Source organism: Rhopalosiphum maidis, chromosome 3 (assembly GCF_003676215.2).
Source record: "Rhopalosiphum maidis isolate BTI-1 chromosome 3, ASM367621v3, whole genome shotgun sequence".
Lineage (NCBI taxonomy): Eukaryota > Metazoa > Arthropoda > Insecta > Hemiptera > Aphididae > Rhopalosiphum > Rhopalosiphum maidis.
In genome coordinates this window covers 21,517,019-21,589,107 of record NC_040879.1, presented here as the reverse complement: position 1 = coordinate 21,589,107, position 72,089 = coordinate 21,517,019, and the positions used below count along the sequence as shown (strand labels likewise).

At 26.9% G+C, this 72,089-nt stretch overlaps 5 protein-coding genes across 5 annotated transcripts; 3 read left to right on the top strand and 2 right to left on the bottom strand.

Moving 5' to 3' along the window:
* Window positions 1-18,954: 18,954 nt before the first annotated feature.
* Window positions 18,955-41,252, top strand: LOC113557037. The gene is made up of 5 exons (XM_026962315.1): window positions 18,955-19,286; window positions 36,685-36,958; window positions 37,094-37,283; window positions 38,036-38,465; window positions 40,719-41,252. The coding sequence occupies exons 1-5, from the start codon at window positions 19,276-19,278 to the stop codon at window positions 40,924-40,926; spliced, it is 1,113 nt and encodes a 370-aa protein (XP_026818116.1). The 5' UTR covers window positions 18,955-19,275; the 3' UTR covers window positions 40,927-41,252.
* Window positions 41,253-43,997: 2,745 nt separating this feature from the next.
* Window positions 43,998-48,356, bottom strand: LOC113557134 (GDP-fucose transporter 1). Its single transcript, XM_026962460.1, has 6 exons — window positions 47,841-48,356; window positions 47,529-47,733; window positions 46,832-46,970; window positions 46,150-46,236; window positions 45,183-45,469; window positions 43,998-44,397 (listed from the first exon to the last, which is right to left on the bottom strand). Exons 1-6 carry the CDS (start codon window positions 47,915-47,917, stop codon window positions 44,191-44,193), a joined length of 1,002 nt encoding a protein of 333 aa, XP_026818261.1. The 5' UTR covers window positions 47,918-48,356; the 3' UTR covers window positions 43,998-44,190.
* A 159-nt stretch (window positions 48,357-48,515) lies between these two features.
* LOC113558849 (mitochondrial assembly of ribosomal large subunit protein 1) lies at window positions 48,516-65,130 on the top strand. Its single transcript, XM_026964417.1, has 3 exons — window positions 48,516-49,021; window positions 60,960-61,220; window positions 64,791-65,130. The coding sequence occupies exons 1-3, from the start codon at window positions 48,676-48,678 to the stop codon at window positions 64,982-64,984; spliced, it is 801 nt and encodes a 266-aa protein (XP_026820218.1). The 5' UTR covers window positions 48,516-48,675; the 3' UTR covers window positions 64,985-65,130.
* On the bottom strand, window positions 51,784-53,042 carry LOC113558850 (tigger transposable element-derived protein 6-like). Its single transcript, XM_026964418.1, has 2 exons — window positions 52,365-53,042; window positions 51,784-52,286 (listed from the first exon to the last, which is right to left on the bottom strand). Exons 1-2 carry the CDS (start codon window positions 52,621-52,623, stop codon window positions 52,030-52,032), a joined length of 516 nt encoding a protein of 171 aa, XP_026820219.1. The 5' UTR covers window positions 52,624-53,042; the 3' UTR covers window positions 51,784-52,029.
* On the top strand, window positions 57,870-58,380 carry LOC113558851 (mitochondrial import receptor subunit TOM20 homolog). Its single transcript, XM_026964420.1, has one exon. It carries the CDS (start codon window positions 57,886-57,888, stop codon window positions 58,315-58,317), a length of 432 nt encoding a protein of 143 aa, XP_026820221.1. The 5' UTR covers window positions 57,870-57,885; the 3' UTR covers window positions 58,318-58,380.
* Window positions 65,131-72,089: the final 6,959 nt, after the last annotated feature.

The window sequence follows — 72,089 nt, the reverse complement described above, 5'->3', positions numbered from 1 at the left end:
AATATTTTTTATAATTATAAATACTAAAATATAATAAAATATATAATGTGACTTATTTTTTCCCGTGCAGCAGCTCTTCCAAAAGCGCATAAAATAAACATTTATTGTTAGAACATAATATGTATAACTAAAAACAAAAAATACCAACTCAATCGATAATTTAAAAATGTTTATTTTTCAATTTAATACTAGGAAATTATAATTAATATTATATAATGGATTTTGTGAGTGTATCGTACCCCCGGTGTTACTTTATTATTTTAAATATTATACTGCAGAATTGATCTATTGTCATTTAAAAAATTTATATAAATTAACATATTAACATAATAAACATATATATATATATATATATTATCCAGATTACTATACAATCGAAGGCTTTTTGTGATATTTTGATCTTTAAGTATGAGTATTTTATAATTTACAAAAACTAAGGGCGGAAATAGTAACTCATCTTATTCAGTAAGAGTGAACTGTCGAGTGTAAATCGTTTATTGAGTAAGTTACTGTAATGTATGTGATAAGTGAAAATGGTCTGTTAGTTTTTTATATTTAGATGGTTGACCAGTTTACGTATGTCTAACAAGAGAATTAGATTTTGTATGGAAACGCTTACCTCGATAGATAGATTGTAGCGATCTTGTTCTGCCGAATGAATCGTACACAAGACGTGTGTGAGTGTTGCAATGAGTCTGGCTATGATGATAAAGCGAAAACGGATTGCCTATACAACTCCAAAATGTTGCACTAACAAAATTATACCAAATCAACCACATAGAGAGCGTTGTATATTACGATGTATCCATTATATTGGTATTTAAATATTTAATATTAGAAGATCATTTATAATGTATTATAATAATATAATACAATATGGGTACACACGAATTGCGTACCAAAATAGGTAGACGAAACTTTTTGAACGAATTGCGTCCCAGACGCAATTCGTGTTACTTTTTCCTCTACAATTAATTATTGTAACTAGCCCCTAAAATGATGTTGCCATAATAATTAATATGGATATGCCAAGTTATATAAAAAATTGAAATTTAATTTAAAAATATAATAATATAAATTATAAGTCATAATCAATCACATTAGTTAGTTAGAAATTTTTTCTGCCCATAATTTCGGAGGAAATATTGAATTTTCATTTATGTATGTATCTACAATTACTAAATGGTTAGCAAACTCTGGTTCTAGGAAATATAATTCAAACGTCATTTCTAAGTACTTGCTTATTTCATTATTTAGGAATTAAGGATATAGTCTGAAGCCAAGCCTAGTTCTTGTATTTTGTTCCACCAATATTTTTATCGAAAATATGTACAAGTCCGGAGCTATACGGCCTATACCGCCGTGTCCGTCGAACTAAAAATGCATTATTGGTCAGGGGCGGATCCAGAAATTCATCAAGGGAGGGGGGTAATCCTTCAAACTGGCATCAATGACAACATTTTTATACTTTTATAAATTTATAAAATTTAAATATAATAAGCTCAAGGGGGGTATTTACACTTTTACCCCTACCTTGGATCCGCCACTGTTATTGGTTTATTTCGCCACGGAATACACAGCGTTCAAAACGCGGCGAATACGTCGTATATATGGCTCCGGCCTAATAGTACAAATTACTAAAAACAAGTTTTCATATAATAATATTATGTTTATGATAAATATTTAATTATTATTATTTTTTAAAAAATTTAAAAATATCAAAATAAAAATTAATTTGAAAACCACTGTAAACCTAGAAAAAAATGTTAAGTGAAAAAGTAACACGAATGTGTCCGAGACACAATGCGTTCAAAAAGGTTCATCTACCTGTTTTGGTACGTAATTCGTGTGTACCGTATATTATACATTTTTATAGAAAAATATATCAATAGTCAATACCACTATTATTTTGCAAAACTAAGTTATGATAACACATTAACATGATTTGATATTATTTTTGATGCACAATGCTAATGTTTATTTTAATTTCCAAGTGTATTGGGAGTTTTAACAATTTTCATTATTTATACGGAACATTCATTTTCGAATCCCGATAAAACTCAATATTTTTTTTTTAATCTCTACTCCATACACTTAACAAAATCCATAGACCATAACTTACTATTACAATTGAAATGCTTTGTTTTCACCTTTTTGTAATTTTTGAGCTATCGCGGTTTTAATACTAGTAGCTATAAATAATAATAAAAAATAAATTTGATAATTCATACTGGAATTCATACGTATAATTTAGTACTGGAAGTTCTATTAGTTCATAAAGCTTGGTTTTGTTACGAAATATCTTTAACAGGACAAAATAACACGTATACCTAACAAAGTAACAAATAAATGTTGTTTAAAAACATTTAAAATTTGAATTGATTATTATTAGTTATACTAATATAAATAAATTACCTGAATAATATAATGAGTGAAATTTAAAAATAACTAAATAAAATCAGGCACACGCGAAATTAACTAGTCAGTACGGCAGATTAATAGGTATATTATACCGGTCACATTTCAAGTCTTTATTCTTCAACACGATATCATCGTACCGAACACCGAAGAATAGACCCGACCGATAACCAAAGTCCAAAGGACTTAGATAAGACAAGCGATCCAGCGAAAATACGAATAATTTCAGCGACACCGTTCCAGCCGTTCCAGTCCCATGGCGTGAAGTAACGGCGAGTACCAGGAGCCCAGCGTGACCGCCGCAACGCACACCGCCGTCACCGAACGACGTCTACCGCGACGACTTGTATTAGCCAGTAACGCTGTCGCCCGAGTTAAATTCACCGGTCCATGCTGAAGGTGTGCTATGTCGGAGGTAAACTCTATCGCGACCGATTGTTACCCCAATCACTATAAATAGGATTTAGGAAAACGATCATTTTGTACGGTCTATTGTTTAAACCGCCTAATGCGGACACTTTGTACTATTAAATACAAAAAGTATATATTGTAAATATAAATTGTATACCTACCTAAGAAGTAAGTATATGTAATGCCAGTTATTAAATAAAAAGTCAATATTACAAACTCTAAAAAATATAGTATGTTAACAAGTCGAAATAATCAGTTTTTTTAAATTCTTTAATACCGTGTATTAATATTATTAAAAGTTATGTTAAAAAGAAAATTAAAAGTGACGTATACAATTTAAATATAAATAAATAATAATATTGAATAAATCGTTAGAAACTACATGTCATGTATAACACAGCTAATATATGTAGGTAAGGAATTTAAAAATTCGAAATTTATAGTTTTTTTTTTTTTTTTTATGCTAGTTACATAAATTAAATAGTTTATTATTGTCACCAGCATTGGATTTTTGTCTCTTATGATTTATGAATTCTTTAGGAGAGTTTTGTTTTGAACAGATATGCTATAGAACGACTTGTTTATATTTTATTTATACTTTATGTATATATTAATACAGTGTCCGAGTTCGGCTATCTTAATTTTTACCAGACCTTACAAAATGTCCGGGTTTTACACTTTTAATGCTCGATCATACAAAATGAACTAGAACCTTATAAATAGGACCATACCATTCGTCTGGTCACACCTCGCATAAGCTCGGCCGACACGATAGCGAAGCATCAAGCATCCCACCAATATTATTTATAACTAATTAATTTCATAATATTATGTTATTAAATAAATAAGACGCGACACCATTAATATTTGTTGTATTTTACGATGCAAAAGGCCATCTCAGACCTCACTGTTTAATTTTAAAGCATGTGTAAACATTTTGTTTGAACAAATTATTTTTTTAAGACTAAATTTTTTTGAAATTTTATAAAACATTTTAAATAAATAATTATAGGTAAATCAACTAATACAAATTTGAAATTATTTAAAAAAATTGAAAATCGGTAGGTAATACCTATAAACTCTATATAATTAGGGATGTATGTAAGCTGCGACAAAACCGATAAGATACATTATACAAACTGTTTACAATTTATTTTATATGTATACATAGGCGATAGGCGTAACTAGGGAGAATTTTTGAGTAAATGCATTTGCTTATAAACATGTTAGTATTAACTTTATTTTTGCTTACAATATAAAAAAATATAATGTTTCATATAGTAAAAAAAATCATTCAAGTTAGACAAGTCAGTTGTAAATACCAATAGAAACTATATAAATACTAATCTAATTAAAAAAAATGTTCTATAAAACATTTTTAGGAATCTAGCCCCCTTTAACTTAAAAGACTACTAGGACTAGTTACGCTTATAACTATATAGATAGATACTATATGTACATACCGATACGATAAAATATATGGGTATATACATGCATCATAAATACCTATGTGTCATTAAATATTATGTACATATATCGTTTGATTATCTTGTAATTAATATGTTATGTCGAAGACAAATTTATAAGGAAAATCCAAATTTATTTTTAAGTTTTAACATAATATACTAAATATCGCCTAAATGTATAATAAATTAGAGTTAGCAATTATAGTATGATTAATTTATTATTTAAATTTTTAATTTTTTTGATTATACGATCACTACGATCTGTTAAAACAATATATTATGCATGTTAAAAAATGTTAAATAAATTATAATTAAAAATTATATAGTGTTATCAACTTATTATTTCAACTAGTAGCTGGTGGAATTTGATTCCGGTGTGTAGAAGCTGCCTTTGGTAATTTCGAGATGGTGAAAATCTTTCACCGGAAATTTGGTAGGGAATGGTGATCTAGAAATTAGTCACTAAAAAAATTATTGATATAAAAAATGGTAATTGGGGGTCTAACTATCAGCCCTCGGCTGATGCAAATCGATACCTGTGTTAAGCAGTGAGCACAACGGCACCTACGACGGATAGTTATACCTCCTGACGTTGAAAGTCTGATAATTTCAATACATATTTTAAATATTAATACATACATTGTGTTTCATTAGATAGGTACTTAATTTTTCAACAATATAAAAATATAATTATTTAAATTTAAAACCTGTAGAATTATACTAAAATATTTAATATAATATATAAACAATTGAGGACATAAATTAAAACTTATTATAATATATAATATACTCGTATATATAATGAACTATATAACAAATTAAATATTTTCGAAAATTATCATTCGGTTTTATGATAATTTTATTATTAATAATACTAGATTGTCGTTTTTACTTTTGAAAAATCAATCATATTTAAAATTGTTGGGGACTCTACAAATTTAGAGCGAGACAGGACGAATATACAACTAAGACCAGCGATAATATTCGGCGCGAATATGTAATATTTCGATTAATCAAATGATAAATGTTTTGACGAATTTAAAAATTCAGTACATAGGTAGTCTAATCAATTATTGTAATCTAATTATCACCTATATTACATACACATAATTAACAATTAAGTATTAACAGTATAAAATATATAAAATACAATTTTCATTACATTAATTTATTTTAGTCTTTGATCGTAGTTAATTTATGTTCACGCTAATGAAACACACATCGCAGTTGGATGGGACCCTGGTAGTTTTTGCCGACAAAATATGGTCATAGTGGTCACAATAATATTGTAATCAGCGGATGGGTTTGCCCTGTATACGACAGCGATTAGAGGTTACACCTTACAACTCACACACTAGTTCACAACCGAACGGAATTTGAATTTTATTCGCTCAGAACACAAATCTTACATTTTCTATCCCACTACATGGTTTCGTTCCAAGTAACAATAAATTATGACGTTAAGATCTCACTCCGATGAGTTCATAAAATACTATCGTAAGTCAATTTCATCATTCAATGAATTGACAAGTAAAATTATTATTATTGTCATAATTTTTAGTTTTAAAAATTGTACATAAAAAGTATTATTTTTAATTTCCAGTTATTATGTAAAGCATAGATAATAAAATAAGTAATTCAATGCTACCCGAGAAAAAATCGTCAATGCCATTAAGATACAATGTTTATGTTTGCATAAATATGTTAAGCAATGCGTATACATAATTTTTGTTAGTGTGATCAGTAAAAAATCCTAAGTTATGTCCCAAAAAAAGTCTTAAGATAGACTTTTATAATGTCCTAAAAGGAAATAATGAGATCGACGCCCCCACATTCCACCTTGTATTGAACGCCCTTGAATTTTTAAGTTTATAAAAGAAATATAAAATGCATTAATATTCAACAAAAGTCGCTAAGTGAATTTAATTATAAGTATAAAGGTATATTATTTGCTAATTATGAATTATGACATAAAAATAATTGTATGTAACAGTCTTAGCACTCGTGTTCTTTAAATATTTAAAGTATACTTATATCTATTCACATTTTACAGTGTCGGATCTAGGATGGTAGCATTGCCCCGGGTTTCGTCGGTATGAGGGCACTTAAATTTATGAAAAATCAAAAATTATGTTTCCGTCAAATTAGAAATAATGTTATTTCTTTTTCCACCAGTTATAAATTATAGAATTTTAATGTTTGGGAACCCTTACGTAATGATTTAATAATACTTTATTTTTTTAGTAACTATAATGTGTGTATAGGTACAGAGTACACACTATACAGTTAAATAATAATTATATACCTACAACAATTTAAATCATGACACACGATTTTTTAAAGTTATTATATCCAGCGCCACAGTCGTGGCGCCAGCTAAGTAAAACAAATATAGAGGCGGCACGACAGTGTATATTAATATCTCGAAGCAGGATCGGCCCATTTAAAGTTAAACAGTGTACATTTTGGTGTTGTTTTTAACCGGACCTAACTAATTATCTACTGAATCAATTAATACCTAATAAATTGTAAAAACTAAACGGAAAAATTTTGTTGATGATTGTTGCAAAAAAATTATACGGTTAGAAATTAAGTTATTGATAAAAACGTTCATATATTTTTATAGTGCTTATAGAACTGATTTTTTTTTTTACTTAACCGTTTTTTACACGTAGTTTGACGAAGTGTTTTTGCTGTGATAAGTAAAATGAATAATAATAATATAAAGATATCATTTAAATTATTAAAAAATACTTCACTATCGAAATTTGTTTTGTGGATACTTTTGCCTCACATAATTTGTTCTTGGGCCTTCGGACCTTTCCCCCTTGAATCCGTCACTGATTCCAACATAATATATAGAACAAATATATGTAATTTTCCCTCTCTAATACTTTAATGACCATAGGGAATTCTATAAATAATATAGATTTATTTCACTGTTCACTTAATGATTTCTCTTTGTATTGTATTCATTAATTTTTAATTTTTATGTTTTTTTTTCATTATGTACGATATAATATGTATAGCGTACATGCAACTTGATTTATTTATATTTTTTTCTTTTTCTTTAAATACTCATGTAACTTTCTTGTATATTTAAAATGTAATTGGAATTTATTTATTCCGTAATAAATAATATTATTATAATATTTAAATTTATTGATTCATTTTTTTCCAATTCCCCAAAATGTAATTGCAAATAGAAAGATTGTACATATATCTTATTAATATATTATCAAATAATAATAAAAAATAAATAATTTTATGTAATATTTTGTTTTCAAGTCTTTATGTTACAAATGTTAAATTTCAATTAATTAATTAAATTTCAGTAAAGAAACTAAGATATAAGATATGGAAAAGTATTTAAAAAAAATTACAAAAAACGTACGACTGAAATATAAAATATGAGAACCGTATTATTGACCCAAAATAAAAACTCCTATACATTTATTGCGGCATTATTTTTTTTACAAATTTCAACGACTAAAATAAAGAATGTATTAGTATAATCATATAGGTATGTATTATCTTTATAACATTATATAATATTATCCTACACTCTGGAGCCACAAAATATTAGTTGTAAATTAAAATATTTTAATTATGTATTTATTTAAAGGATACTTACATCAATGATATAATTATATTTTATCCATAAGAAAATCAGAAGTGTTGTTAAAAAAGAAATGTATGTATTTAACGACTCTTCTCCAATAATAGTGTTTCTATATTGATACTGCTAAGAGTGTGTCGTGTGGGCCACCAACAATTATTTCTAAACACTCATTTTCACCTAGCCACAGGAAGAAAAATAAGTTAAATGAAAATAATAATTAATTTCAAAAAGAAAATCAAATTTTTACACATAACGTAGAATTTGGACATAGTTATACTGAATTCTTTTTTAGCATATTATATATAAAAACATAAATAGTGTTCAAAAATTGGATTTCCAATAATGATAATATGTAACAGTATTTTAAAAATATCGAGGCAAATAATAGTTATGCCTTGACCTAGGCTTTTGGTCTAGATCCTAGTCTTATATTACCGATTTTAAAAAAAATGTCCACTTGGTTTCCTATCATTATTCGTTGGGTGAACCAATATTCAATATTTTATAGATTTTAATGAGCCACTAAAAATTTTCGTAATTTTTTAAATATAATTTTTTTTTTTGTATTTGAATAGCCATAATAATAATACAATTAATCTATAATAATAATAATAATAATAATAATACATTTATAATAAAAAAACCGTTTTTAATAATAGAGAGTTACATCAATGGGAGCATTGGCTTTGCATGTCTTTTCAAAGTTCTTTTAGATTTGGCTCATAGCTTGTTGTTTTAAGTTTCAAGCACGACTCTAGATTTTTATTTGTTAGTTGGCTTCTTACTTTATTTTTTATTTTATTCATGCAAGAGAACTTTTGTTCACACGAATATGTTGACTCGAAAATTGCAGTACTCCAAACGATATCGTATTCTTTTGGACTTAGTTCGCATTGTTAACTTGGCGTGACGACGTACGACTAATTAGTTGTAGATAGCGTCGCGATTATCGGTTTTAACAGCATATACAACGACTAGTCTATAATAAACATTTTACAACGATAGACTGTGCTCCATGTGGGCACTATCAAATTATTTTTGTTATGTATTATTTCATATTTCCAAAAGCAACAAAAACAATATACATTATTTTATATTATAATATATTGTTTTTGAACCAAAAAATATTTTTTTTGCGTGTGTAACTGGAGAGCCGCAACTTTAGATCGAAAGAGCCACATGTGGCTCGCGAGCCGCAAGTTGCCGACCCCTGGGTTAGTCCATCAATATTAAATAGGTAGGCTGTAATGGGACAAGTCTGATACAAATAAGAAGATTAGCAAGGTGCTGAGAGAATGTAACGACTGGCGAAATACCAAGAGCGGGACGGACAGTTATAAGAAACTCCCAACAGAGGGCCCTCACATCGCCAAAATGGCATAAATGCGAACCGAAATAGATGAACAGCAATCAGTTCTAACCATACACTGAAGACGTTAACATCAACACAGTTCGAAGACTTAATAGTAGACCCGACAGTACCAGCAACCAGCACGATAACGACATGGAAATAATACGGTGACCGTCAGCACAGATGTTACGACCGACGGACGGACACATAAAACCACCGTTTTCACGGCGAATATCAGCATACCCTCACCTTCGTGTTTTATTCGATACTAACTTTCGCTTCCGACTCGCAGTTACTTTACTTAAATCAACGGCAGTGCAGATAATCACACAACGACAACAGACGGAGAAGACCAACCGCCTCATTCCTATCCATAGTTTTCATTCTAGACATCTATAGTTCGGTGTACCTTTTCTCGAAGAACCATCTATTTGGGTGTGTGACTCAGCAATCCTACTTCCCGGCCATAGGTTATATATATATATATGTATTTGTGAATACTAAATATTAAAAATGCAATGTGACAAGAACCCAACCTAACGTGATACTATAAAACTTGTGTTATAGTTAAATTGCGGGAACGTCGCTGACAGGGTATCCGAGATTTTTTTAATCAATGTTCCAGTAAAGACACATTAACATTGTATATTTGTTTCTTAAATAACTAAATTATTAAAATCAACATTTTCCTTAAATCATTATTTTCTCGTTATGTATGGGTATAATAATTTTCATCCATTCATTATAGTTTATGGCTTACACAATAAACTTAAAACATAAAAAACTCACTGGACACAATGCAACGTATATTCGAACACAGAAAAACAAATAGGTACTGACACTGACCGTCCGACCAGAACTGTTGTCCACCGTCTACTGGACGTACACAACGTGCCCGTAATAAATTAAAATATTTTCGGTTTAGATAATATAATAGATATTATTATTATGATATTGGTATATAAGAGATAATAAATAATAACATTATAATATTAAAATACTATGGTAATTTATCTAAAAATAACGGTTTACCATGCGATGATAAGTGTGTCTGTTTAGATAACATTTTACTCGCAATATTTAACTACTGCAGTATTGAATAATTAGTGCCATAATTTGTGAATTTGTGTTGGTTGTTTGAATGACTTTATCGCATTCACTTCGTACGCATACACTACACGTCCGTTTTTAAGGGGTTATGTATAGGCAATTTTAACGATGTTCCTAAAATAATAGTAATATAAAGGAGCCTCACTAAGGTAATTATTTATTATTTAAGGAGCAACATTTAGGTAATTTATATCTCAGTCTTAACCGCCCGGTATCTATGCGTTACTTGTAAATGATAATTAGTGTGAGTGATATTCAATGCGGACACCGGCTGAAGCCGCTGAATGATGCCACTCTCGTACGCGCATGCACATATCAAAATGTCGATGATAATAATAAAAATTCACCATACGAATTTTACGACCACCTTCTTATTGATTTGACAAAATTAAAGTTAGTTGCGTTGTCTGATCTTAGTTCTGAAAAATAATTAAATTCAGCAGAAAAATGTCAGTAGATCGTACAAAACACTTTACAGTGTATTACACTTTAATTAAGAGGGCGTCATAACCGTAAGTGTTGTCTGTATCTTACGGACGTAAAGCATAGCAAATTCAGCAGATTCAATTTTATGCTATTAGCTTTAGTATTAGAGTCAATTTACTATTAACAAACTTAAAGGTAATAATATTATCTAGGCCCTAGATTATTGGGCATCTCGTAGGCTTTTATTGATATCTTAATTTTTAAGTGAGTTATAGTTGTGTAAGATATTAAAACTTTAAAATGCTCGTAACTCGCTTAAAAATTAAAATATCAATAAAAGCCTATGAGATGCCCTAGATAATATGTATTACCTTTAAGTTTGATAATAGATAAGTTGACTTTAATATTAAAGCTAACAACACAAAATCGAATCGGCTGAACGCAAATTCGCTATGCCTTACATTCGTAAGACAGAGACAACACATGCGGGTATGACGTCTTATTAAATACTACGTAGGCATATAAGGACCATACGTCATAAAATAGATCCAGTAATCTGTATAGCTATACCTACTAAACACGGAAGAAAAATAATATTGATATTATCATTGATGAATGGTGATGGCATTTTACGGTTTTAAAGGTTTTCGCTTCTAACTACAAGTGCGTACAATTATTAGTATCGTATGTGCTAACTGCAGAGTAAAAAACGTGTAGGTACCAACATGTTTTATTGTTTAAACATTTTTGATTTTTAAGAATTATATCTTAATAACGGGAAACTGTTGGCTCTATACGGGTTATTTTTAACTGTAATTTTCTAGGAGACTCTTGCCCCTGTAACTACTAAATCCTATAGTAACGCACGTGCTTGACGTCTCGCCTCTATAGTGGTCGTCTGAAGTAGTTTTCTTAAGTCTGAACGAATATAAGACAAACCAACGTGTTTAATTCAAAAATGTTTTTTTAAATTATTAATTATACCTATTCGTGATACCTATACATTATCTCGTCTAAACGAAAAACGTGTACGATTATTTTCTTTTACGAGAGCTCAGATTTTTTCAATTCCCATACCAAAGTAGAAAAGTGCATGTTCGGAGGTGGGGTCGGAAGAGAATCTGATTAGAGCAGGATATATAACATATTTAATGTGTTTAACATCAGTGGCCTACGATACCCGACGTCCTTACTTTGTGGAGAAAACTGCTGGTTTGACATCATAGAAATCCGGTTGATTGGGAATTTTAATATTTCGAAATATTTACATAAAAAGAAAAGTAACTGATTTCCATAACAACAGCGGTATGGCCTATCCAATGTCCGCCCAACCAATGTGATATACACGTAGTTCAAGGACGAATTAGTAATAAATTAGTTTGACTAGACTTGATATTATCTACACTACACATTTATAATTATTTGGTTATACGAGTATGCGCCTACTGTCTAACGGTACCTATATGTATGTATACATAGTATACAGATATACCTAAGTATGCTCTGTCGTTTCGGTATTTCAAACGATTTTCTTCCAATTATACGGTTGGTTCGTGTTATAAAAGAAAGTTGAATACATTGAACACATTATGTTTATTATAACGTGTATACTTACGTTTAACACGTGCTGTCTATTCGTAATTTTCTGTTGACGTAGGTTTTAAACTATTTTATTTTTATAGATTATTGCTGCCAGCTCTTTATACAGCTCGTCCCGGTGATAAACATATCACGACGCGTACGCTGTGCGTACGATGAAACGATTAAACGGTAACAATCTAATAATACTAATCATAATAATAATAATAAATAACATAATAGTAAGTATATTATATTATAGCAATAAATAACGATAATTAATAAACAATAATAACTTATAGGTACGATACTGTCAGAAATAGTTTCTATTTTACTATTTATTATTATTATCAAAAATAATTGTTTTAAATTTCGTTAACAATTCTGTTTGACGGAACAGAATGTCTGAGGACATTATTTTTTCTGATCAATATTACGGACTACGATATCATATTATGTTATCGTGATGATCATACTCTAGGTTGACATTAGTTCAAGAATAGTTCAACATCTACTTATACAAGTAGCAGGTAACATAATTTAACCAAGAAAAAGGAAAAGAAATAATTATCTATTCTACACAGTACGTCAGTATTTAAATAGTAAATATTACTTATTATTATTAATTACCATAAAATTGAATTTCTTCGATACACAGTACATTGCATCTTCGTTATAGTAATAATAGTTATTACTAATCTATATTAATAAAAGGCAATATTTGTGTATGTGTAAGACGTAAGATGAGACGTGAGATCCACTGCTAAGTTTATGCACTCATGATTTCATGAATATGAATTTCGGTATACAAGTAATCCTTATTTTAAAAATAAGCTCGCACAATCCCATTTGTGTTGGATTGCAAATAACGAATAATTTTTTTTGTATAAGGACTGCCATTGATCACATAAAATAAAATGTAGTTATTGTAATTAGATATAATTGTAGACCTGTATTTTATAATATGATCAAAACAATCCAAATAACCGTGTCAAAAACTGAATAGCTTACATTTAACAAAGCTTCATGAGGAGTGAATAGTATGTTCACAGACATTTAATTTTACATGGGAAACGTCGTCGTGCAGGATCAGCTATAATATATAAAGATGGGTATATATACTATATAGTTTAACCGTGTTTTAAATTATTGATTTATGTAGAGAAAGTTTTTTTATAAAAATGTTGATATTGGTTAAATAATAATATTTTTTGTATGTATTTTTTTTTGGCGTTGATTCTTCGTAACTATATTTTATTATTTGTTAAACTAAAAAAAAAACAACGGTAGGTTGTAGATGTCTATTATAGTCAAAGCAATAATTTAATATTAAATGTTTTTTTCTATACATTTTTAAGATTTCAATGAAAAAATACTAGTTTAAACATAAATATAATTAATAAAATATTGATTTATGTTTAAACTAAAATACTAAACTTACTTTAGTGGTTTTTAACAAAAATTAGAAAGTTTGCATTTATTACATTTTTTTCAAAGAAATTGTGCGGAACAAGTATATGTTATTATTATATAACTTTGTAATAACTACTTAAAAATAATTTATTAATTTAAGTTACCAACATTTTAGTTTAAGTTTTCACTTTAAATTGTAATCAAATGTTTAATTTCAATTACCAAAGAAACGGTACCTATTCATTATTTTTAACAAGAGCATATTATATTACAAGGTTTTTTATATACATAAAAATGGCATAAATACATTTTTTTTTTTTGAGCATTTAAATTTGGACTTTTTGTAGTAAATACAGTTATATAATTAATAGTTTTTACTTTTTTCAATTTTGTATACATAATTTATAAATATTATATTTATTTTAGTATATTTTATAATACGGGACGAATCTATAAAACTATAGTATAAATTAATGTTATAATTTTGTTATTAAGCGTGTTATAACATATAGGTACTTATTTATATATTGTAAATTGCATATTTATACACAAATTACATAGCTGGATAAAATTATTTTGTTAGTTATAATTATAAATGTAAAATAAGGTATTATTGTACTGATTTTAGATTCGAAGGGAACTATATAGTTTCACTTTTAGGTATATCTTTTTAAAGTGTTAGAAATTTAGGATATAGAATCACCGAAGCCTGCAAGATATGTGAGAAAAACAGAAAATAAAAAATCATTAATTTTCGTGAAACTTTCTATGAGATATATTTTTATGTTATTACATGAGTACACGACTAATCTAAAATGTCACAAAAACAATTATATTAATACATATTACCTTATACTACACACAAGTTGTATAAATATAAAAGCTCTAGTCTCTGGCGACTGACTTTCGATCTATAGCAACAGACAATAATTTGCGTTATATCGTAATAATTCATAATTTGTACTTCATTTTTAGTATCAATTCCAATATTTTAACGTTATGTATGTAAATATAAAACATTATACTAATGCGTATTTTAACATCAACTAAACATTGAAAAATGAGTGATAGTTGCTTACTATATATATATATATATATATATACCACGGATAAATTACGGTGAAATGTATTTATTCCACAACGATATGCATTATATTGTTTTTAAGTAGTCTATCTATGATTAAAACCTACACTACTATACGTGCACCAAATGTAATAATAATTATATATACCTAATATAATGACACTGCGAGATGCGATCGGCAAGGCATTAAAAAGTAAAAGCCACCCATTTCGTGTAGCTAAAACGAACAGTTTTCATTTTTACGCTCTGATGATGAATACAATATTATTAGTATTTATATGGATATAATATGATAATATTACACCAGAATCTATATAATTTCATACTTCTTTGATATTTTTGTATAATTGATATAATTGTAACTAAGTAATTTATGTATGGTATTATAATATATATATAGAAGTCATTTAATCAAACTAGCTTTTATTAGTTTTATTTATTTTTGATGCATTTTCACAAATTTTATACTGCTGTATATGCGTCGTACTACATACCGTGAAATTAAATAAAAGTAATTCAAATTATAATATTTAGTTAATCTAACTGCAACATGGAGTTAACTTGGTCCACTAGCCAAATTAAAAATATTTATTAGTTATTCCGTAAATAAATATTTTCTTATTTGATATAAAAAACTTCGGAGGTTGTCCACATAGATATGGTTTCATAAACTTCTACGACAAGCATAATATCAATTATCGTATTAAAATATACGAACAATGTAAATTTGTAAAACATGTTACATATAGGTTATGTACTTATACATTGTATAAGTATACTACACTATACCATAGTTCATAATCTTATTTATCCAGGTACCATATGCAACTAGATTCTATAATTTTTAGGTGCTAAAAATTGTATAAGGTTTACGATATGAATTACTTAGGAAATTGTAAATTTCTAAACGAGACAAAAAATTAATGGTGAAAAAGGCAAAAAACTACTATTTTTGAATGATTTGAAATTTTTTAAACATCATACATATAAAAAAAAATTAAAATATTTGGCGATGTATTCCAAATAAGTGTAGTGCAAAAGCAAAAGCATATGTAGTAGGTCAAAATGTTTTGATTAGGTAGTAAATATAAATTAATCGTGTTTTGACCATAATCATGTAAGTGAAACTTTAGTATGATAAAAATTGATAATTTTTGCAAAAAAAAAAGTTTAAGACTCCAAAGTTGAAAGAACATTCAAAATGAATAAGAAAAGAAGTATCTATTTAAATATCCTAATGAAGGAGATTTAATTTGACCCGATTTATAAAATGTAAATAAAACATTAGAATTATATTATATATATATAATCAGGGATGAGTAAATAACTCGAAAAAAGTAATTAATTACCAATTACAAATTACTGAAGTAATTGAATTACAGTAATTAAAAAGTGCCCAATCCTGTATATAATAAGTAATAACAAACGATTAGTGTTGGAAGTTATGTACTAGTTACTTATACTGCAATATTACGTATTTTTCAAATGATTGTTTAACAAACATAATATACTTAGGAAATATTTTTTACTCTTTTCCAAGTTTTTTTCATTTACTTTAATGCCATAATAATGGTATCAACCACCGAATGTTTTCTTAAAGTTATAAAATCCTGTTTTAGTGCTTTACTTAAAAATAATGCCTATTGGTATAATATGTCTGAGAACGATTTGCGTTAAACATCACTGACATAATTCTAAGTTTTAACGTATAACTCGTACCAGTAGTACATAATTAACGATATTACGATCACCGCGTTGTATAATCATAATGAAAACGCACGTAATATTATTATACTCATATTATGGTCTTCAAAAACATATTATTCGATCTTCTACAAGTGGAAATTGTATGTAATTATTGGAGTTGGCCGGCTGAGCTTAATAGTTATTATCATCATTACACCTATAGGTACTAGAGTTGCTAGCTCCAATCGCAGTTTTTAATTTTAACAAGACAACAAAGTTTTGCAAATTAAACAATTAGTTACATAAAACAGATAATACTAAAATACTTTTCGGAAAAGTACCTATAAAAAGAAAAAAACAATTAGATGTCTGCTCTTAAACATTTAAAAAGTATTCTAAACAGACATTATTTAAATCTATCAAATTAATAATTGAATTAGGACTTATTTAATATCTGCTAAAACTAAAATAGCAAAGTAAAGAATAATAAATAAATATTAGGTATTGCTTGAGATAAGTTCTTTACTTAAACTATTGTTTTATTTAATATATATGGTTATGTATAACTTTAGTTATGAATATACTCATTACTCAGGTCATGTTCATTTCCGTATAAATTTATAAATATTTAGATAAACATTCGTGAAATCTAAGTTTCAAATTCTTTAAAAAAATATCAAAATTTCAAATTTTTAATGTTAAATAGTTTTCAATAACAGCAGTTTCAAATTTTAAATTATGACTTTAGATACTTATAATAAATTATAAAAAAACAATTATAATCTTTATACATATATCATCGACTATTGATCAATGAAAAACTATTTACTGGCTAAAAATGCTTGGAAACGTCATGCAAGATCCCACATGATAAGTTGTTCTTCTTATATATATATATATCTAAAAAACTTAAAATGCAAATTGTTTTTCAGATGTAATTTTATAAAATATACAATTTTTTATAGCTAAAGCTTAGAAATTTGATACAAAGTTCCTCAAAAATAGTTTATACTGAAATCAAAATATCTAAAGAAATTACAAGTATAACTTTTTTTATAGACATTTGAAGTTCAAATTTGAACGAAATTGCATATTATTTAAACTATGAATAACGATTAACTATATTCATTGTATTGTTTTAAAACAAAAATATTATTTATAGGAACACAACACTTTTACTTGTAATATTATATTTTAAATACATAACGATGATATCGACATTTGCTTTCAAATGCAATGTTTTCGTCAAAATTTATTTCAACCTATTGTACGTGTATACTAATAGTAAAATAAATTACCTTACCTAATATAGCAATATCAAAAAATATAACATGAAATATACTTAGTTTTATATTATGCTGATGTTGATCGTCTCCGTTTAAAATCGTTTTTCTTGTACAATGATATATCATATTGAACTTAAATTTAATACATTCATTAATATGATCCACTCGACACCTATTATAGTAAAACAGATCAATACTCACTTGTCAACTTTTTTTATTGTTATTCAGTCTAAAAAATTAATTAATTAAAAATAGTATATCATTACGTATTTAAGTATTTTCATCGAACCATGACAGTGCAACACGGATGACTGCTGATACAAGAACGGTGTGTTTATGACTGACCAATGTTATATGATGATTAATTTGTAAAATCGTCTTTTTTTTTAATGTATATTTGTTTAAACGTAATTGAAATACAATTATGTCAATAATAATTAGGTATTTAGGCACTTAATATTTTCAGAAGGGCTAAGACTTCTTTTTACGGTGGGGGAAGAGGTCTTAAGCCTCCCCCCCATTTCCACCCATGTATTTCAGCAGGATCCTTATTATTACAATGGCAGCAAAAGCTTGCATCCGCATATCGTTAAACGCGGCTGCTGCGTGACAATAAAAATATTATCGCCTATCAGTTTTAAACCGATTAAAGCTGTAATACATATATTATAAGACCCCCCCATATCATATATCTGTATGCATGTATACGTAAAACCAAACCTAAAAGATCGTTTGGGCGCATCCGAGAAAAATCGGTTTTATAGGCCACAGTGTCACGGAACCGGTTCCGAATCGAACGTCCGGCATCATGCTTGACCCAGATAAGTGCACGCGTATGTATATAATATAATATTATATTATGTACCTAAAATATCCATAAAATAATAATAATCATAATAGTAATAGTTAAGGTACCTACTGTATAATATGTATTTATACACACACACACACACACACGTCATTTTGTCGCGGCGACCGCGTCATCGTAGTTACCCACACGCGCCGGTTTCGTTTGGACGGTCTTAATACACACACGCGCGCGCGCGCACACGCATACATTTAATATATTTATTTATGTGTATGTATCGTGATAATATACAATATGAAGTCGATCTGCCAGACGAGCGTCTTCAGTCGACCGGCGAACGTTCGAAAGGTAATAGCTGTGTCGTCGTGCACCCACACTTAAACCACGAGTCTCTCGTACACCACGTGCTGTTTGACACACACCATATGACATAAGTCTTGACGGATTTCTTCATTTAACATCGCGACTGTTATCAGCGACGGTGTACTCGCGGACCTACCACATAATATATTGATCTTGGGTTTTTTTTTTTTTTTTTTATCTACCGAGAAAACGAATTTTTTCCCGAGGGGATTGTTTAGTATATTGTTTTATCATTCATGCGATTGCGAACAAAATGACACAACTGTGAGTATACCGTTATTAATTACCTATAATATGATACATTAGTATATAACAATTTAGTATAAGTGCAATCGTGTTTATTTGCTCATAATTTGATATATAACATACAGTACATGCAAGGACTAAGATTTTGGTGTTACAGAGCGAGGAGTGAAAAATTTTCCCAATAAAATAGTTTATAAAATGTATACAATTATTAATTATTTATTTATTTATTTAATGTAACTCAAAGTTTCTCATATGTATTGTTCTTATATACATTGAAAACTATCGAAAATATGCACAACTTTATTTTTACACTTTTGTAGGTATAGTTCATAATTAGAGAAATCATAAAAATTTACAAATTATTTGGTAGTTATAATTCCTAAGATTTTCAATTTGCATCCATAATGTTAAGACTTGAATATTTAATAATAAACTTTACCTTGAATTTTTTTGATAATTATTATTTTTAATTATTTAATACAATGATAAACACAGTTTCTATTTATAGGCTTTTGAAGTTTAAATTTCGATGAAATTGGATATTTGAATTAAAAAATAAAAATATTATCAGTATTTCCTTCATATGGTTTTAGATATTTTATTGCAATGTATAAAATATAGATCGTAGTTTTAACACAACAGCCGTGAACAAGACGTTTAAGACGTCTCAAATCCCTCAATCACCTTTTAAATAAAAATTAAAAATATAAATATGCATTATTTCTTAAAAGGAAACCGATATAAATTTATACGTGTTAGGTACTGTGCATACATATTTTTAAATATATAAATGGAGTTTACAAGTGATCAAATGTAAATTGTTTTTATGATATACTTTTGAAATTTATGAGTTCGTATCAATATACTATGGATTTTTTTTAAATTATTGATTTTAAATTATTTTTAGATATTTCAACTATACTTTTTACAATAATAATTATTAGTAAATTTAACATAAAAAAATTGTCTCATTTTTAAATGATTGCTTGCTTATCAATTCATCATATTTAATATTAGTTATTATGCATATTAGACAATCTGTTATTGTTTATTATTTTCACAATTATGTTATTTTAATTTAATATGCATGAACACCTCCACAATACAGACCACATGATAAACGATGTTCATTTTCACAAAAGTACCCAGTGGCGGCGCTAGGGACGGGTAAGTTAGGGCCATGGCCCTACTTGAAAATACCTGGCCCTACCAGTGATCTTACCAGTGACCTAACCTTAGACATTATAATATACTCATTTTTAATTTTTTGTGACCCTACCTTATAACTGTTGGCCTCCTATTGGCCCTACTTAGAAAAAAATCCTGACGTCGCCACTGAGAGTACCTATATTATGATTTATTAGCTATAAATGAGTAAACAGTATAATTTTCAATTGGATATCAAACAGAAATTAGTGAAAAACCAATTATTTTTTATTTGTTTTACGACCCGAATAACTTTTATAAAATAATAAAAGTCATAATTTGTATTCTTTTTATATAGCCAAATTATTGGAAATTGGATGTATATCGATTATAGACCATGCTTGGCTTAATACCATTTATTTTTAAATGTATTAATTTGTTTTGTTACAAAATTATTATTGTCGATTACATTATGTTATATATACTTAAACCTAAACATAAGTGGATGTGTATTATTTATTTTTATTTAATATACATAAATATATATATATGATTCTTTTCTTGAAAAAATAGTGGACGAATATTAAGAGGTACTCTTGTGCTACTCACTCTACTCGTCAACTTTAAATACTTATAACTCATAAAATACTCTACTAAAATATGTTGTTCAAAGGTAAAAATCTTAAAACTTATATATTTTTTTTCAAATATCTTGTTTTGTAATAATTTACAATTATTATGTATAATAAATATTTTCTAAAACTTAATTAGTGTTTAAAAAAAATTAGTATTTTTTGATTCAAGAATCACCCGCGATAACGTGTACCTATAATATATATTAGTAAAGGTTTTAACTGTTTTAAGTGTTTAACAATAATCTTGTTAGATTTATGTAACAAACATTTTAAAATTATAAATATATATATATATATATATATACCTATTGTACCTATATTATAATATTAATATTACATTAACACAAACTTAAAATGTAATATAGTGTGCACCCAAACACGTTCTTCTTTTTATAGATTTATCATTTACGTTGAAATAGTTCATAATTAATTTAAATTTTAAAGTAGTAAAAAACATAATGTCATCCACAAGTAAATATATTATGCATAATTGATAGAACATAATAAATATCGATACATAAATTATAATAGACATATTATTTTATTATTTTATTCAATATAAATTAGAATTTATTGGTATATACATTTACACTAAAAGATTATAACATCTTTATATTTAACAATAGTTTTTGACCTAAAATATTCATACTTACATAACTGACACAGACGAAAGCGATTATTCAATTAATATTGTTTCATGTTTCACATTAATTAGTGTCAAAATTATTATTTTTCTTCTATATCTGTAAATTACATTCAATAAAATTTGTAGATATATCGTGTATACGATATAATACATATGTACCTATAAGTTGTAAATTAAAGCAAATATGTATTAGTAATTAATTACTAATTTCAGTTCTACCGAAGCTGATGCTAATATTTTGATATGCAGACAGAAATGATACCAAAAGTAAATTACTATATTCAGTATGAAGGCCAATTGAAGGGGACGCAAGAGCAAAGGGCATACAATGTTTTTTTTTTTACGATTATTTTTTTATTGTGTCCGAAAAATGTAAACAATTTATTTAAAAATTATCATTTTTCTATTGCCCTGAATTCCGTCTTTAACCGTCACTCACACTTAATGCACACACACATAAATATATAAACAGACTTAATCTTTACTTAATTTTTGTATAGTTAATATTAATATATTGTAAAAAATTACCTAGGGGTTCAATAATATTTGCACATATTTTTATATAATATAATATAATAATAATAATAAAAATACATAATATTATGTTTCTGATATTGGTACCAAATTACCAATCATGAACACCATATTGAGGTAGGTACTAAGACGGGGCATTTGTCTTCCCTTTCCCAAAAAATAATACAAACCAGGCGTTTATAAATAAATAATAAATATTATAATGACATAATATAATTACTAATGTTATATCTTGTATGAATTACGTATAAGTTACATACAGCTTAACGGTGACTGAAATTTGCACTTATCATACAAAAATGTGGTATCTTAATTGATGTATTTTAATTTGTTAATTTTGAAAACGAATTCACTAACAAGTTTATTATAGTTTATAGTAGATAAATCGAAGTGATTTTGAATAATTGTTTTTTCAATTGAAATGGTAATGATTGTTTATATTATTATTATAACATTAACAGTTTTTTAAATATTAAAAAAAATCACTTTAATTAATACATAGTTAAGTTGTTAATCAATCAAAATCCAATTTAAAAAATAAAATACGACTAACCCATGACCTACAGTTTTTCAGATAGTACTTTATGTCGTAAAAATGGCTTGAAAACAGTGATCATGACATTCATTGACATGTTGAGTGAAAGTACCTACATTTATAGTTTGTTGTTCGTTATAGATTCTGAGCGGACCGACGTGCGACAGACATTTTTACTTATTTTTGTCTTTCTCACCAACTTATGCAATATAAAAATAATCAATTTTAACTTAAATGTATCTTTGAAACGAGAGATGTCAACATTTAAAAATTTCAAGTATTTTTTAATAATTAAAAAAAAAACAAAAAAATATTGTACAGAAATCAGGAATATTATACATTTTTTAGCCATTTTAAGCTATTACTTTAAATATTATTTCTAAATTTTTATGAAAAATTACTCTTGATAAAATAACCTGAAGATTAAACATAATATCTCACATGAATCGTTATTTTAATAATTTAAAAATATTAAAAATAGGCGTAATATTTTTTATATCTGCTTTAGGTTTAAATTTGACAAAATTTATCAAAGTTCTGATATTTGCGAATTATTTGTTAATTAGAAATTTATAAAATATTACATTTTTGCGTTTAAGATTTGAATATTTATTATAAGATTTTACGGACTTGTTTTTTCTTACGGAAACCCAAAAATCTAGAAGTCAATAAATTTTTTTAAAAAATCATTTGAATTAAAATTCTTGACGTTATTTAACATTTAAGCAAAGAATAATAATTTTAGTTATTTTTTTAATACAAAATATTTAGGTATATTCGATATTTGTATGCATATTATTATTATATTTTTTTTTGCTATACACAATAACACTTTCAAAATATTTAGATTAATTTTAAACTATTGTCTATTATATCCGCATTATCAATAGTAAAAAAAATGTCTATAGTAGCAATATAAATATATCATATAATATACTTGTAATATTAGACTGCCAAATTGTCTCCGATCAGAATTGTTTTTTCGCATGCGATATTTATCATTGAATTCAAATTTAACACATCCATCATCACTACATTGACCTACTCTGCAATAACGAGGTATATTCGATGACTCCTACTGTACAGTAGAGCAGTTACCTACTTTCCCACTTTTTACTACTATCATTATTTTAAAATTTATCCATGATAAATTTTTAAAAGTTCAAAAGTTTGAGTTCAAGCTTAAGTATGAAAAGTTTGTGAAAAAAGTTATACTTGAGATCATGCCAATTTAAGTTTGACCGATTCCTAAGATAAACTATTCATACGGACATATTATATAATTTCCACAATAAACACACTAATAATATCTTATAATTATAAACCTTTTCACACTATATGAAGTCACCAAAATATTATTTTTAAAATTGATCTTTTTCCTATATTTTTGTTCTTATAACACGGCTAACTGCGCTCCACCTACAGAACATTTAATGTAGAACGCATCCGGGTATACTTTGCTTTAAATTAAATTATGATTTACTAACTTGGTCATATTCAAGTCGTAACAATAATTATAGGTAAGTTAGGCATTAAAAAAATTCTAGAAAATAAAAATTTACTTAATATCACTCTTCTTTTGGAAAAATTAATCAAAATTTAAGTATGGATTAAAATTAATTTTTATTGTTTATCAAGGTTTTATTTAACAATTGAATCTTTTTTATACAGCGATACGTTTAAAAAAAAAAAACCATCCATTCGGCGTTGTGGACATCACCCGAAACGTACACGATGGCCAAATTGTATTATTACAATAAACGGTTTACGTTTAAATAATACGTCGTCATCAGGAAAAATTTTATCGAATAGATTATAATAGTATATACTTATTGTTATAAACTGTCTGGCTGAATCATAACAACAAATGATGACAATTAGTCGGATTTCTATTGATTTCTATTGTGCGCGCGTGTGACGGATTTTATTCACGGCGAATCATGTATTATATTAATATTATATACCTACTTGGCAGCTACCTACTGCAGCGCAATGATGTACCGGTTAAACGATTTACGTATACAAAATAAGCTATATTTACATACGCGGATAATTATTTCCGTTTCAGGTCATCGCGAAAAATTATAAAACGGCAACTTCTGCAGACTGCACATCAGCCAAACCATAATGGTATATTGATTATTCAATAATTATATCTAATGAATAAATATTAGACAGTGCGTTGTATATTATTACTATTATTATTTGGATATTAAAAAAAAAAAGAAATTGGGAAAATTTAAATTATGTGTTACTACTAACAATATCAATAGAATATCCGTTTAAGATATTACTCATTAGGAATTGATTTTAATATCACGAGTAGAATTAATTTGAAATTGATTACACAATGAATAATAACAATCAAAAAGTAATGTCAATCGACGGATTCAATGAACTATCGGGATTAATTATATATTAATATATTATAAATTATTATATTATGTCGACCACTATAAATTACTACCTATACGCTGATTGCCAAGGTTGTATTAAATGCTATTAGGTAAATGTCTAAATGCAATAATCATACTAGCAGTTGGCAATTTGGCACTACGAATAATACAAATGTATATAATTCTAATTTAATGTTGTTATTATTTTATCCAAGCACAAATTATTAACCTAAAACCAGTGATAGGAAAGGTAAATTTGAAAGTAAGACAGGAAAACACTGTAAATTGATGAACTAATAATACAGTAGTAATAATACACGCGTATATACGAATGTACCTATATAATATAGTCAAGTCTCCGTGTGTACATAATAGCTTTGAATTTAAATCTTAAACATTAATAATACAAGACATTGGGACTTTTATAATCAAAACAATATAAAACTTACCTACGATATACACGCTTTGTCATTAGTTCATTACCATTGGTATTCGGTACATTCTCTTAATATGTTCACGAGATTAGTCCACCACAAATCACAATAATAATAATAAATTATTACAATGAAATAATGTGATCAATATTGCTGCAGGTTTATTAATTGCAGTCATATTATACATTATAAGTCCTATATTACTGAAGCGTTCTGCGTTCAATATTAATAATATTCGAATTGATTTATCATCATCAAAGCAAATTGTGTTGTACCTATATGTATATGTACATAATGCGATATCATCGATTACGTGCTCGTATGTACCTACCTAATTATTTCGATAGAATAACGAATTACTGAGAACTATTTATTTTTTTTTTAATTGAAACGAAATTGGTCCTTAATCACATCCTCCGGATCACGTAAATCGACCAATATGTAATGTACGCAAAACCGCGTTTAACCGAACGGGAAACTTTTGTGGTAAAATCAGTGTTTGCGTTTAGAGTTCGATCGTTTCGTGATAGTTCGTTTTCCTTTCTATTCGTTCAATTTGTGTTGGATTGATGCCAAACCGAAAAAATTTGTTGGATTTAGAACAAACAGAATAAAACGGGTTTCGCGGTGCATTTCCTGTGCACGTCATCCAATAAAAGATTTCACTCACCGGTTGGCCTAATAAAATTACGTGCAAATATAACATAAATATATAGTCATCGAGTCAAATCTAAAATCGAATGGTATAGAAAGAGTAAAAATGAAAACGAAAATAATCGCAGTCTATTTGCAGCGAATACAAAACTCTATAATAATAATAAAGATGTATTTATTTTTCTACGCGTATAACTAATATATCATACCGAACCTGACCTTCTCGTCTAGAATACATTTGATTTGTTGAATTATAATGCAGTACCAATGTCTACTTACTTATACAGTTCCTAGCTACACGCCATAAATCATAAAAAAAATACAAACAATTTTGATTTAACTCCATAAAAATATACCTGCAAAAATTATTCGAATATTTTTATAACTTTTAAGATATTATTTAATTGACGTTTGCATGTTAGATATAAGAGAATTGTTTGAAATGGTGGTGGTCGTGCGGGTTTATAATAATAGTGTAAAATACACTAATACGATATATCTCATACAGTCGTAAACTTATACTCTCGTGATATTGCTCACAATTTAATATTTACTGTTCTTAGGGGCAAACGGTCCCAGATGGCCAGATGGAAAGGCGGAGAAGTTTATCCGAGCCCGTCAACCATAAAAAATTACGTATTATGTATCGAGGTTCTTTAATTTTTTGTTATTACCCTGTCATATATTTTAAGTCAATAGGCTGACAAGTGACAGGCTATAGTCAATTGCCCAATTATTGTATCTATAAATTATTATATCTTCTATAAGCATAATGCATGCGTTTCTGCATATATAGTAATTTATGTACTGTGCTTGAATAAAATTGACAGGAAAGTTAACAATTTTATTCGAGAAATGATGACAATTTCTAATACAATAAGCCAGTAAGGAAATTGCCTAGGAATTTTTATTATTTCCTTTTCTTTTAAACGTACTATTGTGTGCATCACTTTTCAAGCTTTTCTACTCTGTAGCCTTTATTAACAGAAAAAAAAATAAAATGATATACCTTTAAAATAAATAATCCGTTTAGTCATCCACAGACTATTCCTATATACAGTAGTAAAATGCTAAAGTCAAATCAGTCAGTTTTGATTTTTTTTTTAAGTCAACCAAAAAACAATTATTTGATTTCAGGTCTCTGAGCAGAAGTTAATATTTTAATTAATTAATTGTTTTAAAAATTTATGACCACATTTGATATGAACATATGCTATGTGGATAGGTGAAAGTATAAAAGTATATCTATTGTCGATAAGTATAATACTATAATATACATAAAAGTAAATTAAACGATTATATTAAAAGACATATCCTGAACTTGAATAAATGTACCTATACAAAATTATTTAAGATTTATTAAACTAAATAAATATCTATACATTAGTGTGCACTGTAACAATATTGATTAGGTATAATGTTAGGTATTTCAAATATAGGTACGACAATAGTTGATTTTTGTGGATGAAATGTCGAAACAATGAGTTATTAATTTTTTTGGCTACTACTTTGCTTACTTAGTTACTTGTATAGTTGTATATATTAAAGATAAGATATTTAAATACCTAACTCTATTGTTTATGGTAATTTATTAACGAGGCTACACATACGTTATTATTGTAATAAGTACCTTAATTATAACAGTACGTATAGGTACACTTATCCCAGCGTATTCGTATAGCACTATAATAGCGTTAAAATACAATTAATATTATAGTTACATCGTACATAGAAAGTACAAATACAATAAAATGTACCTATTTTATAAGTTATTATTTTCTGTAAACAGTTTTTTTTATCGAAACATCGTGGTATAAATAAAAAATATATACTTAAAAAATTTTAAATTTCACAGATACATGAAAATTAATTTTTCCGAATAATACCGTAAAACATTTTTTTATAAACATGACTTAAACATTGAATAGTTTATAATTTTTGACAATTAATTAAGATATCGAACGATCGAGAACACTTAAATTTACAAATAACTCACCACTTATTCATATTTTATGTGCAACATTTCCATATCCTTTAATTGACTATCAAACGATTCAATATATTTTAATTAATTAAAAAAATAGATTGTTCAAATAAGTTATAATATAATACATTTAAATACATTATACATATTATTACATACAGAAAATGTAATAAATACAAATAATTAATAATTGTTATCTTAAAAAATATTTCAATTTTCGTTAGCCATATTCCAAATAATTCGATAGATTAGCATAGGTATATACTATGTATTTTATATTTATTTTTAATGTTCACTAAGTATTTTGTTTATTTATTTTTTATCTTGTTCTACTAGAACACATTATAATAATGCATCTTCGACTTTTTCGCGAGTCAACATTTGTAGACCAAAAAAACGACTTATCTGGGCTATACAACTTTTATATACTTTTTTAAAGTTGATTTTTACTGGGTTAGGGCCAACACCAAAGTGTCGATTTAATTTTTCGATAAAAAATATTATACTTAGCAACGATTGAAAAAAATAAATATAAATTGAGCGTTTTCAAACATATAACTAAAAATTCCGTTCTCAATCGTATTTTACCGGAAATTATTACACTTACATTATTATAATTGCTATCATTATTATTATTATTATTATTATTACTAGTATTATCATTATTATTACCTAAGTATTGTAGTGGGTATCTTCCCTAAACATTTCTACGCGGTTAACTTTGTCACCGATGCATCTATCTTTGGTACTATATAGTGACAGGCACCCTATTCGGCCTATTCAGTTTCGTCTAAACACTAAAATTAAATAACTAAACAATCAATGAGTGGTATTGAATATTAAAATGTGTATAATATAATGTTTCTCTAAATACCCGATGGACACTAATTGAAGATGTATGTGGACGTTAGAACCGTTAGAAGTAAGCGCCATATTATTATGTGATACGAGAGTGTGTTTAACACTTAAAATCCATTATAGTTTTTTAACGATTTTCGAACATGCCTAGTCATTGCTCATTAGTCACTATATATATATATATTAATTTATGTGTGTATAAACCATCTCATCGTCTGCGTGTGTTCGATTTATCGACGGCTTCGCTTGTTAGCATGGCATATATATTAAGAAGCGAGACGGATATTTTGTTGCGTATTGCGTCTCTCTGTATATGATTAAATTATTTTCAATAATTAGAAGGAATTAAGTATAAAATATTTCATAGAATACGATCGCTATTCTTACCAGATGAAATCCGCGTGAACCCGTCACGAATCCTATTATATTGTTATATGTACGCGATGTGTTTTATCGTGATTATAGCTGCGAAATTAAAATTATTAATACCGTGTTGATATACCGCTGGAATGGAGGATGATTCTGCAGTATATATTTATATAATTATTGACGAAATAAATTTGCGGGTCGGTAAAATTGTTTTTTCCTGATCGAATTGTTTTCATAGTCTGCCACTGTTCTATGTATAGGAACCCCATTGAACGGCGAGTCTAAACTCTAAACGTTATTTCATAATCTAATTTTTTATTTGCACATAATTATAGTGACGCTTCTGTTGAATAATATGATGACCTATACCGGCTGTACGGCTTAGATAGGTAATCAAAATTGTCTTCCCATAGACGACTATATAATTTAACCAAACGCTAAATTGTTTTAACACACATTTATATCGCGTTGTTTTTAATTTTATTACAGCTGCAGCTGTGCACCGGGATTCCGAATTTCCGAGATACTACACCTTTTTTTGTTTTTTTTGCTATCGTTGATACATAATCGCTCTCAGCGTTCGACTGCAGTAAATTATAATGTATGATAATAATTCAATGCATTCAGTGTTGTTACCTTAAATGTACATATTACGCACTCGGACACTCGGAGCGTATGTAAATAATTAACATGTTATAATATTAGTTTTGCAGTGTAAAAATTACATGTTAAGATGTACAATAAAGGTGTAAGATCTAAGAGGTTACGAATTTAATTATGTATTTGGTTATCCAACGTTTAAATTATTATAATACTGTACGGTATACTTAAATATTAGTCTCATTCATATAAATGCATAAAATCATAGAAAATCTAGCTACCTATATAATCTCCTATACGTGTATGATCATTTTTTTTAAATATAATTACAATACATATAACTTAGATTATAAATTATAATATAAGTATTTGCGAATACGAGATTAAATTGTAATGATTTTTAAACGGTTTTCTGGTATAGTAATACCTACTGGCCAGTTTAAAAGCAATTCTCCTGAAACTCAGGGGGAAAGTGGGGCTGAATCTGTCGGCAATAGGCATTAAATTAAAATCGCGATGGTACTAACATTGTGGTGTATTAAAAAAACGATAAATCATTTCGATTCAACACAATAATTTTAATATTGATTTGCATTGTGCTATTAAATTGGCGCCGCTTTCATTTATATAATATACATACGAATGAGTCGATTGACCACTTGACCTCTCGCATCTGTACGCTAAACCAAGGCTGGGCAAGTTAATGATTTTTTTTAACTCAATTAAGTTAAGTTAATATGCATAAATAAGAAAAAGTTAAAAGTGAATAAAATTTTTGGTTAACTCAGTTAAGTTAAAAGTTAATACACATTTTTTTAAACTTTTTATGAAGTTAAAAAAAAGTTATTTTTTTTAGCGTACTTTATTCCTTATCAACACACAACTAAATTATAAACTATAATGCTAATACTTCATACAACATACAGTATTTCTATACAATATGTGTTTTATTTAATTTTTTTTCGTTTCGTTTTCTAAATAAATTCACAATAAAATATTTTTTGACATGAAAACGACTGAAATAGTGAATGTAAAAAAAAAAAATTAATTAACTTAACTTATTTTTTAAAATGAAAAATAAATTCGTTAATTTCACGTTAATTGAAAAATAAATTTAGTAAAAGTTAATAATTAAGTTAATAAAAATCCTAACGTAACTAGTTAAGTAAATAAGTTAAAATTAACTTAACTTTTAACTTGCCAGCCTTGCGCTAAATGCCTAAATCAATATTCGTTTCGGAATAACTCACGTGGCCTATTATAAAAGAGAAAATAAATAACATTATTAACCGCCTCGATGCCACCTGCAGTGTATACATTTATAGTAATGATCAGTGAGACAGTGAATAATAATTGTAAATATCTACCGGGCATAATTATCATTTCTACGGGTAATGATTTCGACGACGACACACAGTCCAATTTATTTTTTATCCATCACATCCGTCGACGGTGTCATTATTGTTTGTTGGATATAGACATTCGTATGTGTTAAACCTATATAATAATATGTAAGCACCAGGTACGGTCTGACGGTCGTATCACTTGTATTAGGTGACACGCACTAAAACCCACTATCGTCTTACACTCTTACCTCCATGTTCTCCGTAATCTGATCATAAAAGTCTCTATTTCTTAGTCTGCACTGTTAGTACTTAACGTGAACTATGATAGTAAACGTTTATTGGTTTAATGTCCTAATCTATTGAAGACCACGTCGACCACACGATGATATTTGGTTATAAAGGTAGAACATTAAATTATTGTAAGAAAAGTCTTAAAACAGCATTAGATCGAGTACACTTTTATCAATACTTCAAAATAAACGTAAAATAATACATACTAGTTCGTGTTATAGTCGTCGCCACCATCCACATATAATAACTACTGTTATACACACGGTCCAACGGCAAGAATCTCTCGTATTCGTCAATTCATCATGAGTCGTGACAGTAACGTTTTATTAAAATATAGTCAAATCATTTAATTTTGTCGTCTCGGTACATTTGCTTTTAACCTTGGCTATACCTATAAATAATTTACTTTGCTGAAATGTAGTCATTACTTTACGCTCTATACGAGTACTAACATTTCATAAAATATTTATTAATTACTATCTGCAGTCTACAGTAAATAACAATATGCCTATACAGTCTACACAACTATTATACTATATCGCGTCATATCTTGTATGAAAAAATAGCGAAATGCGCTAATTGAAACAATATTTGCATAATATTACAAAGTGCAATAGTATTGTTTATTGTTGTTCGTTAAAATTAATCTACAAAGACAAATTAATTAAATTGCGTATATATTATGCCTAGACGATATATTTATCGCTCCTCTGATTCTATTGCAATATTCTATTGCTATTTGTGATGCACAATAAAATATTAATATGTGCTCGAGGAAATCGAAATCGAAAACTATTTCAGTTCACAATACATATAATAGGAACCTACACGCGGGAATTCAATAACTATGATTACGATAGTATTTATATAGATAGGTATCTTTACAGTATACAGGTGTCTAATATTTTCAAAAAATCGTTTCTTCTATCTGTTAATAAAGGAGAAATCACGTTCCCGATTCACAACAACGGCGACAAGCAAACAATATAACATAATAGGCAATAGTCAATCCATCGTCTATAAATATATATGTACCTAATACCTATATATGATAATAATAGAATTACACGATCGCGTGCCACGATACATACAGCCACACAATCATTTGAACTTTTTAGGTACACGTATTGTATACGTAATACCTACATGGCTATATGACTGTATACAATACATACTGATTTGAAAAATTAATAAATAAGTGAATAGAGAATTACCGGTAGTAATAATAAGCCATATCTAAAAGCGTTTTCTATCTTTCTAAAGTACAGGGGTTGGCAAGTGATTTTTGTTGGAGTCCGGAAGATTAAAATAATAAATAAATGAGGACCAAACAAAAAATGTATTTGTTGAATCTCTATAATAAATTATAATTACACGATCTGATTAAGATATTTTATTGACGGCCCCGATTTCTGCTTTCTTTTGTCGGTCCGATCATTGCTATGTAGTATATTTGATATTAAACGGTTTAACGAATAAAAATAATTCACGATTAGGTAAATACTAATTTTTTACAATGTTCATTAGGTGGTGGGAAAGGGCTATAATATTTATATATTTTTTATTTCTATTCGCTGTAAATTTCGTCACATATTTAATTTTTAATGAAAATAGTGGGTAAAGTGTATTTTATACATGTGTAAATTTACACCCTAGTCCATTTTTTGTATACCTATATGGCTATATAAAGTATGGCCTAAAAAATATATTTTATATTCAGACATTAATTACCTGTGAAAATATTTTTGCAAAATCAATATTTTCTTTTTTATTTGTCAGACTTAAGACTGGAAATCTATTAATACTGGTTTGGTTAAAAATATTGGCTTTACTGTACATGTTATATATTATGATTAAAAATTAGTAACTATAGTCTACTATAGTAGATATTAGATAACTTGAAACTAACCATATTATAAATATCTCAAAATGTTAACGTTTTAAGAATACTCATACCTAAATTTACTTAGAATATTATACTATATAACTGAGACCTTTTTTGGGTCACGCGATTTACTTACTCCGGATATTTAAATATTATCGTTATCCTTTCTCTTAATTATTTTGATGAATGACCAAATGTTCTCATAAACAAAACATAAATAATAAAAAATTATAGTGGTTTATTAAAAATTAATTATCTATACTTTATTATTTTACTAGTATATTACTTTCTAAATATCTGTCTTTATAATATAGGTACTTACTCCGGTTTAAGATAGTATAAAAATATTATCTTAAATTGTGTTATAAACAAAATAAAAAATATATACATCATATTATACGATATACACAAATTAAAATAATATGATTTGTCGATTAGTCAAATTATCAATGTGACATATTATGCGGGAGAAAGACCTACCACTGACCAAAGCTTGGTACCGCGCTAGTAGGCAGCTACACTGCATGCTTACAAAAGAATTGCACATATAAGTGAGGATAAAAATAATGACACATATATAATTAAAGAAAATTATAATATCATCATTTTTAATAAATAAGGTTTAGAAAACATGATTCAATTTCATAAATAAGTTTCATTAGTGATGTATCATTGATAATAATACCTGTTGGTTATTATGATAATATTGAGTAAAAGCGAATAATATTTATTGCAGTCATAAATACACAAGTTGTAGTCGTATATAAAAATTAAAAAAAATAATGCCTTGTTCATAGCATATATATAATTTGGTACATATAAATAAAATATTAATAAATGAGTATTTACTATTTGATAAACGTGTTTAAAAGTAACTTAATTTATGTATTTTAATTGTTTCGGGCCATTGTTTTAAACTACTAATTAATTTTGTAATCAACAATCAACCGACTATTAGGATGACGCGCTTTATTAAAAAGAGAATCCAACATTTATTTTTTTACGCTTGTAATTGTAATTATATACTGTATACATTTAAACAACTGTATTACAATTTAACATTTAATATACAGTAGATTAATCGTGCTATAAAAATTAAATTATAGTTTGTTATATCTGCAATACTTTGGGCCATATTACATTTTAATATAAATTAAACGTTTGATACCCGCAATTGGTATAAGTACATTTTTACGTACACGCGTACATGGTACATCTCTAAAAAATAAAAATAAGCAAACCAAAAGTGTGACGTACCTAACTAATTACCTTTTCAAATGATTGATTTGGGGTATTCGATATATAATCCGAGCTTTTGCAATTGATGACAGAACCTAATATCATCATCTATTTTTGTTAATAGAAAATCAGCATTTAAAAAAACCTCTTCATATAATGATTTATTATTATGAGTGATAAACTTAAATTAATCAATGAACATTTATTGAAATATTTTAAATTCGGCATATTTTATTGTATCCATATTTGTATCTGACATCTGTATCTATAGTATCTGGACTAATCATTATCTTTTGTCAAACGACTTTTTGTAATACATCGATAATCACTATCGAATGTACATATTCGAATACATTGCTATAGACCAATAGTATATTTCATGATAAATTTATTGATATTGATACTGAAAATAATTTATTATACTATTGATATTAATCTAATTTTTTTCCAAAAAAAATATATTTATTATATTATAAATATTTAATTGTTATAATAATAATTATTTTTCATATTATATTATCATTAAATTTATTATTAACTTTTAAAACAATACCATTTTACCGTAAACAGTATGAATAGATTCGTGGCATAAAACTATAAATATATAATGTATATATACAACTATAAATTATAAAATTAATCAACATATTTTAAAATTGTTAAGTTTAAAGTTTTCACGAATAATGTTTTTTAATTTATTATTACAAAATAACTAACATTGTTATTCATTGTTTAAATGTGCAATTATGTTCAAATTTTAACTCAAATATCTACAAAAAATAACTGACGTCTGACACTGAGTATGTATTTATATATTTGTTTAGATTTTTTGGTTCTAGTAAATATGAACAATAAACTATTTATGAGAAACATTGTATTAAATATTTGAATCTAAGTTATAACAATTGAAGATTTTATAAATTATTTACTACAAAATATTCGTAGTTAGTAATTTGTGATTTTGACGTACTTTGGAGTTCGAATTCATATAAAAAAAATATATGTATTTTCCAATATTTTTATACGGATATACGAGTAGATGCATATTTATACATACTTACAGCTTATATGGGATCTTGTATTAAACTTTCAAGAATTTTGATATAAAATATAGGTATAGAACTATAAACAATCATAGTAAAAACATTTGGTGAAAAATTTAACTAATTTTTGCCCGTAATAAATCATACAAATAAACAGTTTTAAATTAAATATCTAAAAACTAAAAAAAAAAAAGATATTTAAAATAGATTAATTTACTCAAAAATATCGCAATAACAAAGTATAGGACTAAAACTTTTTACGGTATGAATTTGTTGAAAACAGTATTTAAGTAAAAAACCATTGTTATTTATAATTATTAGGTTTATAAAACTAGACAAGTATAAATGAATAAGACGAAATTAATTTAAGCGATAAAAAAAAATGAAACAATCGTTGATGAACAATAAGATATGAGAACCATCTTAAAAAATAAATGAATAGTTATTCATAAACAGAACATAGAATAGTCTGGTGAATTAATTGCACGTTTACAGGGGCGCTAATATAATCTGTCACCGACTACCATGTCGTTACCGTTTATCGCTTTTTATAACAGCAGCATGACGCATTAACGCCTAACCCCGATTCACAGTTATACGTCGTTTGTCGTATCTTATGCTTTTATCGTATATTCTAATTGACTGGTTTAATCATGATATCATTAATTATAGCTGCGATCTAAATAGAAAAATTACCAGAGTTGAGTTGAGCTCAACTTTTGGACACGACACGACAAATGACGCCGTACCAGTGAATCGTTCTTTAAGCTTTCCGCTGACCATAATTGTTTCACCAACAGAGTTTTTCTTATCACTAGGAGTAGAAAAGCTGTCCGCATAGCAGTTTTATACACGTTTACAATCGTGCAGCTGTTGCCACTGCATTCGTCCGCGGTCGGCGATAATACCGGCACGACCAATGCACCGTCGGGAGCCGAATTCCTCCACAGCGTCATTGGCAACATGCAACGGCCTAACCGCAAGGTGTTTAACGATCGAATCGACGTCCAAGAATACATACCCGACGATATTCCGTACAACCCACCTTCTGACGAGATAAAAATGCTGTCGAAACAACCGTTCCATTTCAACGTATGAAGGCCAATTTCATTGCACAGTTTATACTTAATAAATAATAATATATATTTTAAATAAAATATGTTGGCCGAAGAGATGGACTGTCAAACGCGTCTTGTTAATGTCTATGTTTATCTTTACTGTTCACAGAATCAGGCAAACCGTCCTTTTCAGACCGATGCCAACAAAAACAAAGTGGAGTTATTACTTTCACAAATAGCGCCTCAGTTTTTAAAAAACGAATTTGCCGAATCACAAAATCGAATAGTTACTCAAGAAGCTCCACAACAGTTTAATCCGGTTCCCAACAGTCCACAAAATATAATTGACGCTCTTACGAGTGAGTCTCAAACAAATATATCAAAACAATATATAATCATTAATAAGTAATAGTATAATCCTTTGACACTTATGAATATCATGCATATAGATTATTTATTAAAATAAAATATCTTTAATTATAATTTCTATTTTAAATTTAATCACTGAACTGTATAGAAAAACAAAGTGTACACAAATAAGCATGCATACGTGGTTGTATAGTTATTGATTTTATATTTAGTAAATTTATTTGTGGGTATAGCCGTATAGGATATAAGTACATATTGCACATTTATCTGGTAATCCTAGATTAACAGTATAAGAAGTATCTACATGTTTCTAATAACTGAATGTCAATATTTTAAATTTTTTCATATAAATAGATTTTTTAGTAGTCTGAATCGATGTGAAAATATGTGCATGATAGGTAGATACTGTCTTTTAAATAATTATCATTGAAATCATTTTTGATTATTACAAACACAATGTTTACTTAATTTTGCACTTAAAAAAGTTATAAATTATGTATTGATCTAGTATAAATTAAATTATCCGAACGATTTTTGAGGTAAATTGGTAGCATAATATTATAATATTATACACTATATAGCGACCAAAATATAATTAAAAATTATGTTGTCGATAAGCGAAAAAAGTAAACAAAATAAAAAAAAAACCCATTTTTTTAAAAATTTAAAAATTTTGTAGAACATTGTGTGACAGGACAGAATACATATTATATATATGTCTAGAAACCGCGTCGTTTTGCAGGTGACACGGCGCAAAGACCACCAGACGGCATGATTTCCGGATATAATTATTTCTTTTACCCGCTGGACAACAAGGTGCTGCAGCAGATGCAAAACGGCAATCAGATGACGTCGACGACGGCTGCGGCGGACTCAGAACCGGCCAAGTCTGAAAACCATGCGGCCGCCAAGCCCCGGGTGGAGCCTCTGTTCGTGGCCATGGCCGGATTCGTGGGCGTTGCGGTGGTGTTCCTCAGTGCGCTCATGTTCATACCGATATTGCCGATACACGCGCTCACTTCTAAGGCGGCGTTGAAACGTGCCCCCGAAGAGCTGGCCTCATTAACTAAGCTCGTCGCCGAATCCATCGACGGCAAAGACTGCAGCGAAAGGATAGCGTGCGAGGTCGGCAGGGCCATGCGGTCCATGCGGGTGGGCAACAAACCCATCAGGTATACGATCCATACTATTATATATACATTTTTTTATTTTTTGTAAATTATTAAAAATTTCGTGATTGAATTAACTTGTGTTGAGTTCCGGAATTATCTGCAATGCACAAAACAATTATCTCAAGTTGTTTATAATAATAAATAAAACGAATTTTAATAATAAAAACGCACGCAAAAAATATTTGAGTTCGCAAATTAACATCATAACGTGTAAAAAAACAGAATAAACTATAATAATAATATAATATAGTGTACAACATTTTATGTATTAAAGAAGCGACGAAATGATGGCTGTGAATTTGTAGATAAATACATTATATTTTTAGTTTACTGTAAAATGTAACTTTCTCAAGAGGACCTAAAATTATTAGCTATTATAAAATTTAGAGATATAAGATGATTATCTAGGATTGGGGTGATAAATCACATATGCATTATGCACTGCGTACTTACTAAAAGTGGCACGTTGGAAATATTTTCACAGTACGCGAAAATATTTTTTTTTCATTGTTTAATCTTGCATTTAGTGAAAAAAATTAAATAGTGAACAAAATTATTCATTATTTAAAAAAAACATATAATCATCAGTTATACAAGTTTGGAACTCATTGGCTTCCAATCATAATATTTTTTACTATGGTTTGTTCCAAATAAACTCAATTTTTATGTCAACACATGTAGTATGTGAAAGTTTATTTTCCACAATGAAATATTTTAAATTAAGGTAAAAAATGTATTATTGGATGAAACGAATGTTATTTGTTTTTTTTATTTCTTTAAATATCCAAGACTAATAAAGTACATAACTGATTTTAAAATAAGTTCACTAACCTTCTTTAAAAATCTCCCGTCATCCTGGGAAAAATTGTTTTTATATACCTATAAACATATATTTATAGCACGTACTTTATTTTTAAGACTTCAATTACCTATTACATTTTAATACGTAATCCGTAAAAGGTTCGCCACCCATGAATCATGATCTAGGACATCCGCTCTAATTTTAAAAATAACAGAGTAAAATGGATCATTATAAACACAGTATGTTGAATGTTTACCTAAGATGGAGAAAACACGGATGGTATTTTTTAAATAAAACATTTTATTAAGTACTTACTATTGAATTGATCTGTGACATTTTGATTAATTAATTTTGGTTTTGTTATTTTTTCATTTTTTATTACTTTTTCCTGTATTTTTTTATAATTTTCGTCAATTAAAAATTTTCACCTATCATTAATGAATCATTTTTTAAGTTTTGTCCTATAAATATTTTACACGTTATTTTTGAGTTTTTGACACACCTGCTTTAATAAATAATATTGTTATTTTAAAATATTTTACATTTGCAAAATAATTTAAAAATAAACATACAACATTATAAAACCCAAAATATTCATTAAGTATTCCGTTCAGAATCCGCCTTTCAAAATTTATAAATCATCAACAAGTAGTAACGGATAATACTTCCTAAGTACTATGATACTATCCGTATTGTGAAGTCTTATGGTTTATCTGTAATCATTTAAAAAATTAGTTTTATTTCTATACTGTATTGGATGGCTTATATAATTATTAAAATATAATTTGTTTACATTTCATAGTGTTGGATTTATTAAAAACAAATAATTTATTTTTAGATTATTACTGTCATATTTTATCTATACTAATTTAACCATTTTCTTGTAATTTTATCATAACTATTATGAACACACAAACCAACTCATTAAAAAATTACATCCGGAACCGCCACTTGATTCTAAATTATCATTTATATATTATTATAGTAGACGGCGCGGTTGGCGGTTTAGATAATAATTCATTTAATCCGTCACTGATAATTAAAAATAAATACGTTTGATAGAACCCCCACGTTACCTACCAATTTATAATTACTTACTTTTTGACTACTTGTCAAATTGTCCAATTCTTTGATGATTAAACAACACATCATATACATAAGTACGTACATGTGTGCCAGAGGTCAAACGGACTTTCGAATCACCGTGTTTGGACGTAGGTGAAACTACACAATGGTAGTATGAACGGGTAGTGTTTTTATTTCACAAATATAATATATTTATTTAATACCTATATGAATTATCCGTTTTATGTTCTTTTTAATGTTTTGATTATTTCATATAGTAGGCACTTGGTCAAAATTTTACACAATAATGGTGTTTGAGCAATAATTTGTTATGTTCTTTATCAATAACCTAATATTTAAACGATTTTTTTGATTTTTTATTACAGAATGATGGAAATTATACTACCACCAGCGGTTGCAAAACAGCTAGCTCAAATAAGAAGGTCTGCATCAAAGAAAGAACAGTGTCATTTCATCATGTGCAAAAAGACTGAGGGTACATTGCAATTGGTGGCGAAACTAAAGAAATCTAATAATTTTAAAACTAATCACAACAAAACTATTCACGATGTTAGAGAAATTTTTAACATTTAAGACAGACCATTTTTGGAAATTAATTTATTCTAGATGTTAAGTAAATTATTGTATGTTTTTAGGATTACAAAGATAATTAAATAATAAATATTTTAGTTATACCAAGGCTGGGCAAGTTACTTTTTCCCCACTATATTGTTTTAAAATAGAAATTAATTCAGTTAAGCTTTTAATTATGTATTCGAGTTAAAAAATAATTTAACTAGTTAACGGATACGAGTAAAAATTACTTTCTTCACTATAAAAAATTTACATTAGGGTAATTTACAATGAATTTGTTTCATGATTCAAACCAAAAACCATAAAAAAATTACGCCTATATAAAATAATCGAATTTTTATTATGTACATTTTTTAAAGTTTTTAAGTTACTAAGGTTATTGTGAGAATCGATTTTTGACATTTTAATTAAAATCATTTAAAATAAAAAATTACTATTTTGCATATTTACTTAAATTAAAAAATTATTTAAAAATTGACTTCCACAATAACCTAGAAAAAATTATCAAAAAATGTCACTATTACATTTCTTTCAAAATAACAACATATTATAGTAATTAACAAACATTAGTGGCGTGATAAACGTGACAAATTATATTTTTTAGCTATTCTGAGCCGTGTAGTTAATACTCTAAATTAGAGTGTTATTCATATTATTACAAACACATAAGTAAAATACTTTTTTTTTTTTTTATGGTTATTTATAATTAAGTATGCTTTAAATTTCATCTTAAGTAACATTATTTTAACTAAAAATAATTATATTATGTATTTTTTAATTATTTTTTTAAAATGCAAATTTTATATGAAAAATATTTGTAATTGAAATTATTGTTGTAATTTATTTTGTAGTTGTTATGAAAAAGTTTTTATTCATTTAAAAAAATAACTCGTTTCATTGTGATAAAAAGTAACTTACCAATTTAAAGAGTTGGTACATCTTAAAATAAATAAATTAAGTAAAAATAAAAATATTTATTTACTTAAATTTCAACGTTGAATTTGTTAATGCCCAGCCTTGAATAATGTTGTTGCTTGAAATGGTTTCTATAAATCATTTTCTAAGGAGTATTATATAGGCAACTTGTTATGTCATTCATGACAATATTATAAAATATAAAAATAATGACAAATAAATGAATGTTCAAAAAATTAATTTCCTTATTTATTTTATTTTGTAAGATGCTTGAAAAATTATTTTAGCAGAACTGATAATTATACTACATTGTGTATTTTTAATAAAAGATAAAAAATAAAGAACAATATATTAATCATAAATTTAACAGTTGTATTAATTTTGATAACTTGCTAGCTGCCATAATATAAAATGTGTTTGTTGATGTTGTACAATAAGAATATGTAAAACAACAAAGCGAAAAAGATAATTTTTTCTATACCTATAATGGATATATTATGTACTAATTTGTAGATTATAAAATAATATTTCTCTTAAATTTGTGAATATTTATCATATATAATAGACAATGGCGTGGTAAACTTCTATCTTTGAGTCAAAATGAAATAAAAAATACTAGAATATTAAACATAAAAAATGGTTTTGTACATTACACTAAAAAATTTTTAAGTTTCTAGTCTAGAATTAATAATTTATTATTGGAATGAGATATTTTAAATCTGATAAAAAATTTGTACGATTTAGATCATTCTAATTGAAATAAACTCAAATTTATTCTACTTATTTGGTAAATGAGTATATATTTTGTATATATTTTAGTGATTTTTGGTTTTTTCATTGATTTTTGACGAAGTTTAACATTATCCGCTTCGTCTAAAACAACAAGATAACTAATTTTTTGACAATCACCAAATTTAATATTCTATTTTATCTAAATGTCATTTATATACTTATTTCCGGCATGTACCTATATGAATAGTTCAATTATCGCACTAATATGAAGATACTGTATACACTAATGTCGATATTGGTATTGCCGGACAATAAAAATATAAAATAAGAAAGTGGTACTCGAAAATTGCTTTTGGTAGTATTTGTAGTCGCATATACAATGTAGCCACATGTACGTCTAATTTCTAATTTTTTAAATGCCCAAAGTTATGAAATCAAAATCAAATTATTATTTAAAAGAGTTTCCTACATCATTTGTTTTACTTTTATTTAATATTTATATTTTTGTAATTTTCAATATTTACATGTTTTGGAATTTTTATTTTATATTTTAATAAAAATTAATTAATTTCCTTTACACTTCAATGCATATATTTTTTTAATTTCAATAAAAACAACTTGTAATGATCTTATTAAATTTCAAACATTATTAAATTTAAATATTTTTTTACATTTTCAATCTCAAAAGAGAAAATAATTTATAAAGAATTTAGATAGTTAAACTTAAATAATACAAAATTAAATTTTTATGAGTTGAAATATAGTATAGAATAATATGGAATTTTAGTAAATAATGTAGTATGCTATTTTTGTTTTGTTTTAATGGGCATAATACTATACATTTCTACCAAAAGTATATCTTCTTTTTTTCACTAAGAGATTTTAGCAGATAACTGTTTCAACCACATCTTATAAACCACAAAAACACATTTAACTGTAATATAATATTAAATATATATATAAACTTTTATATGTGCAGTGTTAATGTGTTAACAGTCTTAAAAACTGTTAAAAACTTAAGATATTTATTTTCAAAACATTTTGAACTATTATAATTTATAAACTTTCACTTTATACCTAATTATGATTTATATGAAAAAATCCAAGTGGTTCACTTAAATTGTCTCACAAGTATTATAGTTTATTATTTTTAATAATCATTTAAAAACATTCATTTAAATTATTTAATTTGCAAATTATAAGTTTTAATGGATACTCTTTATAATACCATAAATTTTGGATATGATCCAAGGTTGAAATATACCAGTGGTTTATTTAAAGAAAAATAAATTTATATTGTATTATAACCTATGTATGTTCAATAAACTGCAGATTATGGACTTAATATTATAGATTGTATACACATAAAATTACATTTAAAATTAAAGAAATACTTGTTTCACTTCAATAAAGAACAAATAATGTTCTTGTAATAGATTGTTTATTTTCATGAAAAAAAAAAAACATTATGTGGGCTACTCAAATTTGCTTTGGAGCCTGCGGGTGGCTGACACTTTACCTTATATAAGGTATTAAGAGTATAAAAATAATTTATAAAAAAACTGGTCAAAGCTTAACTCATATAAAATAGTAAGAAAATAAATTAAATAAATAAAACTAGCAACGATTGTACACTATTGGCCGGTATTTTTTTTCCATTTCTCTGTTCTTTACAATAGTATATGCAGCACTTCCTCCCAATACAATAACATTTGAAACCCACCATATAGAAGACTTCCATTGATTATACCAAAATGAAGCTAATACTGTTTGGAAACATGATTTTGCTGTACCAGATATATTATGAGTTAATGGTGATGTTACCTGAAATTAAATTAAAATTTCATAGTTATATTAACATATAAATCTTATTTTTATCATATTTATATACATATTATAATACTTAAAATATTGTTCATTTAAACTTATATCCAATTAAGGTGATTGCTAGACACACATACAAAATACAATGGGAGCTATATTATGATAGCTATTTCTGTGATTGTTATTTCTTAAATTATTTAGTTGTAATGAGGCATTTATGCAAAAGATATAGGATAGCACGTTGAAAAATTAAAAAAATTCTCTATTACTATACATTAGAAATAACATATTTTGTTAAAAAACAATTATAGTAACTACTGACTAAGTGACTTTATTATATAACATCCTTCTTCAAAATTTAACATTAAATAAATATTATAGCTTAACATATTTACTGCAAAAAATGCCAATTGGAGTCATCTGCACCATATTTTTTAATGCACTACAACACAGTTAGTGTTACAATAAAATAACAAATTTTTTCTGCTACGTTACCTATAAATCTACTTATTATTACAATGTATCTATAAATTGCCGTTTGGCGTTAAATAAATAAATAAATATTATTTTATATATTTTATACAAGTTATTTGTCAATAATTCTATTTTTATTTTTTACACAATTAGCAACAACGAAAATAATGTTGATTTTCATTCATACATGTAAACTTTATACCAATAGAATTCTTATTATATTATATAATATAATTATTATATATTTTTTTGTTGATTAATTTATTATTTACGGTTATATAGCTTAACCATTAATCATAAAATGTACTTACTTGTACTTGAAGTACTGTTACGTAACCAATTGAAAGTCCACAGACACCACCAATTATCATAAGAAATAAAAATTTATATTCAGTCAGTTTACTATAATTACTCAATTCTTTAGCTTCAAACGCTAAAAGTGGAATGAATAATATAGTAGCATATACATTATTGAAGTAAGAAAGAAGCCAAATTTGGTTATTAACAACAGGTAGAACTTTTTTGATTTGAATAGAGTAACATGCCAAAGAAAATGAACTTAAAACTCCAAATAATGTTCCAACCAATGAAAATGAACCTGTAAAATATATAATAAGAATAAATTAATGATAATAAAAATATTATCATCTCTATTTTAATGCAAACAAATAGATATAATATATCACTTTTTTCTTAAATTATTGAAAATTATTAAAAATTATTTCAAAATATTATATATTTTATCAATTATTATAATAGCTATACAAATATGTTTCCTTTTAAATTAATATAAAAATTTAATTTTTCATAATTAAAATTCATAAAATATGTTGTACTTTATTGTATGAATAGTATTGCTATGAGCTGTAAATAAAATTTGTAATTTTAAATATTATATAAAAAATATAAAATAGGGTGAAATATAAATTGGTATGCTTTATTTAATATTTTAAAATTTAAAAATATACTATAAACACTGTGCAAGCATACACTAGTGTTATAATATAGACTACACACGCAAGTTTGGTAACTTAATATTTTTGTATTTAATTGTTAATTATTTATTTAAAAAATTTGTAAATTAAAAACCATTGGGTTTTACTAATAATAATTACTTTCTAGTTTAAATTAGTGACATTGATTTAAAATTATTTATATTTATAAGACATAATTAATCTTACTTTAATTGCATCAACCTAATAAAATTTAAGAAATATAAATGGATTCAATGATATGTTATAATAATTTGACAATAATTAAAATATTTTATAAAAATACCTGAAAGATTTTCTTGATCTACTCCCAAAAAAAATCCACACACTACAGCAAAACAACAAAGGAGACAACTAATTGAAGTAGTTTGACCTAAAAATCAAAAGAAAACTTTTAAAAAACAAAATCATAAATAATAAAGCAAATTAATATTGATTTAACTATTAAAAAGCTATAATCATATATGAAATATAGCTGGGGTGATCAAACTATAGCTTACTTCATAGACTTATGCGGCTTGCATCTTATCATAAGATACAAAATATTTTACAAAAAAAAAAATATATTAATATGACCTTATTTTTTCATTTTAGCTCTACCATATTTATTAAAATATTGAGTGGTTAGTGAGTCTCATCTCGCTAGCCATTCTTGAACTAAAATAATAAACTGATGAATGTACTAATATATTATATTGTATGTGATCAATATTAAATTAAATTTTCAATATTTTATGGGCTCAAAGTATACAATCTAATATAGTGTAATCTAATCAACAAAATTCTTTTTTTTTTTGGTCCTGAATGAATGAGTTGTGTTTCATAATATTTAAAAATGTTATGAGTGACGTGAATTTGGTAATATTAGATTGATAATATACAATATACATTATACACTACACAGGTTACAATCTTATGGCTAATATAATATGACACTATGATCCCTAATAAAAAAAAAATATAGTTACCTAATATTAAGTAGGAAAGTATGACATTGAATACTGTTGTAAGCGATCGTCCCACATAATAAAATGTAACATCAACAAATTTTAGACAATAGTTATTAGTAGATATCATTGAAATATATAATATTGATAATGGCAATACCTAAAAATTAAAATTTCAAACATATTTTAATATTTAAATATGTATAAAAGTTAGTTAATCATACTTAGTATTTAATTATGATAAAAACAATTACAAACTACATTGATGCAAATAAAATCAACTTTTGATAAGTTTGTTCTAAAATTGGATTTATTCAATTTTAATAATATAATTAAGTTACCTACAAGTAAAAAAAGATTGAAGTTCTTTAAAATCTATAAATACAAATTAAAATATATTTTATAATACATATAAAATAAAAAGCAACTGACAGGGAGAATTGATTGTATAACAGGATGGTCTTAAAAGCTGCTAAAACAGCTAAGAAAAAAAAATAATGTAGAATATAAAACAAAACCATTAAATTTTAGGCACAATCTTACATTTATGAAAACCTTTTTTATTATAGATTTAGGTCTGTATATAAGTATAATTAGTATAATGTTGAAGTAATATTTTAAAGCAAAATTACTGGTTTAGTTGATATTATGCCATATAAAATGTTTAGTTTTTTTTTTTGTACTTTAATAATTCATTAGTACAACCTAAATAACTTACATTTCTAACAGTGAGTGGATTAAATGGATTTCCTTCAGGAAACTGTACTACTTTTGGAAATATCTTAGACAAACGACTTAACGCAAAACAAATTATTGCTGAAACAAAACACTGGAACCACGCAATAAATATAGGAGCATCCACATCTAGTTGATTAACACTCAATAAAGTCTTATTTACAAATACTGTAAGAATAGATATCACCCTGTAAAATATCAATCAAACATTTAGACATAATATAGGTAAGTTTGAACAATGTAGTTAGAAAATATCCAAAATCAATAAGACTATGAACGTATTGTGAGTGCTTACCAATAAACAACGACAACAAAAAATATTTGGATATATTTCAACGATAAAGTATCGAGCTTCATCCCAAAATATGACATTTTTATGTGACAAATAATGTTGAGTGAATGGTAACTAGTATATATACTAAATATACTTGAGTAGGTATAGGTATTCGTTCCGTGTCACATACACTTTTGGTAAACGACACACAACGACTACAACTGTTTAACTACATCGTTAGTAGTTACAAAAATTTTATCCTATTCTATTTGCACAAAAAAAGCATACGTTTTTGACTGAAACCCTTATCACGGTAATGTACGTGTTCCGAAATTCAAACATCAAAATAATTTTAGAAAAAACGAAAAACGCCGCCTGTAATGGATACACGCGAGGCGTTCGTCAAACGTCTGTCCGTGGACACGAAAAATATTATGTTTTTGTTATAACGCACAAATCATTAATAATCAGTTATTAATCGATAATAACAGTGATTAAACGGTAAACAATAATATTACTAAAAAATAAATACGTCAATATTCCGGTAGATAATATTATGAGAAACATTATTTTATATTCGTGATAAGCGTGTTATACCACGAATACACGATGTAGACAAAACAACATTTATCGGCGTACGATGGTTTGCCTCCAAAGATAGTATTATCACCGGTTCGAACAGTGAGCACACCGCGAGTTGAACCGTCTTGATAACGTCGCAAAATTGAAATTGAAAATACGAAATTCAAGCACACGACCGAGTCTACGGTCTTCTAAGTTTTCTTTTGGAGGAACTTTTTCCAACGAAACGCTGGTGAGGATCACGTGCGAATGGTGTGAAAAAGTACAAAAAACGATGTTGTCGATGAAAGTTTGTCGGGACTTGTCTAAGTGCCTGGTGACGGTTGCCCGATGTTCAATGTTGCAATCGCGTCTGCCGACGTGCAGCCAGACCACGATTCGAAGGAGTTATGGTGACCACAGTGGCACCGTTAGCGGTGGTCGCGATGGTGGCAAAGGCAGCGACGACGATGATGACGGGTTCGTCAAGCCCAGCAACTACAAGGTGTTCAAAGATGATGACTCGTCAGTGATTTTGGACATGGAAGAAGAACGCGCTCTGCTCGACTCGCAGCTGTCCGCCGACGATACTCATTCAGATTTTGAAGAAATCGACCAATTTGCTGGTTTTGATGTATCACGTAAGTAAAATTTCAATGAAACGTTTAATCATCCACTCTTGGATGTTACACTTTTAGGGAACTTAGTCATACTGTTGACTATTTACAAACTACTTAATTAAACTGCTGTTGTCTACTGCTATAGACTCCTATCTAATTAAAAGTTTATTGGTTATTTTATACAATTTTATGATTGACCAATTCATCCATATTGTATATTGTAATATTATTAAATTTTTAGTTAATATTTATTTATTTAATATTTTAGAACTAAGCCAAGAAGCTTTTTTTAATACATTAGCTTACATTTAAAAATCTAAATTATATACCTAGTATGTTATAATAATAATAATAATAATATTATAATTATAATAATATTATTATTATTATTATTATTGTAGCTATGTATAATATTGTCAGTAATACTAGCATTCAACAATTTTAAACAATAATATTATTAATATTTGCAAATAATAAGTAGATACAAATCATAGTTAATGATTTATAAAAAAAAACACTGTTTTTGTTGATTATGACTAACAGAGATCATAAGTATTTAGATTTTTTTATTATTTTATCACAATTGAATTATTTTAATGACATTTTAAAAATCTATTATTATAACTTATATTAGAAAGTTGGGCAAATTCATTAATTGAAATTGTGACTATTGTTTAAAAAAATATTAATCCACAAGTTATTTTAGAAAAAAAAATCATAATTATAATATACTATTTATGAGTATATGTATATCTATATTAATTGTCTCTGTCCCACAAGTATACAACAAAGCAAAATTTTTTTTTTTGCCAAGTATTTCGGCTTAACTTTTGACAAATGCCTAACATGGGCTAAACACGTTCATTCAACAAAATTAAAATTAACCAACGTTTCTACTCTCTCAGACACATTAACTGTAAGTCCTCATAACTACCTCTTAAAACCAAAATTCACATCTATAATCTTCTTCTTAAACCTGTCTGGCTGTACTGTACAGCTCTGGGGCACTGCCAAAACATCAAATACGAGAAAAATTCAAGTGTTCTAATTGAAAATCCTCAGACTCATACCTAATGCTCCTCCTTATCTCTCAAACCACACTCTTCATACAGATCTTCACATTCCTAAAGTCACTAGAACAGCCAAACTTTACTACTCCAAATTTAGAAATCACTTTTAAAACCATGTTAACTCTGATGTCAAAAATTTACTATCAATCTCTATCTCCGGAAATGCTCCCAGAAGACTCAAGCAACAATTGCCCCATGACCTTATAAACTAAATAAGCAATTCAATCAAGCCACTGTACCAAATATCATCTATTATGTTTATTGTACATTTTTTTTTGTATAGATTGAATAAGTTCTAGCTTAAAGATAAAAATAAAATATTTTTGAACTGCAATGGGCTCCTTTAATAAGTTTTTATTATTATAATAATAATTTTTCTTAAGACATTTTAATTTGCTAAAATTTTAAAATTTGTTAAAAATGTATCTTTTTTTCTTTCAAATTTCATTATTAATTGGTTTTAAATTGAATAATTACCAATTGAAAAATAAATTCTTACTATAACCATAGTACTGCCGTCAATTTTTCAATTAATATTAGGCCTTTAAAAGTGAGAACCATCCTGTTTTTTAATCAATTCTTTACCTATCCCTATTGATCACCAAAATCTACCAATTTAGTCCACTTGTTAGTTACAACATCATCTTTTACTATGTCTTTTTATTTTATTCTTAATCTGATGAATGGTCTTTTCTCTAGCAGGTTTTATTTCAACACTGTCCATAGAAGTTCACTAAGTTAATAAGTTTATGGAAATAGCAGCTATAATTTATTATTGATTTATTGTTAGTATACTTATTTCATTGTTTTATAATTTAGCAATGAAAGGCATAATAAATATTTGAAAAGAAAATATTATGAGTTCAATAATTGTAGAGTTAATTGGTTAATTACTTATATTTACTTTGGTATTTTAATAAATAATATTGTAATAAGTTAATGATTCTCACCATTATAATATATAGGGATATAAAAATGTCTTCAAGAAATAAAAAATTATACCTGGCATGAAAACAAAATTTAAAAAGTAAAAATATTAAAAAATAAAATCTGCAGCAACTTTATAAAAATAAAAGTGGCATAGATATAACTAGTGCTCGGAAGTTTATGACCTTAAAAACATTAAAAAATGACCTAAAAAAATTACAAATATTTGTTTTAAATTAATCAAAATTAAAACTTAAAAAATAATTAATACAAAAAATGCAAAATAAAAATTAGTTGTTTAGATTCACATACTAATGAAACATATTTGTGACCAAGAGAGCATCCAAAAGTTCCAAAAAAAATGCAAAATGCATCAACTTCCGAGCCCTAGATATAACATATAAAATGTAAATTAAATAATACTAATAAAATTTCATATTTTTATTTATGCTAGAAGTTTTTTGGAATTACTCCAAAATTAATAACATGTGATATAAGTATTATAATTATTTATGTTACAACTCAAATAAAATATATAATTATAATTTATAATCATACTGCTTCTTTGTATAATATATTATTATTTGTTTTTTATAATTCTATTATACAGTGATCGCCGCTTAATGTAATCACTTTGGTACGGGACATAATTGATAATATAATTCGATTGATACCACTAAACAGAAGTTAAAAAAAATATAAAATATATTTAATCAAAAAAAAAAAAAATTTAATGTAGCATCAAATAGTTATTAAAAAATAAAAAAAAATGTAAATAGGTACACATGTAAATATTATTATATAAACTACTATTAATTTGAATAAAATTTTTTTATTGATGTCTGTTATTTTGTGCCGATAAGAGATCATTGATAAAATTTTCATATTTATAGTGTAATTTAAAATTTGTTGAGTGATGGTGCACTCCTCTTCGTAAAACTTGTAGGGCCTCTCTCATTTCGAAATAACTTGGAGGTTTTTTGGTATCTGTGTGGTTCTAGATCAGTATCTTCATTTTCAATTTTTTCAGATTTAATTGTTTGTGGTAATGCCTGTAAAATATGTTGTATTTGCTGGTAAAAATATGATTTTAATGTGTTTTAAAGATACATTAATCACGTGTGCTGGACAGTTGTCAATAAGTAAAACAATTTTATTATTTAATTGTTTATCCCACTTCATTAACCATTTATTAAAAATAACCGATGTCATCCAAACATTTGTGTTGGCGTAGTAATCAACTGGTAAACATTTTACAGATTTAAAACAACGGGGGTTTTTACTTTTCCCTATAACCAAAAGTTTTTGTTTTTTACCTGACATACTCGCACAACATAGGACAATAATGCACTCTTTTGATATCTTACAGCCTTTTACGTTTTCATTTTTGAATAAATAAGTACGCTCAGGCAAGGCACGATAAAATAACCCAGTTTCATCGGCATTATTAACATTGTCGGGCGTATATTCTGAAATAATATTTGGCCATTCAGTTTTTATCCAATTTTCTGCTGTTGAGAAATCCGCGTCTTTTTGTTCTCCGTACGTTCGTTTGTATACAATATTTTCGCTGTTTTTCCAGCGACGAAACCATCCTTCCGAGGCAATAAAATTTTCTATACCCATTTTTTCGCAAGGTCTTCTGCCTTTTGACGCAATATTGGACCATTGATGCGAGCATCATTTTTTCTAACATTAGTAACCATAATGATAATGCTGTTTCAACCTGTTCTTCTTTCCCACTGCGTAGCTTCTTTATGTTTGGATTTTTATTAAGTGTTGCTAAATTTTCTATTTCAATTCGTTTTTTTAATAATTTACACAATAACGGTTGGGAAATTTCTAGTTTTATAGCTACTTCACGCTGCCCCATTTTTGGTAAACTGTCGTAACGTTGTAGTATTGAAATTTTTTCATTAATTGTTAAGTCTTTTCTTTTACGTTTTTCACACATAAGCGACACGGATCAGATATATACAAACGCGATACTAGCAGACGGGCAATGACAGTACTGTGGTCTGTGGTCTACGAACGAAAAGTGTAAATGTACAAGATATTTAGACATTTTTATCTTTATATACTCGTTTATAATGTTGATTTTATGACCTCAAACTGATAACATTATGCGGCGTATTGATTATAATAACCGACATAATTTACTTATATACATTACATATTGTCCGTATAGTTTTAAATAACTATAAACGATTGATAACATTAACCGTGATTACAATAATCGGCGACCACTGTAGTTAATTTTTTATTATTGTTTTTATAATCTGTTTAGTAAAGATAAATGTATACTATTATTAAACTACTATCTGTGGTAACTGCACATATTATTTTTCATTGATTTTAAATACTCAGTATTTTTTAAATTTTCTTATACTTTATAATTATACTGCATGTCCGTATTCTATTTATGAGTTAGGTATTATGTACAAAGGAGTACAACAGTCATAAGTGTGCACAGGTCTTCTTGGCAGGGGAGGCAATACTTTAGCTAAGGAGGTCTAGACTCCAACCCCCAATTTTCCCAGCTAAGACCTTAATGTAAAGCAACAATAATTTGAATAAATCCTCTCACAAAATCAAATATAGGGTTCTATTAAACCATGGTATTGTTCTATATGGTTAAGAGTTAGGTTAAACATAAAATTACCAAAAGAGTTTTCAATAAGTCCTTTTTAATAATAAATTAAACAACCCTGAAGACATAATAAAAAATAATTAAGAATACATAATAAAAAAATTAATAAATAAGAAAACATAATTTGAACAACTTCTAAAATAGTTAATATATTTTATCAAAGTTCCATGTATGTAGTTTAGCAGTAGGGTCTAATGTTTTAAAAATTTCTATTACTTTTTCATACATTTTAAATTAGTATTTTGTTTTGTTTGGATCCAAAATGACATTTTGATAAGGATTGCTAACGTATGTAATGTCAGACAAATTGTGGATTTTAATATTATTTAATATTTACTATTTTCAAATAGCATAGGTACCAGTAAATCAATATTCAACATTTTAACATATTTTTATTTAAATATTATCAAAAATTGGTAAGTATTATTATATAATATAAGATATTAAGCAGAAAATCTCGTGGGAGATGCAGCTGACTCCCCTACCTCCCCCGTGCTCATGCTTATGACAACAGTATAATTTGTTAATATATGTTGTTTTTGCTTTTAACATATTTATTAAACTACTTTATAGTAATTCATAATTGTAAAAACTAAAAATATATTATTATAGTATATCCTTTCATATTATATATTATTATTGTAACTTGTATGAATTAAAAAAAATCATTGAATTTAATAGTATGTACAGTAGTTTAATAGTGATGGTTAAAAAGACCCTCAAATTTCAACTTCACATAAGCTCTTTAATTGGTTTAGTTTTGACACTGAGTACTACTGGGTAGGTATTACAAAAATTGTTGTCAAGTAATCAATCATAATATCATATAAATACTATTATATGAATCCAATAGCACCAAACCAAACCTGTACTCAAATATCACGAATATCTATTGAAATAAAATTGTTTAACTATCATTATGTAAACATACTCTTAGTGATACAGGATAGGATACAGGGGATTGTTAACAACTTACAATAAATATTATTTTGATAATGATCTGTACACAAAGTACATAGTATATTATGAAATCGTCTTGTATTGGAATGCTACAATTTGTAAACTACAATGTATTTTTCCAAGTATCTGTAGTAAAATCACAATTTAATATTGTAATATGTCCTCATTAAATTTAATGTTTAATTAGTGTTTAGAAATGAGTAATGAAAAATAAATATTGGTAATTTTTTTTATAAAATATACAGATTTCTTCAATCTTCATTTACTTAATTTACTTAGAACAGGGGTTGGTAACCTTTTGAAACAGCAGAGCCAAAAGTTACAATTTACATAATTTCCCAGTTTTTAAAGAGCCACGAAAAATTGTTGTTTCAATATTTTAGTATTTGTTTATATTAGAGTATAATTGATTTTTGATTTAAAATAAACTAATTTATATTCAAAATAATATTTATTCATATAAAAACATACAAATATTTCTCACCCAAAATATATTCAAGTATTTTAGCAATAATAATAATACAGTTATTAAATAATAGATAGTTGATGGTGATATCAATAGGAGCATTGGCTTTGCATGCATTTGGAAAGTTTGCAGGAACACACTTTTAATTTTAATTGATTACGATGGCCTGTGCAAGTATTTCATATTCTGAAAAGCAACAAAAATATAAATAAAATATTTTTATTTATTTTTTTGATACCTAATAAAATAATTATTTTTGTGTATGGACCTAGAGAGCTGTAACCAGGTTGCCGACCCTTGACTTGGGAGAATTTTATCACACTTTTTGTTTTGTCACTTTACTACTCCATATGCAACATAATATATTTGGGTTCAACAAATTTAATTTTATATTTTTTGCTTTAATATTAGAGTGAAATGATTGACCTAATATTAAACTTAAAAGTAAGAATATTATCTAAAGCAGCGGTTCTCAAACTTGTTATAGTTGTGAACTATCAATAGCTTATTAAGTAAGATTACAAACGGCTTTTGGATTATGTTTCAAAAGCACTATTCAAAAATAAAAGTTTTTTATAGTCTAATGTGGACCGGTGATCGAGTACCAATGATCTAGATTCTAGAGCGCCTAATAAACTTATATTGATATTTTAAATTTAATGTGTATTATAATTATATAAAATATTACAATGCTTAAATAGCTGTATCCAAGAGGTCCCTAGCATATACAGTAGCATAAGTCAGAATACAGAAATTACATATGGGAATGTGGCAATGTGTATTTTGCACTACAATTTTATTTGTGTTTTGTTGGCTTTCTATAAAATTACAAACATACTAATGGCATATAAGTACAAGCATTATTTATAATACTAATATTTATTTAGCTTTAAAATAAATATATCAATAAAAACCTATGGGGAATCCTAAATCATATTTATTTAAGTTATATATTAAGTTAATTAAGACTAATATAAAACTACAACTCAAAATTAGATCTGTTGAATACAAAGGCTTGCATGTTGCAGTAGAGCTAAAAAAGAGAAAAAACAAAATATGGTGTATTCATATTCTTTTTTTATATGATAAATAAATATACATTTAATAAAGGTGAGTAGGTAAGATTTTAATATTATAGGTAATAGTAAAAATTTGAGTTATCGCATGATTTTACTTTAATTTAATTTTTATTTGAAATAATATTGGCATAATTATTATACTTAATTAGTTTGTGTTTTTCAAATAGGTTTTTACTGGGATAGAGTAGATTTAGAGATAGGTTGGTTATGATTTTATAATTGTAATCCATATTAAAGCAAATGTTAATTTAGTGTTATTATAATTTAAGTGTTTTCACTGAGTTAAAATGCTTGAAAGTTTAATGTGATGTTCCTCAAGACATGTTAAATTAGCAGTTTAAACATATAAAAATACATAGTCACAGAAATTCATAAAATAATTTGTATTTACATACTATATATTTTATTAATTTTAAATTTTGTTAATTGATATAGTTTTCTTAGTGGTACCTATTCGAAAATGTTCTATTACAGTGTTATAAAAAGCATTATGAAGATCTGAAATTTAAATAAATAGTTCCTTATCTACAAAAAAAAAATATTGCTTTAAAACTGTGTACCATTAAATTTTTAAATGTTAAAAACACCAATTATAGACATTGTCTTGATGCAAAAAAAGGCTGGGCTTCTAAAAAATCTGAAAGTACCCGAAGTGAATTAACGAATTCTCGTAAATAACTATCATTTGATACAAATTTCAAAGTTATAGGACAGTAAAGATTGGTCAATTTCACGTCTTTACGTTCAAAAAATGGGTTTGTACGTAAATTGTGTGGGCTTGAAAATGTTTGCAAATTTTGATGTATCTTTTAGTATATATTTAAAAATGTATTAGAGCGTATTATTCGACTAAATGAAGTTAATCCACCTATTCTTATTTTGTCTGTAATTTATATACAAAATATTGGTGGAGACATTGAATCATAACGCATAAGTGAATGAGCCAAATTATTAGTAAATTATTTTGCTGAAGTTTAAAAACATCATTTATAGAGACTTAAAAGTTTTACGTGTATACTGTATAATAAATTTTATTATACGACAACGACAATGTACACAACGTGCTAACGTACTTTTTTTTACCTTGAACCTATTCATGCGGTTATACAATAATATTAATTGACCTAAAAATTAATAATATAATATTATATTAATATTTATAATTTAATAAATACAATATTTTTAGTAAAAATTGACTGACATACCGTAGTATTATAGTCTTCAATACTAAAATAAATTATTTAATAGTAATATCAAAATACTTATCATTAATTATATTTAGTGATATAAACAGATTATCTCTGTTCGGAATAGTTGTTCGTATAAAATGATTAATAATCTATCATTAAATTCAAATTTAACAAATCCATTAAATGACTTAGGTACTCGACACATACAATACAGCAGAGCAGTACTCATTTGCCACTTTTTTAAATACGTAGGTACCAGGTACTAATGTATTATAAATTATAATATAAAATATTTTGTATAATGCTGGCTGCATTTTTTTTTTTTTTTTTATGGGTGATAGGTTAGCAACTTTGTATAAACGTAAAACTTTATCGTGCAGACTCTATTTTTAACGAGTAGCGAATTAATCGGTTTGCGTGTAATCTTGTAAGTAAGCTGCGCTGTAGCAGCAATTGCTAAACAAACTATCACATCGAAAGCATTTATAGTTTGTCGGCTTGTCGCGTTTGGTTTTTGACGTCCAATCGTAGATTTTCGTCTTGATGATAACCGTCTCGAAGACCTCTATTGGGGCAGTCTTGTCTGGCATAGTGGGCCTGTGTTTCCTAGGTTACTTCGTTTTCTTAGGTTTTGAATACCGCAAAGACCAAGAAATCAAATTGAACCGACTTAAAAAACGCCTGGCGACAATGAATGATGAAGTGGAGGCGTGCGTCCACGAATTCGAGTCATCGTCCTTAACAAACAGTCAAATCAATCAGCAGATCTTCACACAGGAAGTGAATATGGGTGAGTCCTACTTGGAACACGGAGATGTGGCCCGTAGCATCGAGCACCTAGCCAATGCGATGGTTTTGTGCAATAAACCCACAGTGTTGTACAAAGTGCTGGAGAGAAAACTGCCCAAACACGTGTTCGACATGTTGAAGAAGAAGCTGGAAGCGGAACCGTCAAAATCGTTGTCTTCCAGCTGACCTGTTATCAGCAATCTAGTCTCATATAACGTCAAATAGTGTTTTTTATCGTTTATATAATTATATATTTATAATACGTTCGTATTAATTATTTATGTGATTTTATACAACATTTGATGAGGATTACAATTAGTTATTTACTAAAGTTATTACTATTGTACTACAATTACAAATAGTTCAGTGATACAATATGTAAACATATCTAATATTTGTATAATTGTTGTACACTGTGGGATTAAAAGTAGGAAATCTCCTCTATTCCTATTACTTTTTTGAACATTAGGAATAACTAACGAACAAATGCGTGAAACTTGAAATATTTACGCAATACCAATTGACAAAATAGTTATTTTGTTATAATTTAGAAGAGAATAATTACAAATGTGTTGTAATTATTAGCTAAAATATTATGCATAATTATATCATAAAAATAAAAGTATTTGGTGAAAATTGTATATCTTTACTGATATATTCTTTTCTGAATTACAACAAAATAACGATTTTACGATTTTGTCAATAATTGTTGTTGCGTAAATATTTCAAGTTTCACGCTATTCTTCGTAAGTTATTTTCAATCTTCAAAAAAAGTGAAAATTTCACCAAATATTTATAGTATTTATATGATATAATTATGCATTATATTTTAGCTGATTATAATACATTTATAATTTTTGTATTTTAAATTTTTATAGGCATTTAAATTATACTTTTTGATAAAATTGGATATCTATTAAAACGAAAAAATAACTATTTCTCCTCTAATGATTTTAGTTATTTTATTTTAACTTTTAGATTTCTGAGCACAGCGATGCATTTTTTAATTTTACAATAATGTATGTGTGTATTTTATGTGTATTTATACACGAGTTATTGGAAATAGAAATTCGCAGTATTTTTAAAATAAACTGTAAAGACAAACAAAAAATTAAGAAAAAATAAGAATTTTTTACGCAAAACCAGTTTTCGTATATTAATTTTAACTTTTAAGGTATATTATCTATTTGCAATATTTTTTGTTGTATACAGTAAGGTATAATTAACTCAAATGTTAATAACAATATTAAGTATATGGTATAAATATACAGGTATTATTATTGTAATGAAATATTAATAGTAAAAAAAAAAAAAAAATGACTTATAGCTATATTAAAATACCTATTGTAAAGTATACTTAGTGATATAGTCTCCGTTCAAAATTTTTTATACAATGATTTACGAACATAGATGATATATCGTTAAATTCAAATTTACACATCCATAACTGCAGCGATCCACTCTACACCTAATATATAGCGGAGCGTAACCCACTTGGTTATCTTTTTTAAATACAAACCGTAGAAACTTACAATGAACTTTTTGCCGTTACGTTTATTATAATTTTGTACACACTGTAAAAATAATTAAAACTATTTAAAATAATTTTAAGCTATTTATTCATGCTATATAGGTACAATTACTTAACTCTCTTTTTAATGGCTCCTTCTTTAACGCTTATACGATCTCCTAACCGATATTAATTTTGGTGTACCTTCTTATTTCTTTCTAAATTTTATGCTCCCTTCCTACAGTTATAAGTCATAACTATATCCTATTTATAAGATTAACAAAGTTTCCCTTGCATTTTAATCACTATTTAAATATTATCACTACGATACGATTATATATGTTACTTGTAATTTCCGTCTGTCATTAATAATGTATTTAAATAAGGAAATATAGTATATACTTATTTAAGTTTCAACTCCGTTCAAAATCGTTTTTTTCGTATAAAACGATTTACCATTGAATTCAAATTACAGTGACTTATACTGGTTATACTTAATAGTTAATAATGAAGTACACTCGATATTATAAAAGTTGCTGGGCACGGTAATAAAATATTTTATCAAAATTATAGGCTGCATGTATGTCTACAACTATACATTATCACTAGTTATTATTAAACTGACTTTTCCGTCATACCGAGATTACATTTAAATAAAACAAATTTGACATTACCAAATTATCAAAATCGCTATGTATAAATTTCGACATTTACTAGTGAATGTTGACAATTAGTACAAGTTTAATCGATACGTTAACATTCACCAATTTCGGACATCAGTAACATATATATTTATCATGAATGAATATGTATATGGTAAATCACATATATTATTATATTAAGTAATTATATCCGTTTTTTATGATCCTATAGGTCTGGTTATATTATGATACCTACAACACAATATAAACCTATTAAATAAATGTCGTTTAAAAATATTGTATTGATTTTATTTGACATTTCGTGTTTATTAGTTGACGAAAAAAACAATAACAAAATAAAAAGGTCAAAATAAACCCCGAATTATATTTAATAAAAGGTAAACGTACTAAAATGTATTTAGATTGTGAACTTTTCCACCCGGTATTTATCGTTATCCATCATTTACCGCGAATCATATGCATTTTATATGGCATCTATTTTGGTGGAAACAAATTAGTAACGTGTGACGTCTCATGCTGACGGATAAAACTGTAAACAATAATTGTAAAAAGCGATATTTTTGTTAAGTGTTGAAAGTTGAAATTATATTTTAGATGGTTTTTTATAAAAATATTTTATTTCATTATATAAACACATGTGTCGAATACATTTACAGGTGGCGTATCCGGAGTATTTGAAGTTGAGCATCTAGTCGAAGTTCTCCAAAAGAACAACGCTTCGGATGTGTTTGTAGTGACTGTCCCTGCCAATGTGAGGTACGTCGACTACATCGTAATTGCGACGGGTAGATCTCAAAAACATTTGATGTCGATCGCCGATTTTGTTCACAAGCTTTTTAAGAAAAAGCGTCGACCATCGGACAGCATACCCAGATTAGTGAACAAGAAGCCTATCGACTGGATTGCATTGGACATAGGTGAGTTTTTTAATTTCAACTATTAAGTTATTATTATAACTATTCATGCGCAGTGAATAGATGAATTTGATGGATAAAAAATGCCGACGTCTCATATATTTTTTATCTTTAAAATATTAAATTAAATTAAACATAAAATAAGCAGGTACTTATAAGATACTACTGCGTGCTTGTTTAATGATTTTTTACTGGTAAATATTTATATAATATATTGTTTTCCAGGCAAAGCTCGATTAAAAATCTAACATATGACAACAAATTTCAATTTTTTTAATATTTAGCTGATCATTTTATTTACTTTCATTCGTAGACCGCAATATATCGAAGCCTAATTCAGCAGAGTTCAGATATATTGATATAGCACCCGTAATCGGCCTACGAAAATAATTATGAATTATTATTGAACAATCAAAATCGAATAGCCGTCGTTTCTATTATATTATGTGTTTTACGTTATGAATATACCATCATATACCAGCTACCTAACCTAGTTTCTACTCTGATTTACCATTATATATTTTACTATTATACCTTGACAAACGAACCTAGTGGGAAGGAATCGAAGAGGTCTGATTAGCCCTGTTGGTTGTTCATATCAATTTATTGTTTTAGAAATGTTATATTATAATATATTCGGAGATGTAATTTGAAGGTGGTGCGAATGTAGCGTGATAATTGTATGTAAATCGGTAATTCCTCTAATCAAATAATAATAAACAATCATAACAGTGAACAATTATTCTATGTATACTTTTATAGTTATATTAAAAAAACGTCATATTTTATGATACATTGTATCAATATTATCAATCACTTGCATTGTAATATAAATGAAAATGGTGTTAATTTATTGTTATATTGCTGGTGCTTGGCGCTTAATGTAGACTCGGGCACTCAGCATTTAACAGTTTATACTGTTTTGTATACCTAATAGTATTCTAATGTGGTGATTGGTGACGTACTTATTATACTCGTAGTGTATAAATATTACATCCATTTTTTATACCGTAGAAAATTATACCAATTACTATAATACAAAATGTTATACCAATGTAAACCGTGATTATTTTTTTCAAATCTACGAATTTGGTCCTTTCTCCCTCTTCTCGAAAATGATGAGATTACACTGCGGTTTGCAAACATATTCGCCCATTGCTCCTCACTATCTTATAATAATATATAAATAAAAATATATAAACACGCACGCATTATAAATGCATTTATATAAACAGAGTATACTTGCACGTCTGTATGATAATAATATTATAATATCGTCGTGACCCAAAAATTATTACTGCGGGACAGCGCGACCATTATTTTATAGACGGATTTCACGCCCGCGTCGTTGTTTAATATGACAACGCGCAGCGTCTGCAGGTATGTATATATGGTCTTCCATTGTTGGAGAAGAAATCAACGGACGCCGTGCCGCGCCACGAACAACGCGACGTACAGCCGATCGGCGCGCTGTGATACAAAACAAAACAAAAACAAAAAAAGCCATACAATTCTCGTGTGTATAAAATATAAAGTATAATATTATATGAACTGGTCGTTACAACTGACAGTGCTGTAATATACAGGGTGACTCGCCAAGTATGCTTACCCCCGTTTTTTAATTTAAATTCTGATTTTTAAAATTTTTAAATGAACTTAAGGACCATATCTTTAAACTATTGAGATTTATAGTTCTAATTAATGAGTCTCCTGTGGCAGTGTAAACTTCTGTTTTTCAAATGCGAACCCCTCCCTTTTTTTACTGAAATTTATTTAATGGAAAAGTTTTTATGAAAATATTGTTTTACCCTATCTAATTCGATATTTGAATGAAAATATTTTTATTTATTATTTATGATAAGGATGTATAGTCCTTAAACATGATTTTACAAAAATATAAAATAGTTGTAATATTGGATTTAGTAATTATTATACTTGGACCATTTTTACGAATTATAGATTTTGATAAATTAATATATTTATGTCCAAATCATTATAGTTATTTCTTATCTTCCAAATCTATTATCATAGATCATTATCCTTAGTACATCAAATACAATAATTCAAAAACTGCGTTCAAATTTTAATTTTTATACGTTAAATAATCAAAACAATTGATCCGAAAAGGGGTTTTTTTTTGAAAAATAGAAAAATGTATCGCCACAGGATGGATGCTTTTTAGATAGTATAAAAAAATCTCAAAAATGTGAAGTATAGTTTCTAAGTAAATTTAGAAAATCCGATTTTGAATTACTATATTATTGAAGAAAGAAGTGGGGTGAGCGTGTGTTTGGTGAATCACCCTGTATACGTGCTTTGACCTGCTCGCATATACTTAATTATTTAGCCATGGTGCGCGCGATCATTATACGATACTATTTATGACGTACGTATATGTCTGAAAAATCCTTCATCGGCGTTGAAATTTCTAACCCGGTCGAGCAAATGTGTTTCCGAATACAGTAATACAAGGGACAGTCGCACTGTTGTGCATTTTCCTAATATTATTTTTATTGTACGATTAATAATTTGAATTGTCGAATGTATCTATGATGCAAACTATATAGTTTTTGTATATTTTATTTTTTAGTTCATTACATTGATATTATTCTAAAAGCTATAAACCCATTTCATATTATATGACTGCAAACAATTGATCAAAATCTTTTAGTGCATATCTACCGTTGCATTTTTTTTTCATTTAAGGGCATATTTCTTGATTTTATTATTTTTTAGCACATATTTTAAAATTAATACAATTTTTTTGTACTAAAAATATATCTATTGATTTGAGATTTTAGTCGTGAATTCTTAAATTCACGTCCATAACAATATATTGTATACTGTATAATGTTCTATTACATGACTGTATAATGCCATGTATGTTGATTGTTATGAATTGGTTACCGATGTAAAGAAAATTGAATTACGTAATTAATTATACAAATTATTTCATTTTTATTTGTAACTATTGGTATTCATTTCTCACCACAGTGTCCAGCTAATTAACGTCGATTCGTGGTATTATTGACATCACTACATTAGTATTTTTTTTTTTTTTTTATATAATATACTAAGAATAGTGATGGATTTCTTCGACATACATTTTAAGTAGTGTAACAAACGATGGTGCAATAGAAAAAAAATGAATTCATTATTTTTTGTTTAAAAATATTTTATTATAATATTATTATGTTTACCTATATGGCTATATTGACAATATTATAATATGTAATAACATATTTGTACTCTGTTATAACTGTATAACTGTTACGAGTATAATAATTTGTCTAATATATGAATTTCTCTTAGCCTTTTTTTGTTAGTTTTTAATCGTATTACACTCGATGACTCGAACTTAGAAAAGTTCAAATCATTCATTTATCTCAAAAAATATATATATTTTAGAAAAATAATATTTGTAGCATTCAAAATACAAATCAAACACATTTTTTTTTTTTTTATTACAATAATAGTATTTCGAAATTGTTTGGAAATTTATTTTTAATAAATTGCAAGTACTTTGTATATCGTTTTTTTTTTTTTTAATAATATTTATTGTCTACGTTTCAGGTAATATAGCTGTACACTTGTTAACGAAAGACGCTCGGAAGAATTTCGACTTGGAGACAATTTGGAGCGTTGGAGAAAAGTTCGACTCCCACCTAAATAGGCCTGTGGATTCATTGGTCTCTTTATTGAATGAACATTCGTTTAGTTTAGATAATTTAGAACCGGTTGATTTTGAACATGTAAAATCCCACTAATTTAATGGTGTACAATTTTACTCAGTCAATTGTAAATATCCTTTTGAATATTCTATTTTATTTTATAATATGTAATTTAAAAACCGAAATTACTGTTTTTATTGCGAAAATTAAAAAAAAAATAAACATAGAAAAGTTGACTTGCATGTGTGTATTTTCCCATGTAATCTGAATGTATTTAATGTTTTAAAACGAATGTATAATATTATACAGGTGTATACGGTTTCGGTTAATAATTGTATATCTACTTAGTATACTTGCCTACTTCGTCTCTAACACACGGTGGCAAAGTTTAGGTTGTCTGTAAAATCAACAAAATCAACAATTCATCGTATGGTATTGTAAGATTAGTTGATTTATGTGTCGAATAATGACGTTTACGGTGTCTTTAAAGAGGTGAAACTTAAAAATTAAAATAAACGACGTATCATTATAGTAAACAATTCTGAAAAAATAATCATTAATTTACATAAATTTATATGTATAATATGTAGTTGTACATGTCAGTAAATAAAGATTATTTTTTGTAATTTTCATTTTTTAGTATCTGTATCGGCAATAAAAAATAATTGCTTTATAAAGTCTTTAATTTGTTATTATAATAAATCTGAATTATAATTTTAACATTTTCTATTTTCTTTTATTATCATTTATTTGTACTAGTGACTTATATGAAAAGTATCTATAGTATCGTACAATTTTTTCAAGCGGTCCTTACTTAATATATAAAGAAATATATGTAGCTGTTACTGTTTTAAAATAATAAGTTCATAATATTATTAAATGCTCGGCCCCACTTACTACATAGTACATACTCTGGATTCGTGTCTGACTTGAACGATTTACATGCACGAGTGTACGAATATCGCGTTTGAAATTATATACACCTATATATCTTTTATATAACCGACGAAATGATTGATTTCGAGTGTCTAAAAAACGAGTTCTACTCGGCTTGCGTTCTGTGTCATTACACCCGTTTCGTTATATATCAACGCGATGCATACAATATAATATTGTATTAATTATAACGTCCTATCCGCAATAGTTCTGTACTTCTGTTTGTATTTTAAACGTTTGACGATTTCCTATAAAATGTATGTATACGGCAAGTACGCGCGCTGTTGCGTTATTATCAAACGTTTCGATACGCTTTCTCGAAACGTTCATAATTGTTAAATTACTCAACGGTTTAACATTTTCTCACGTTTCATTGTTGTGTTGTCAATGTTATGAATAAACTAATCTCGTTATTGTTCAAACAACAAACTGCGGGCGTTTTGTTCATTTTTTTTTTTTTTTTGTGCAATAAACGTCTATTTTACACCAAAAACGTACCTGTATACAAACATCATATATATATATATATATATATATATATGTATAATATAAACTACCTGTTATAGTTTATATTATTATATTTTATATTTTATAAATCGTTCGTAATATTATAGTGTATTTTGAAATATTATAACAACAATAATATACATGAATATTGCATATACGGTATTTTGACTGTACCTACACTTTTCTAAGAGAATCAAATGAAAACATAAATCCCACACACTCACATGTACGTGCAATGATGATGAGATTGGCTTATACATTAGCTGATTTACATATTATTATTATTATAACATGTTTACAGACGTCGGATCCATGCACGTAGTCGTAGAGAAAATGATTTTTTTTAGATGGTCGGTAACGATGAGGTCCAATATAGGTATAATATGACCAAATCGTTTTTATATTTAATTTTTAATTATGTTCATTACGGCGTTCGAAGAAAAATATATTTATGATACATACTCTGTATATCGAAAAGCACAAAGAATCAAACAGTATGCAATACAATATACACGTATAAGTATAGATTGTCTAAATATAATAATTCTATAAAAAAAATACCATCAATATATGCCGCTGGTTAACACATATTGCATCGTATATTATTATGTATATGATAAAAATGTTGTTTAATAAATATATATCGTTAACGCTAAGTCAATTTATAGATCTATCTATATCAAATATTCATTTTTTGTGATCTAACAAATCCTTATATTTAGCCCGCATTAAAATGTAAAATTTAAATTATTAACTTCGAAGTACACATTTTTGAGTATACCTATATACCAAATATCAGAACCATGAATGCGATATACTTTGCTGTGGATCGCTTACACACACACAAACAATGCCTTTTATTAACATAGATACCTAACTTAATTCAATTTCAAAGTGAAGTCACACCCACTCAAACAATTGTTAATATCGAACAACAATATACCTACTTTCCGATGAACAGAAAGAAACAGTGCTGCAGTTAAACAAACTTTCGTTTCCAATTTTGTTTTTGAGTAATGTTTTGATCGTTTTAATCTTAGTATTAACCTATCATCAATATAATATAGGTGTAATTAAAATTTTCAAAATAAAAAGGGTTTATGTTCATGTAAAAGGTAGGACCCATAAACCTCATCCCTTTCCACAGGATACATGCCTGATCGAATTATGATTCATGATAGTAAAAATGATTATCAATCACCGATTATTCGATTTATACAGTTTTCAGTTATTGCGGTCAGAAACAACTGTAATTTAGAAATCGATTTCGGATACTCCGGTCACAGTCGATTTAATCGGGAGTCGATAATATTTTCTGATCTGTTGGTCAAATCCAAACGTATTATCGACAATTATAACATCATCGGTAACTTAAAAACTGTACCTATAAAAAATCAAATTAGCTAGGTATTTTCTTGAAATTAATTTATTTTTAATTAATTCGAATCCTTTTTAGATTCGTTTACAAAGAAATATCGATTAAAACATTTATAACAGTTTTTGAAATGCAAAATTAAGTATGATCAACAATTTAACACTTAAAAAATGTATAGGTAGCCCGGGTTCATCATGAAATGTAAGCAAATCAGAAACTTATTAATTATTTACGAGGATTAGGTGAATATAAATTCACATTTAAGTTTCCCATTACCTTGCAAAATAAACAAAACAAGGAAAATGGAAATTTTTTCGCAAATCCAGTATTTGATAAAATTTATATTGTTTTTTTTTTTTTAAATGAAATTCAAATTACCCCAGTAACTTAAAATGTTTATCAAATGTTTTTATTATTATTTTTTATACATAATATGATTTTCAAAACATGATTAATTTTTATTTATTATTTATATACAATTTAAATTTTCCATAAATGTTAATGAAAAATATTTTGCTTGGTTAAAAAGCTTGAAATTTACAATACAAAGTTCTTCAAAAGTAATTTTATAGAAATAAAATAAAAATTGAGTGTAAATCCACGAAAAAAATGTATAAGCATCTGAAGATAAAAGAGATGAACGAGATAATCAAATAATTACTATATTAATGACTAAGATATAAATTCAAGCGTCAAACAATACCGATAACATCTTTAAGAATTATTTGAGCTTATATATAAAAACATAAAATCTATAGAATATAACTGGAATAGTGACATCCCTTCACTTAATTTGATTCACTGCAGCCACTGCTAAGGTACTGCACATCCAACCAGCAATCAGAATATTTGGACTTTTCACGTGTCAAATAATTGGCGAAGCCATGATTAAGCATTTTTGCGTATTTAGCATTTAAAATCCACAAAAAAATTAAGTACTTGATATCTCTAAAAGAAAAACTACATTTTTGGGCATTAAAACGAAAGAAGCATGAGTAGTAAGTTATTGTTTCATATGTCAACAGTTTTAATAATAAATTAAAATTGTTATAATATTTTCATATACCCATCTACTGTAATTGAGCTCTTGTGGACGTTTATATAAATAAAGCCTAATATAAGAGTATGGATTTTTAATTTACATTGTTAAAGTTCAAAAATAACGTTGGTATGACGTGCTTGCGGATTTATAGTTTTAATTCATTCAAAATATGACTTTTAACTTATTTAACTTACATAAAAAAGAAATATACTTTTTACACATGAATATTCTACATATTTATTTATTATTGTCTAATTAGTCTATAAACGAGTATGAAATTCCCAAATGTAGTGTTATATCTAAAAAAAAATATAGTGCATAAATGTATTATAATTGTGTGCCCAAAATGTGTGTAGCTTGAATAATACAATATAAACAGTATAATACACATTATACACTTAAATAATATGTAACTAGATGTCTAACATTAAAAGAATTTCGAAATATTTTAAGACTCTATTTTAATTTTCAGTTTCATTTTGTTCCCACTGTGATCAACATTCAATTATCAATTATAATCCTGTCCAAAATACATAATATTATTTGTAATATATTTCATAAAAATTATTATTCGAATGTTGAAATAACTAAATATTAATATTAAATAATAAATAAACGTAAAATTAATTAACGTGGATTTAATTGGTTCCTATTCAAGCGCGTTATAATTTGAATTTTTACCCAATAGATATATCAACCACTAATTAAAAAAAAAAAATTGAAAGTATCCCATTTTTGAACTGGTAGAATAATGGTCACATTAACTATAAACACTGTAGAGATACAGCTAAGCCGATAACAAATCGGTACCTACTCCGAATTAAAATAAAACACGCACGATACCGCGGCACTTAAGCGTCGGGAGGACGGAAAATGAAATGTAGGACATTTGCCCAATGTATACGTCAGTTGTCAGTTCGTACTTCTTTCCTATTCATTTTATATTTATTAAACCGTATACAAATAATAATAATAATGCCTGTCTGCTTATCTGCCACTTACCTATACACTAACACTTTAAAACTGTATTCGTTTTGCTGTTTTATTTTTGTATACGACACGATCATCATGTTATAATAATATCTTCATTAAACCGTTGGTGATGGATTGGTATATATATATATGTGTGTGTGTGTGTGTGTGCCTAATAGTTCATATTTATACCGACTGTGATGCGTAGGTACCTACCAAACATTCTTGTAAAAACACTTTTAAAATTATTTTTTAAACATGTGATTATAAATTACATAAATTTTTAGATTAGTCGATTTTATGATTGGATATGTTACGTACACACATTTTACCGGTAATTTTTTTTATCTAAAAAAAATATACAAACTTCACTGATTACAACTATTTTTAGTACAACTGCACATCAACTGTCGACAGTTAATGACACATTATTTCCATCAAATATATGAACTCAATGTACCGCTGAATTGAATTTAACTACTAATGCATGCAAGTCGTTTCTTTCACATCTAACTCAATCCTATCAAAACACGCGTCATGACACATCCAAATATACATACACCACTTTAAAACAGCTCTGTTAGAAATTCAAACATTCACTTACATTAGATTAAACAGCATACACGAAACTATCATAAGTAATAACTTCGAAAATTCTCAATGAAAAAGACGTCAACTACACATCATAATTTCGCCATAAATAAATATATATATATATATATATATTACGATAGTACAATATACTTCAAAGTTGCATCTAAACATGTCAAATTTCAATTATAAACTGTACTTTGTTTTTTTTATTGATTTATAATTAACTAGTGAATATTAAATAAATATTTTATTGCACGAAATATTGCTATAAGAGCATCTTTATAATATGATATAGATACTCGTAAATACTAAAATACCTATTATATAATATATTATTATATATATATATATATATATACAGGATGTCCCACGAGGATTTACCCATTGCGAAATCTCCTGAAATAATGGAGATATCATAATTCTGGTTTTTTAATAAGATTCATAGGGACAAGAACTACAAATATTTCATGTTTTAATTTATTTTTATATTTTGGGAAAAAAGTTAAAAAATGTATTTTTTTATTTAATTATTTAAAAAAAAATTGAAGACAGCCATTTTGTAGAGTTTTTTTTTTTGAAAATATTAACGTTTTAACATTTTAATTTCATCAATTTCCTGATTTTTAATATTTTTTCTAGTTTCGAAAAAACATTTTTTTTTAACTTTTTTACCAAAACATAAAAATAAATTAAAACATGAAATATTTGTAGTTCTTGTCCCTGCGAATCTTATTAAAAAAACAGAATTATGATATCTCCATTATTTCAGGAGATTTCGCAATGGGTAAATCCTCGCGGGATATCCTGTATACATACTTATTGTATAATATAAACATTAAAAATTTACCGGTCAAATTTACATTAAAAAAGGATTTAAAAATTTCATAATCGGTGGAATTAGCATGCACTCATTCCGTTTTAAACAGCTTTTAAAGATACAGATAGATATGTATATCTATTTAAAAAGTATTTTAATTTTTTTTAAATAATTTTTTTGAAAAACATTTAAGTACAAACGTAAATGGTAAATACTTACCGATATAATATATTTTTTATTTCACTCATTGATCGATATTATTTTTTCCTGGAAATTTAAATTCGACCTTTATGATAGAGGACTTGTGGGGAGGGGAGTGACTGAGGTAAAAGATGAAGTCGTGAGATAAGATATTATAAGTAAACAGTTGCTTGTACTTCAACTTTTACAAAGCACAACTAAATTATTATTAGACATTAGCCTCTTTGATGATCAAACTAAATAATTACCTTTTATTCCTAAATCATATATTTTTAATGTCAAATGTGTGAAAAATCATTGTTGACGATTATATAAGGAATATAAAAATAGTTTCCTGATAATTAATTTTTAGATTATTTTTCGGAAATTTTTAGCCATTTACAAGTAGATAACATTATTATAATATGAACTTATACCACAAGAGTTAAGGTGGAAAACTCACTTTGGGGTAAGGTCTTAGTGGACCATCTTAACTCGAGTGTAGGTATATTATATTAAATATTTTACTTTAGTACTTAATTATGGAAAATAATATTATACTAAAAAATATTTTTTATCACCATTAATATAATATATGTGTAAAATTATTTGTAAAACTAAACTAAATTAAAAAAAAAAAAAAACTATTTAAATATTACTTTAATTATAATAAAAAGTAAGCCGCCCATACCAACCCGAAAAAAAGATTTCGGTTTAACAGTAAAGGTTGTAGATACTTATATTATTATTAAACTATAATATATATACATATCTAGTC

Bases quoted from the DNA above. Each gene is read 5' to 3' on its own strand.
- LOC113557037 (XM_026962315.1), top strand. The intron at 37,284-38,035 runs GTGAGTCTCAAA...GTCGTTTTGCAG, and splicing joins TATAATTGACGCTCTTACGA to GTGACACGGCGCAAAGACCA. The intron at 38,466-40,718 runs GTATACGATCCA...TTTTTATTACAG, and splicing joins GTGGGCAACAAACCCATCAG to AATGATGGAAATTATACTAC.
- LOC113557134 (XM_026962460.1), bottom strand. From the start codon at position 47,917: ATGTCATATTTTGGGATGAAGCTCGATACTTTATCGTTGAAATATATC. The intron at 47,734-47,840 runs GTAAGCACTCAC...GATATTTTACAG, and splicing joins TTTGTTGTCGTTGTTTATTG to GGTGATATCTATTCTTACAG. The intron at 46,971-47,528 runs GTAAGTTATTTA...TTTAATTTTTAG, and splicing joins ATCCACTCACTGTTAGAAAT to GTATTGCCATTATCAATATT.
- LOC113558849 (XM_026964417.1), top strand. From the start codon at position 48,676: ATGTTGTCGATGAAAGTTTGTCGGGACTTGTCTAAGTGCCTGGTGACG. The intron at 49,022-60,959 runs GTAAGTAAAATT...ATACATTTACAG, and splicing joins TGCTGGTTTTGATGTATCAC to GTGGCGTATCCGGAGTATTT. The intron at 61,221-64,790 runs GTGAGTTTTTTA...TCTACGTTTCAG, and splicing joins CTGGATTGCATTGGACATAG to GTAATATAGCTGTACACTTG.
- LOC113558850 (XM_026964418.1), bottom strand. From the start codon at position 52,623: ATGGGTATAGAAAATTTTATTGCCTCGGAAGGATGGTTTCGTCGCTGG. The intron at 52,287-52,364 runs GTAAGATATCAA...TTTTGGTTATAG, and splicing joins AAATGAAAACGTAAAAGGCT to GGAAAAGTAAAAACCCCCGT.
- LOC113558851 (XM_026964420.1), top strand. From the start codon at position 57,886: ATGATAACCGTCTCGAAGACCTCTATTGGGGCAGTCTTGTCTGGCATA.